This window comes from Chiloscyllium plagiosum, chromosome 4 (assembly GCF_004010195.1).
Source record: "Chiloscyllium plagiosum isolate BGI_BamShark_2017 chromosome 4, ASM401019v2, whole genome shotgun sequence".
In the NCBI taxonomy this organism is placed as follows: domain Eukaryota; kingdom Metazoa; phylum Chordata; class Chondrichthyes; order Orectolobiformes; family Hemiscylliidae; genus Chiloscyllium; species Chiloscyllium plagiosum.
The window spans coordinates 124763901-124835989 of NC_057713.1; the positions used below are offsets into that span (position 1 = coordinate 124763901).

The 72089-nt window shown below is 40.1% G+C and overlaps 1 long non-coding RNA gene across 1 annotated transcript; it reads left to right on the forward strand.

Moving 5' to 3' along the window:
- Positions 1-12231: 12231 nt before the first annotated feature.
- LOC122549392 lies at positions 12232-28361 on the forward strand. Its single transcript, XR_006311517.1, has 3 exons — positions 12232-24611; positions 24973-25123; positions 28248-28361. It is a non-coding gene; the product is annotated as an uncharacterized LOC122549392 (long non-coding RNA).
- The last annotated feature ends 43728 nt before the right edge of the window (positions 28362-72089 follow it).

The window sequence follows — 72089 nt, forward strand, 5'->3', positions numbered from 1 at the left end:
CCATGGAAAGGTGAAAATATTCTTTTTAACTTCCATATATCGATCATTGCTTTGACAGTATTGATTTTGTCATTTGCACAATGGCACATGCTACTTCAATAAAGTTAAGCCAATATCAACACCATTCTGTGCAATAACTACAAAGTTTCTCAACAAAAGATTGCAGTTAATATTATGTTGCTCTCATTTCCTATTTTTGAGGAGGTCAGTGTCACTATTTTTGAAGCCGTCATCACAGCAAAGATTTCTAACATTTCTGAGGGTCCTAGTTGGCAAAAATCCATATGAACATGTATAAAAGTTGAAGCTTGAATTCTCCACAATAAAAGGGTCACTCAAAGCCAATGAATAGCATCATGAAGCTATAATCAGTGTTCCCTGATTGCAAACTCGCCTTCTTACAAAAAGTACCCTTTTTATCTTTTATATTGAGACAATCCAGACAGGCTTGTCACAAACAACATCAGAGGAGAGGTACAAGGGAGGCATTTTTTAATGGGAAAATCCTCCAGAATGTTTTCCAAATGCACCCTCACAACACTGAGGGTTAGAGCAATCTCATTGAAAAACAGCTGAAGTACTTGAGAAATAAAGCAAATATTTTCCGAAGATGGGAAAGTGGCCCTTTATTAGAAATGAACAGAATCGTGGGGCTGGATTTTTGTTTTTGCATCAGGACACAGGCATTGGGAGCACTTGCAAGTCCCCATCTTGCCCATGGACAATGGGTGGCAGATGGTACATTTGTCTTCCAAATTGGACTGGAGCAGGCAAGAGAGGAAGGTGGTGCTCAATTTAAAGGTGAAACTCGCTGTTATTATTCTAGTTGCCGGTTTATTTTGCAATGGAGAAAAGAGGTGATCAGCAGCCAGCAGCAGGAGTTTCCCAGAAAGCTCACTCAAGGTTATTTTTAGATGTGACGTCTCTTTGGTGGAGTATTCTATTTTGGAAAAGCATCAGGAGAAGCTCAGCCAATCAGAGCAAGCAGACATGGCTAGAGGTGCTCAGGATGTGAGTAGCCACTGCATTGTAAGGAGGATCAACATACTTGGCTGAAACCCTTCAATGACCCTGAGAACTGGCTAGCTGAGTGTAATGCTACATTGAGATGATAACCCTCCAGAACTATAGACACAAATACATTCACCAATTGAATGGCCTTCGGTTGTATTGTCTTTCTAAACATTGACAGCATGTGTGCCCAGAGTGCTACAGAACCATGGGAAAAGCTCATAACATAAGTAACAGTGGATGACTAGCACAAAAGACAGAACATCAGGTGATTATAATGGTCATAATTCACACTCTCTTGACCTGGCAGAAATCCATTACCCAAGAGAATGGTTGTGGTCAGGAGCTGGAGTAACCCATCGAGAGATCCTGATGTCCATGAATTCTTGACAAAGCCAGAGCAGAAATGCATGCGCGAGTGGGCAATGGTGAGAGTACACGATGAAACAATCTGATGGTGTCCACCTGCCAAGGTAGGAAGTCCCACTCCCTGGTTTCATTTATGCCAATGCATAACCACTAATGTCTGCTTCAGCTCCGCAGGGGCAGATAGCCGCAGCAGACATTTAGTATAATCACTCTCTGTTTCCCAGAAGGCAACTTGTGGAGGAGGAAATAACACAGGCGAGAGAGATAGTGACAGTGATCTGCAGAGAAGACAGAAGTGACCAAGTGTATAAATTAAGGGCAAAGGATACAGACAGGATGGGAGGGTGAGGAAAGTACTCATTGAATAATTACATGTACATGCAAAGAGACTGTTCCTGACGTTGTTGGTGCAGGATTAACAGTGATACATTTGTAATGTCTGGCATTGTGAATAAATATATAACTGAGTAAAGAGGGAATTATGATCTCCTCTTTCATTACTGGCAGTAAGATATTTAGCACTGTCTGCACAGTCACATCAGTCATTGCCCATTCCACCAGCATGGTTATATTCACCTTGATGGAGCCAATCTTAAAATGTTCAAGTGGACAATTGTTTTGCAACATTTATGGTTCCTGTCATGTACCTTAGGGAAGAAAGGGTTATGTGTTAATACGGTTGGGGTCGGGTGTTGCCTCCAGTCCTCCTTTCAATACTAAGTGCCTGCTTGGTTAACCATGGTAGGGATGAATCTTGAGTGAGTGTAAACGAGAAGAAGCATTTGTCTTAACAAGAAGACATAGTTTATTGCCCCGATACCAACAGGTATGTTTTATTGCCGAGTTAGCCATAATTGTTAAGACATCACAAGTCAATATTGGATTATATCGGGATCTCGAGTTTGACAGCAACAGATTGGGTGAAGCTAAATGTGCTAACAGTGTCTAACAGTGACCTTTTCAGAATCATTAATTCTGATGATCAACAGCCATCAAAAGGATGGATGCACAGTCTTAGTTAGATGAAAGTGTGTATCAAAAACAAATGCATTCCAGTTTGAAGCTCCTTGAGGAGAACCATGCTTTCATTAGAGCTGACCAGACTTTCCGTCCATTCTGATCATTGCATTTAAATGCTGCTTTGGAGATGTGGGATACCTTGCAATGCACGGATACTTCGTCTCTTCCTTCATTGGACAAATGTGCTGTTCCTCTGCTTCTCCCTATTCAAGGACCACACATCTTCAGACAGTTGTGTTATGGATAACACAGCAGATAGCCTTGAGGGAGGATACTGAGAGGTCACAATCCATTGTTGGAATCACACCTTTAGAAACTCAATGGCTTTCATGATTGTAGTTCTTGCATCATATGTTGCACCTGCCTCTGCTGCAGATCCAGCTTCAGCATCAGGCATCTCTTCATGGGATATCTTTTGTTCCCGAACGACCAGCCATGGAATCCCTCTTGTGTAATGAAGAGCGGTGACATCTGCAATTGTCTGATGATGAAGGAGGGAGGCAATGCCTGTGGTATTATCACTAGGCTGTTAATCTAGAAACCCAGGTAATGTTCTGGGGACTTGGGTTCAAATCTCGCCATAGCAGATGGTTCAATATGAATTCAACAAAAATCTGGAATTCAGAGTCTAGTGATGATAATGAAACTGTTGCTGATTGTCGGAAAGACCTGTCTGGATCACTAATGCCCATTAGGGAAACATGCTACCATCCTTACCTGGTCTGTTCCACATATGACTACGGACCCACTGCAATGTGGTTGACTCTTAACTGCCCTCTGGACAATTGGGGATAGCAATAAATGCTGGCCAAGCCAATGATGCCGACATCCCATGAATGAATAAAAATGAAAGGAGGTTTGACAGCTGCCAAGATATGGTGCACCCATCTCCATGAAATGCTTGTTATGGTTATCACCAGTAAGGTGGTGGTGGAGTAGGGCTTCTGGGCCCTTGGCCTGTGAAGGACCACTTAATATGAAAGGCTGTAAAGTTGGACACTTCCTCTGTTTCTTCATTCTTCTGCCTTTATACTCTACGTTCTGGTTTATTTTCCTGTGATTTAAAATGGCATGGGAGAGTAGCGACACTATACAACTTTTCAGTGGATTTTGTAACAAGATACACATGACAATAAATAAATCAAATAAGACCAGTTGGATATTTATGACAAGCAATGTTGCCTCCTTCTCATGGCTGGGATTTGTGCCTCCTCTCAAAAGTTTCAAACCATTCTTCAATGAGTTGACAAGTAGCTCAGTTCCAAGACAAATTACCCGAACTTGGCATTTTTGAGTGGCTTCGCATTTCCTCACTCCTTGCCAAATATCATAGCATCAAGAAACTGTACCGGGAATCCATCACACTACATTGTGCCTGGAAAATTGGACCACTGTCACTTCTGTTCCCACATCTGCCATGCGATCAAAATATTATTTGTGGCTATTTCTTATCTACACTCGTGTGTTTATTTAGAAGCCGGATAGAGCTCCACAAAGTGTAAGAAAGTATAGAACTTTCATTCATATAATGCCTTTCTTGACCTCAGATGCACTTTGCAGTTTTAGCCTATTTTTATTCATTAATGCCTTGCAGTCAAAATTAGATACAATTTCACATGGCAAATATTTGGAAATAATAGGTAGTTGAATTAGAATTAATATTTTTGGTAAGATTGGTTGAGGGTTGTAACAGGAAGAATTCTTCCAGGACACAGGAAGAATTTCCTGATCTTCATCAATGAAATGCCATGGTATTGTTTCGATTCATCTGAACAGACAGATAGAGTTGAAAATGGGGTTAACATCTGGATAATGATCTTAAAATCACATGATGAGATTTTGAGATCTAGAGGGGTCTAGAAATGCTAACTTGATAGAAAGGTATAAGGTATATACTTAGCTGTAAATAAAAATTCTTGAATTAAAAAGGCCAGGGACATTATTTTGAAGGATTAAATAGCAAGAAGAACCCCTCTATAATCTGATCACACAAGACATGGTGACAGTGGAACAGGAAGAACAACGTGACAATGCCAGTAGTTTAAGCAGAACCTCAGGTTCACAAACTGAAAAGCAAGAAATTTTCAAGGTTCACCAAGGCATCAAAACATTGCAGGATCAATACAATAAGCTGGAATGAAAACCCAGAGAGTGGGCAATATGAACAGAGGTCTGAAACTGCAAAACCATGTCAGAATAGTAAGTAACAGATTCAGGAACAATTCCAGGCCTCAGCAGAATGTGGAATCCATCATGCCCTTCTCAGGAACCTCTTGCAGGAAATTGAAAGTCCACCACAGGCCCAGGAATGGGAAACGAGAAGTAAAGGTTCATCAGGTACAGAACGGTTTCAGGCTTGGATAGACGTGGCACAGTGGTTCAGTGGTTAGTACGGCTGCTTCACCAGGGACCCAGGTTTGGTTCCATCCTTGGGTGACTGTCTGTGTGGAGTTTGTACATTCTCCCCGTGTCTGTGTGGGTTTCCCCTGAGTGCTGCGGATTCCTCCCATGGTCCAAAGATGTGCAGGTCAGGTGGATTGGTCATGCTAAATTGCCCATAGTGTCCAGCGATGAGCAGGCTGGGTGAATTAGCCAAGGGGAAGACTGGGATAGGGTTCGGTGGGATGCTCTTTGGAGGTTCAGTGGCCTCCTTCCACCCTGTAGGGATTTGAAGAAAGGACAGAAAGCCAAAGCATGGACATAACTTTATTGTAGTGGGCACCATTGCTAACAACATGACAAATGCTGGTCCAAATCCCAAGAGTGAGGAAATCAAAAAGTTAAAAATGCTACTGACTCCTATTTCAGAGTATGTTGGAATTTATTAGCCAAATTTCCACATGAAGGCAAAGGCCAGAAGAAAACATGGAACAGTTTAGTAATGATCCTGGGCAGTGGTCAGTTTGTGAACCTGAGGTTCTGCTTAAACTACTGGTTATGGAAATTCAAAAGCAGAACCAATTTCCAACTTGATTGTTGTCAGCAAAGTGTTATTGGACCTTCTTGCAGACTAGGAGTGCTTAGCATTAGAGAGACTGATTCAGTCTGGAGTTGAATGAAGTATAAGGAGCAAAATCAAGAATTCTCAGACAGGGAAGGAAAGGACCAATGGAATAAATTGAGAGAGACTACTCAATTTGTGGGTGACAAACGCAAAAGAGTGTGAAAATCACAGCCCACCAAGATGGGAAAAGTGTGCCAATCACCACTTTAGCTATCATTTTAGACTACGCAGAATTATGCCTTACAAATGCAAAGGTTGTTCAGCAGGCAGCACAGAGTGCCACAGCTGAGGAGAAGTTGGTCATTGTTCGGCAATCTGTCATCCAGAAATGTGGACAAATTGCCAACAAGTGCTGAGGAGTGGCAGATGGATAATTTGGATAAATGTGACACATTGCATTTTGGTAAAACAAACAAGGACAGGACTTATACAATAAAAAGTAGGGCCTTGGACAGTGTTGCAGAACAGTTGGACCTAGGAGTTCAGGTACATAGTTATTCAAAGCTTGCATCACATGTATAGAGGGTGGTTAAGAAGGTGTTTAGCAAGTGTGCTTTCATTGGTCAGACCTTTGATTACAGGAGTCAAGTTGAGGTTGTACAGGACATTGGTGAGGCCCCATCTGGAGTACTGCTTCGGTCATCAAGCACTGATCTACTCCAATTGCATTTTCCAACATTTGTTAAAACAATAATATTGAAAGGGTGTTGTGAATGAAGAGGTTGTACAGGACATTGGTGAGGCCCCATCTGGAGTACTGTATGCAGTCTGGTTGCCCTGTTATAGGAAGGGTATTATCAAGCTGGAGAGGGTTCAGAAAAGATTTACCAGGATGTTGCTGGGTATGGAAGGTTTGAGTTTTAAGGAGTGGCTGGATAGACTTTTTTTTCACTGGAGTGTAGGAGGTTGAGGGGTAACCTTATAGAGATTTTTAAAGGCATGAGGGGTATAGATAAGGTGAATGGCTGGTATCTTTTCACTGTGGTGGAGGATTTCAAAGATTAGGGGGCTTTTTTTTAAAGTGAGAGGAGAAAGATTTAAAAAGGACACGAGGGGCAACTTTTTTACACAGACAGTGGTTTGTGTGTGGAATAAACTTCCAGAAGAGTTTTCTATGCATATACAGTTGCAACATTGAAAACACATTTGGATAAGTACATGAATAAGAAGGGTTTGGAGGGATATGAGCCAAGCAAAGGCAGGTACGACTAGTTTAGTTTGGGATTATGGTTGGACCGAAGGAATGGTTTCTGTGCTGTGTGACTCTACGACTCTATAAATGGAGAAATTCTTAAGGCAATGCTACATGCAAGAAGTTGAGGAAGCACAAAAACTTCCTCTGGGAAGTATATAACACTGAAATGGAATGACATCCCACACAATTTAAAATGTGTACAAGCTCTAGGGGTTTGGTATTTTCAGGTGTAGTAAAATTGTTCCATCAAATTACATTATATATCTCAACTTTTAGCTACAAGGTTGAGAGGGACTTGATTAAAAGTAAAAGGCTAATTCACAGCAAAGATGAATTATAAAGAAAATTTTTTGAACTTTTTTATACAATTCAAAAGACGTTCTCTATTAAGTAGAAAAGGATGCTTGAAGCTGAAATTGATCTGTAAAATTGATGAGATTACTGATTCTGAACATAAATGAATTTTGAAGTAAATACCCAGAGTACTTCTCAGCAATGGCATAATAAAAAAGTGAATATCAACTCACCTTGTGCAATGATATTAAATTCGTTTTGTTTATTCATTCTAAGGAGAGTCCCTCACCCACTGCTGAATGAGGTTAAAGTTCAAATCAAAAAGATACAGCAACAAGGGGATATTTCCTCAGTCATTGTCTCAACAAGATAATGTTCAGGTGTGGTTACAATGCCAAAACCAAACAGTTCTATAAGAAACTCAGTTAAACAAAGATGTTGGTAACAAGATCCACCCAATTGCCTCAGTAGATGAAGGTAGCAAAACTCTCCCACAGAACCATATTTTGCAAATTATGCAACAGAAAATCTTGGCAACTACGTTGGATGAAGAATCCCGATTCCTAACTTCATTCACAACACCCTTTCAATATTATTGTTTTAACAAATGTTGGAAAATGCAATTGGAGTAGATCAGTGCTTGATGACCGAAGCAGACATGATGGACTTTGGAGATTCTTTCTATGGTGTAATACTCCATAGCTCGATGGCTCTATGACAGATTATCTTCCTGCTTCAGAAACCTTTCAGAACATAATGTCCAATGCACCAGAACTCAGCAGTGGTATAATATGCCACATGGATGACACATAGACACATGAATCCACAAAACAAAAGGTCTGGACAATCCTGAGAGTGCCAAAGAATGTAGAGATAACACTGAATGAAATCCCATCATTACTTTACTTGAACATATCATTCAAGATACTGAATCACAGATTATCCACAAAAAAGGCATGATGCTCTCACTGAATGTGTCCGGGAAAAATACAAAACACAGTAGATACATTTGCAAGGATACAATCGAATGGAAATGAACAGGATGATTAAAACTTCATCAAGGAAGTTGAGATGTTTATATCTGTAATCACTCAATACTTACCAACTGAAAGTAAGTTGAAAGGGATAAAGCTACCCCCCAAAAAGAAATAGGAATGTTGTCTTTGAATTTATAAATATTTTCTGGCAGGACTATGTACCCAACAATCTGGCAGTAATTTGAACACTTCAAACACCTCACCACCACTGAATCATCTTCACAGAGCGATTAGTCATACCAGGAATTCTTTGGCTTGTGATTTACCTTGGGATTTGCCACTTAAGAATCGTAAATTGTCATGCAAAGGTATAGCAATCAGTTTGGCACCTAGGTACCCCTCACTGTCCAGAAGAAACAATTGTTAACAGCATTCCTTGTGCATTTAATAACCAGAACCAAAGGGGAACACAATTATATACATGACAATGTCTGGGAATAAATGTATTCAAAGTTAAAGGAAAGATTGTTTTTATAGTTGTTAATTACTACTCCAAATCAATTAAAGTCAGCTATTTGTATTATACCATACCTGAAACAGTCATCCCATCCCTCAAGAGAATGTATTCCATACAAGGGACCTCACATTATGTAGTGTCAGACAACGGGCTACAACTTGCAAGTCAGTTATTTCAAAACGTTGCTAAAGCATACCATTTCATTTAAGTTTCTAGTTCACCTCTCAGTCCTCAAGAAAAAGGAAATGCCAAGAGAAGTACTCAAATAATTAAAACTTTATTTTAAAAAAAAGACCTCAATCTTGCTCTTCTAAATTATCAATCCTCACCACTTCAGAATGGATTATCGCTGTCAGAATTTAAATTCATAACTTTCTGTCCCAAAATTTCTTTTTAATTTGAATGCAAGAATGCTTTGTTCACTCATATGAAATCTCATTCCTACTATTTTGAAACATTGACCAGTCTCATTTATTCTGCTGGGATGATAAACTATCAGAGTGGACTGTCTCACTTGTTTCAGAATTTGCCTTCCATTCTATCATCTTACCGTATAAACAGTGAGGGTGAAGGCTACTCCTGATAGACCTCAATAGTAGCCAAAGAAATTTCATTTGAATGTGTCAAGTATTTCTGCATTAATGCTCAAGCAATATACCTCCAAGGTCTTTGCTGTTGAAGTCCGTATAGTGCAATTATAGCTTTTTGATGATTTTTCAATCAAATTTTACAGTGTTACCTGAAATATACATTTACTGCCAGTCTCCTCCTGATTCGGCTGCTCACAGGGACTGATAGATAGAGAATTTTGGGCTATTCTCTCTGAGTCCTCTCTTCCCTCCCCATGGAGATGTATTTCATAGTCTGCAATAAAGGCAATTGCAGCTGCAACCCAAAAAAACTTACCAAACCCAGCAATGCATTTTGTTTTCTCGGTTCATTGCTCAACTTTGCATTTAGTGTAAATGATTTGTTTTGAAATGATCATATTGTATTCTATACAAACTGAAATTTGTGACAGAGAATCTATTGCAAGAGGTCTTGTACCTCGGTGCTTTACTAAAGGCAGTAACATTCTGGGATAAAATGACTCCTTTGTGTCAAAGTGCATTAAAAAAAAAAGACTTTTTCAATAATGTTTGTTACAAAAGTATGTTCTAAACCAATGAGAAACTGATGGCAGTATTCTAGTCCTCCAGGCGAATATGATGAGCCTTTTTACTATCAAAGACTTGAATGGGTGATCTACAACTACAGAGTGGGATGTTGACATTGGAATCAACGCAGGCATCCTTGGAAGAGGATTTGCAGTAGGGTTAAAATCAACTAGGTTAAAAACAATAACTGCAGATGCTGGAAACCCGATTCTGGATTAGTGGTGCTGGAAAAGCACAGCAGTTCAGGCAGCATCCAAGGAGCAATGAAATCAATGTTTCGGGCAAAAGCCCTTCATCAGGAATACAGGAATCAAGTCAAGTAGGCTGTCAACTGTCAATGAAATGGAGCATTTGGAGCTCGATGCCCTGGGTTTTCTTTTCTGAAACTGCTGCTTCATAAAAATCAAAGGAAGAAGGGGGTTATGCTTCAATGAAATATATGGAAGGCTTGTATCATAATCCTGTGCTGGAGGGAAGCAAAAATAACACCTATTTATAAACATTTAAATGGAACGGAACAAATATATGAGAGTCACTGTATTGGCATTAGTTGTAAACAGAGATGTTAGTCACTCATGTTCAACTTGTCACAATTGCATTAAAACCTGATTTTGCATTCATCTCTGCTATTCCGTTAAATTTGTTCAAAGTAGGGATGATGCTTAGTTAGTGTTACTGGCTACTAAACAGCTAAGATTTTCATTGTACATCAACATACCAGGTTTAAGTATCTATTATGAACATTTTTTAAATTTCAAGAATATCATTTCTAGTATCCTACAGACTTATCTTCTTCCAAAACATGGCAGTCCTACTTTATAAACTGATAACTCAGTTTACCACCAAAGATCTTGATCAATAGTTTCTGGTTTAGAAGTCAAAGTGTGGCAAGGTACACTGAAGCACTTAGAGAAAGTGAGGCCTGCAGCAGGTGGAGATTAGAGTCAAGCGGATGGTGCTGGAAAAGCACAGCAGGTCAGGCAGCATCTGAGGAGTAGGATAGTCGACATTTTGAGCATAAGCCCTTCATCAGGAAGCTCAGTCCTGATGAAGAGTCAACGCTCGAAACATCGATTCTCCAGTTCCTTGAATGCTGCCTGATCAGCTGTGCTTTTCCAGCGCCACAATTTTTAACACTGAGAAAATGAACAGTAAGCTGAGACCAACTTAAAAAGAACGTTAAATGATATTTTGTGGATGCAAGTGTAATTTTCCCCAGACTGCACAATTATCAGATTGTACAAAATATCACTTAACCATGTTACCTTGCTGCCAATGAAGCTTTAAGCAGTTGATTAGCTCAACACTGTGGAATGATCACAGCAATGTCTATTTCTATGGGACTGATTCATATAACATATGAAAATTGTGCAGATCAAATTCAGTAAACTATTACTTGTAACAATGGTTTGAATTTCCAGTCTGCACATAGACCTAAACTGAAGTCCAAATTTAGTGAATTAAACCTTGATTTTATGTTAGTGGGGCATTTAAAAGGCAGAAATGTAAATTAGTTTGCCCATTTGCTATCATCTATTTACACTGTTGTACAGAGTTGAGACCTACCTCAATGTGTGCCAAGCTGCTAAATTCCAACCCTTAAATGCCCTTTTTGCTGAAAAGAGGCACTTCAGAGAGTTCTGGCTCCAGGACATTTTTGGATAATAACTTCCAAAGTTTCTACATTTACTTTGGCAAAAGTCTGCCATGTCTACATCAACAGGTTCTGCTGTAAAGTAACAGCAGAACAGCCTGACTTAACATTTGGGTAACCTGTGCGAAGATCTATCATCACCATCATTAGAAACAAATACAGCACGAGCTTCTGAACAGGAACATCCTCAAGGTGAAAATAATGTTCCCTTTGTATGAATTTCCTACTAAGCAAAGAACATAGAGGGTATAGTGATATATTGTTGGCAGAAAGGAATGTCTCCTTTAAACAAACATTTCCACTAACAAAGCAGTTGCCCCTTATTTCTGATTTAAAATGCCAAAAGGGATACTGTATAATAATTAGGCTCTGGAGATGTTTCAGTTCCTTAAGCACAGTGCAACTTCAAATGCCTTTAAGAAAAATCAGATGGGCAGTAGGGTTTTGTGCTGCATTAAATATGTAAGCAGATCCAATTTGTATTTCGGGCCCTGTAGCTTTAAACATTTCAGAATTACAACACCATCATTGTTCAATGCCAGAATGTTGGAAATTTTCAAGTTTAATAGAGATTAAGGAAATCAGCATGACTGCTTTGCATTAATTCAACATAATTGCATATAAAAACCAAACTGTTCAGTGGCAGATAAAAACATATCTGAATTTTAACATGTAAAACCAATTTGATAAAAGGAATCAGAGTTCTTGATACAGTCTTCTATTACGACAGAAGATTGCACAGAAATACAAAGTGACTTTGGTTTCAATGTACCGACTATTGGCACAACATTTGTATCTACACTGTCCTTGAAAGGACCCAATAGCTTCGGTATATCATATATTCAACTTATATAGATTTACTGAGAGCTTTAACTGTCTGTATCAAAGAATTCCCTTAGGTTTGTAGAAAAGTAACATTCATTTTTGATACCACAAACAGAAGTCGGCCATCCATTTTTAAAAATGACATAATAAATAATTGAAATTAGCACTGTTAATTTGCAGTATTATCAATCAATATTCTAATACTTTGCATGAAAACAAACATGCAATAGATTCATATTGATTATTTAAATAATTCGATTATTTGAACCCACCATTGAAAATGCACAAATGACAAAAATGACGACTAACTGCTCCCATTGGTGCTTCAACAGTTAGACAATATTTCACACTAATTTCTTTAGTGTCATACAGAGAGTATTATATTACCTGAAAAGTGTTCAATGCAATTGATTTCCGTTGCACTGTAAAATGTTTTTCTGCTGATCACTTGGCAGGTTTGGTTACAAGAGACTTTCAAAACCACAAACTGTGCTGTGGTCTTCTGCACTTGCTGCTCCTTGAAAGCTCAGGCTGTGCTTTGAAATACTACAAAATATTGATGACAGTTTCACATCCAATGACTGCTCAGACAGATGGACTTTCTGGAGATCTTTTGAAGTAGCTATTAGCACAAATCAAAGCTTGCATGCGTTCTTATCTTTCTCTTTGCCCTTCTAGAATATTCATAAATGAATTGGAGTCTTGTTATTCATGTGATAGAATAAAGCAGATGAATCATGAACTAAAGTAACTTCATTGTTTTGTTATATTTTCTATCAATACCATTCATAATTAATAAGTTGCACAATCATTCCTGGATGAATTAAGTTTTATTCCCATTTGTTAATCATTGTCTCGGGCCATGTATGTTTCATTATTGACAACATCTGTCCATATTTACTCCAAGAATTAAGTTATAGTTCAAAACCTAACTTTTCTTAAGTGTTTGAAATGACTATGTGGTGTTCTTAATTTCAGCTGCTGTTTCATCTCTCTCAGTAGGTGCCTATTTTATTGTTAAAGGTCACACTCATTTGTCTGCAGCAACAAAGGCAGCCTTAAAGTTGGCTGTGGATTTGACAGACAGTGGTCCCTATAAGTGATGGCCTTAAGGACAGGCCTGGCACTGGGAGACAGTCACCACAGCAAGGGAAATAACAGATAACAAATCATGCCACTATTTTTCCTCCTGGCGTGATTGACGATATCACAGCGGGTGCAACTTTTCAATGTCCTCAGATTAAAACCGCTCAAACAAATGAGTTCTGAACATACTGTCCAGGGTATCAAAGTAGGTTGCTGCAGTCAAAAATGTTTTCAGAAAACCATGATTTTGTCTTTTTTTTTAAACAACATCCATTCAGCGATCATGTAGAAGTTTCCAATTTTAATATTGCTTTATTCAACGCAAACTTTATAAAAATAAATAAACTGATAAAATCGCACTTCACAATAAAATCAAGGCTTCCACAATAACACACTGAAGTAGGTGAGTGCACCTTTTATTTATGCATACCTATTACTAATAGACTTGCCTAACTGAATGGATCCCCACTTGACATCAATTTTCATCCACTTGCTGAAATTTGTACTGTGTTCCACACATGCACTATGTACTGTGTACTCTAAACAAATCTGTGACAATGCACATTTTGTGTTGAATTGTATGATGGCCGTGCTTAAGTTAACACTTGTTTTAAGTAAATGATGAATTTGCCCAACGCTGAAACTGACACGGCAGCCCTAAAACAAATACTTGACTGACTTTCAACAATATGGCATCTCGTAAAACTGATCTGTAAAAATGAATAATTTAGAAAAAATGTTTGTTTAAACAGATGTGACTTACATCGTATTTACCAACTGTCAGGCAGCCAGAATATTTAATCAACAGCATTATAAAATATTTATTTCAAAAAATCGTTCTGTAATGCCACAAACCTCCATTCACTGTTCAGGCAAGTAAAACAAATCATTCATCAAGCAGGATTCGTTATATCTGGTTGGTGAATTCAGTTACATAGTTACATACAAACCTACTACTGGACTTTAATAAGCGAATGCCTCAGGACTTTAACTACTGTATGCATATCAGCCCAAGCATCGCTGAGACCATTCATGGTCACAAAGTATATGCGATTTTCTAAATGCTCAGCAGCACAGTTTAAGAATTTGCAGTGCAGGGTGAGTGATGTGATCAGTACATAGATGAAACTAGCCATGGTTTTCTGATTCCTTTGTACTGAAGCGGATTTGTTACATGTCTGCTTTGTGCACAATGTATTTCTGTTATACTGATTTGTTGACCTGTGATTAAATGTTCTAATAAACTTAGGTGGCTGCTGTACAGACAGAACATCTGGAGCTGCGTTTAATTTCATGTCAGATTTAGACAGGAAACACCTGCCTAGGTGAAGTAATTAAAAAAAAGAGAGATTAATCCATGTGCTGGGGAACTGAATGTCACAGTCATCGCGTTGGAAGCAATGTCAACAAATACAATGGTCAAAATTAATTTAGACTAAGTGATCTAAAATGCACAAAAAAATTAATTTGTCCAAATATTATCACATCATTCTGCAGCATAGACACCGGAAGCAAATTTTTCCAAAATCTTAGAAATGAATGCTTTCAGACACCAGTTCAAGTATTTCTTTATAACTGCTGTACATCTGTTGTGGAATTCACCCAACCAGTGAAATTCATTTAATGTGATATTTTAAGAATAATTTCAGAATACCTTTGTCTGTGTTTAATTATCCCAGACAAGACTGAGTTACTAAAATACTGCTGAAAAAGAGTAGATGCTATTAATATGAAATAATTGTGCAGTCACCTTCAAGGAAGGATCTGTCATGAACAAGTGTAACAATTGCAGTTGCTACAGATTCAATCTGGTTACAATTAGGAATATCATGATAGAGCAACAAAGCACAGTATGTAAAAGACATAATGAATGGGTTATTCTTTTCTCCCTATTCATACTATTGTTAACCATGAAAATCATGACAATTATGACCGGTCAACTGTAAATAGTTAAGGCCACTTACCAGACCTTTTAAACCTGTTTCTTTGAAATTTGCTTGTTGGCATTCTGCCACTTACTTAATGGGATACCATGTCATGTTGTGAGAAAATATAACTATTATCTTCATGTGTAACATCCAGGCACAATTTACAAGGTATTGACATGGGAGAATGTATCTACTTCAGCTTAACAGAATGTAACACATTTGTACAATGGATATTTTCTTTGCATCATGCTTTGAGTTACTGCATTCAAGTGCACTGGGATGCTAAATATTCTGGAGATCCTTGAAGGAGAAATATATTGTATTAAAATGTGTCATAATCCTTAAATACTATGAAGGAACATATCTATAAATGTACTGATGTTTCTCAGTCACCACTTGTTACCATGTTTTATGCTTTAGACTTGCTGGTTATAAGTGGCTTGGGAACAGACATTTTGTGTAGAACTGCCCTTGATATGAATGCACAAGGTTTTGTTTCAGTGACATCATGAATAGGAACAGTGGACCATGAGCTACAATCCCTAGAAAGACTGCCGCTAGAGCAATGCTTCATTATGTCACATCAGGGGGAGTTTTATACAAAATGCTTGTTCCCAGATTGCTTATAACCAGTGAAGCTAAAGCATAAAATATAGAAATAAGGGATGACTAAGTGAAAGTAGAGATATCTTCATGTGTAAAAGCCCGTAAGACAATTTGACAAAACACTTTAAAGGTTTAACTCTCAAGGCAAATAATATTTCTGAAGTTTATATTCAGCTGCAGAGTATATTTGCAACAGTTATGGTAAATTATTGTTCTGATGAAGCTAAAGACAAGAAAGAGGCTGATAAATGTAAGCTTCCAAATGAAATTAGTGAATCTTAAATTGGCCCAGGAGAACCAATTGTCTGCGAACTGGACTGTGGTGTGCACTATGCCTTCTCAGATTGGGTGAGTATCAGCCTGAAATGTGTCATTACCTGTGAAAAGTGGCCCTGTGACAGCAGCCCTCAAGCATGTCCCTTCTGGCAAGTCATCTAAAGAGCAATGCCGATACCATTTGCTGAGGGACTTGTGGGCGGAACTATTGCATCCTCCTTGTCCATGAATGAGGATATACGGATTTGAGATGAGGACCAGAAAAGAGGAGGGTAAACGCAGTGGTGAGGGAATGAAAAGCTAATGTTGCATCTTATTTAATTTCTTACCTTGCACTGCAGACATGTCAAAAGCACCACAAAAAGAGGAATGTTAATAAGTTAATTGAATATTTTCAGAGTGATACAATTCTAATTTGAAAGTTGGGAAATGGTCTCAAGAAATGAAAACCTCTTTTGAAATGGAACATTTATCCTAAAGAATACACTTGCAGGTTTAAAATGAATGCTAGTCTAAATGAATATCATCAGAGCAGAACTATGTCACATATTTACAAAAGGTCAACATCAAGTTAATACAATGGCCAAGGTTATAACTAAATTAAAAGCAAAAACACGTGGTGGTGTCTTCATCATATTTTTGCTCACATTAGGAATCAATGTTTCTTTCAGAGAAACCAAAAAGTTAAATTCCTGCAGGAAGTATGATTTTGATTTAATCAAATGAAAAAAAGTGATCAATTATGATTATAAGCAAAATCTTTACAAAAGTATTTAAAGAGTTTAATAATTTGAATTGTATAAATCTTTTTAAGCATTTTACCCAACAATAGAAGGCAGTCATAAAATAGAATTTAAACACAAATAGGGTTAAAAAGGTGTCTGTTTATCCATGAAATTGTTCCTATGAGATTCAATGTATTACTATAAACATAGAAAGAATTAACAGAGTTTACTGATTATTATTTGTTTTTACAATGCATTTTAATGTTATCCATGCTTAAATCAGGTTTTTTTTTTGTTAAATTGTTTTGGGAACACAAATGAACATTCTTGTCCCAGGAGCCATCATTATGTAGTGTGACGACACAATGTTTTTCATGCAAGATTAATTTGACAGAAACCAGAAACTACTGCAGTCAGAATCACATGACTATCAGCCCTATATATGATTGGCTCTCCTCAACAGCTATTTGACGATGTTCTTGTGACTATGAGATACAACTCTTTCAGCCAGTAGAAAGGTTGTTTTTCTTCTGTATGAATATTAGCCCCACTTGTAATTGCCTACACGATTGGAACAAATCCAGCTTCCCTCTCACCTCCCCAATAAAATGTGTTCTGTTGCTAATCCGCAGCTGATTTAGATCATTACAGTGCAATCAAGTCTTCATTTTATGCACAAAATCATATCACACAATACAAATGACATTACTCCTAAAACTGTGATACATTATCATATGTGCAATAGTAAAGCCTGGGGTAAGACGGACTGGCATGTTAGATGAACCACTTCAATTTCCCATCAATCAAATTACAGTTTATTGTTCAGCTGAACCACCTCAGGCAACACAAATCTAGAAACTGTCATTCATGAAACATTATATTTTTCCTGTCATATTATGCCCCAGACACAATCATATAAAGAATGTCATACTGCTACTGACTTCTAGATCCCTTAATTTAACAAAAGCTAACTCTACAACATCGTACTCAGTATACCAAGTTGTAACAGTATTAGGTTACTCCAATTTTATTAAACTGCATTAAGTAAATTTGATGCTTCCTAGACAATGATTTTTTTAAAAAAATTTCATTTACTACAGGAAGTTGTTGGTAATAGTGTTTTCTATGGATCTATCAGAACCCTGAATGACTCCATTTAATGAAATAACTGAAAGTGCATTTTTTTTTGTAAGTTCACATTTGCTAATCAGTTATTCTTGTGGGAGAAAAATAAATCACAGCTAGGCATCTGGCCTGCTTCTGTGTGATTATATTCACATATGTGCATATATAAACACACATACACATACAGACACACACAGGCATCTTAATGGGAAGATGCATATGTCAGGTAAGATGTTCTCTTCATTTCATTTTGTATATTAAACAAACATTATCTGATCACCTCTCCCCATGCTTAAATGAAAGATCTCAGTAATAGGGTGCTTAAGTGGGGTTTCACACATTTACATATTTAATGAACAATTGAGTTCCACAGAAAGTTTGGAATTGCTTACATTAAAGCAGGTCTAAAATTGAGAATGCTTCAATATTTTATTTACATAAATATTTATTTATTTCAACCTCTGTATCAAATCTAGTTTTATGGTCAGGAGTTTACAATTGTTTTTTTCATTATTCCCCATTTCCTTCATGACCCCCCAGTCTCCACTACACTGTTGCTTTGTCTTTCTCACAGAATGGTAGGATTCTAGCTTCAGACTCTTCATTACCATCGTCAGTTTGACTATGTAATTTACTCATTGATGAGCTCTATTCAAGAGCAGGGCTTGTTCAATTGATCCTCTGCCTGCCTAACTTGAAATGAAGTGTTCCACACCTTGCAACCCTGTCTCAAAATGCCACAGTTCCCCCAGCGAAGGCAGACAAGCTTAAGTGCCAGTCAAGTCTTGGATTTATACTTGAAACCATTTGGTTGGGTGTGCAATACTTTTCCACTGGCGCTGCTATGTCCTCAGGAGGGCTTTGTTCCGATATACATTAATAGGTACATGATTTATCACAAAACTCTTTAAATTTGACATGGCACATTTACACAGTTAAAGTAGTAAAACATGAAAATACAACATGCCGCAGCATGCATAAATGTTCTCCTTGAATAATTATGTTACATTTGAAAGTTAGTAGGCATGCACTAGCTTATAGAAGCTCCTTGGAGTTACAGTGACTAATGCATTCCGATATATGAATGCAGTTCGTTCTGCTATTACTCTACAGTTGTGCCCCTCTGCACCCATGTGCTATAGAAAATCATGATGTTGAAGATTGCTAATAGAAAATTCAGTAGAAAGCTTATGTTATCCAAACAATGTCCAAAATTCATTAATCTTGTTATAGCTAACTCGCACTAATGAAATGTGCGTTATAGCAGAATGACCTGTATGGTTTCATAGCAGTTATTTTACTAGAGTGATAATCCAGAGAACCTGAGTTAAAAGCCCACCATAGCATTTTGAGAATTCCAAACAATTATATAGTGTAAACAGAATCAATTTAGCTCCATGTGTCTCTTGGAAAGGGTTTCCCCACCATATTGTACTTTTCCCATAAGCTTCCATTACTTTGGTTCCAAAGTGTAAATCTAACTTCCTTTTGAAAGTTTCTCCTGAATATGCTTTTACTACCTTTCCAGGCAGTGCATTCAAACTCACTGCTTTAGAAATTTCTCCTCATTTCACACCACCATCCCATGGGGATCCTCCTGTTATGGACCATCCTGACTGTGGACATTTCTCTACCTTCACACCATAAAAATCTTGGATTTGTAGTCAGTTTTATTTTTTTAAGAAACTGTCAAAATATAATGTTGGTATCAGTAAAAGTGATCGTGAGGCTGTTGAATTGTTGGAAAAATCTAAATGGCTCACCTTTATCCTTCAGGGAAAAAAAATAACACATCATTAACCCATCCAATCTACAACTAACCAACACAGTTGATGTCTTATTGCCCTCTAAAATGGCCTAGCAAACTACTCAGTTGTATCAAAAACCATTTGCAATAGTTTCGGAAAGTCTATCAGTTCCTACTCCTGGAACAAAGGATGGACAACAAATGCTGGCTCCCATTAATGACACCCACATCCCAACAATGATTTTAAAATGCTTGAAGGACTAAAATAGTACCTCAACTCTTTTAAATGAATCGTTTGAATTTCAAAATTAGATTAAATCTAAATGTACAGCACTGTGAAAGAAAAATTATAATGGACATCTGGTTAGCCCCAGAATGCATGATTCCCTTATTGACATCCAAACTCATTATTTTTGCATAATCTTTCATATTTCTATAATTAACATGCATTTATTTATCAAATTTCTAACTTATGAGATTCTTCATTCAAAAGGAAATAGACTGATTTTGGCATGAGTTACTTAAATGTAACATGTATGTAACCGAGCAGTAGTAAGTGTCGTGGCCTGCACTTTGTATTTTCATTTATCAATTACATCATCTTACAATTTCTGAATATATAATTAACTGCTACCAAATTTTAGAATTTACACTTAATATGGAATGCATATTTTTAATGGTGCAGTTGCCTGTATAAATCCATTTCTTTACTAACATAGAAAATAACAGACAACTTTGTTGTGGTTGGAAGAGTAATGAAACGTAAATCATAAGAATGCTTATGAACATCATTTCTGCTCCCATCATTGCAGCATCAAATGCATGCATAAATATATATATATTTCATACATCACACATATAAAGATTCTCGATTTTCTATTTATCATTTTGAGGCTCTTTTCTTAATTATTAACTTTCAAGTGCTGCAGTTTCCTTCTGCTGTTACCCAGTTACATTTATGATGCAATTTTGTGTTACACAGCAGTTTGTAATGTTTCAACAAGAAGGTATTGCAAGCAAAGAACTTGCATGAGGTTAGCTGACAAGATGGAAAGTTTGTACTGAAAAATATTATCATTATATACATATAATGCTATGCTCAGACTTACAACTATTTTGAAGATAATACAACCAGAGTGCAATTTGCAATCATTTCATCTTCTCTGTTACCAGTGTCCAAGGCTGATACATCCAATGACGTAGTACTACTTTTTAAAACTTGTGCAGAGAATGAACCATGCTAATACGCACATTAATTCTTAATAACATGAATACTGTAAGTGAGTGCCTTTTGCTGTTCTTCCTAGAAGAGTTTTGATGAATATGTAATATTTTGGCATGTGCCAACTTTCTTATAGTATTGACTTGAATGGCACTGGTATATGGCAAAGAGAGGCCAATCACTGCCTGAAAAGTGAGCGGTGGTTCCTGAAGAGTTGAATTTCCCATGGTTCTCCAACAGCAATGCTGATGTCAGCAATAACTAGAAATATTATGTTTCCTTATCATTTGCTGTGCCAATCTTCTCTTACCAAGTTCAAATCCAGGGATGAAAATTGTAATTCAAGATTTTCAGAAAGACACCCACATATTCAACATGTTCCACTGCTCCGGCCACTGTAAAGTTTGACAGAACCATCCCGATAGTTCTGTTCATTGTAAAGAATAGTAATTGAGGTTCTATAGCAAAACAAAGGCACACAATGCATAATCAGTAAAGTTCTAGTTGTACTGACACTTGAAAGAAGGGAAGTTCAAACTGCATACATGAATTTACCAAGAGTTCCTTTGTGATTCTGCATCCACCAAAATTGTGATCCATTCTTTACAAAATTAAAACTATCCTCATTAATGGCAAATTCACATTTCTTGCATGATTAATGTGTGGACTCTAAATTATAACACAATGAATACATTGTATGATTAATACGCTTGGTGCCACCTGCTCATGTATGAAGAAAGAATGTAAATTAACGTGCAAATTGCAATGGAGCATTTTAAACTATAGTTAAATTAGAAAAAATATTATTTTAATATATATCTTAGTTAAAATATGATGGAGACATGTGCTATTAGTTTATTAAGTTAATTGTCAGGACAAAGATCAGCAAATGGTGAATTTTGAGGGAAACATATCTTTTTGGCCATCTGTAGCAAAGAACCATGGCCCATGCTGACTATATTATGTCAGTGCCAAAATTTACACGATGCAAGCACATAAGTTGAAAACTTGCTTATAGAATTCACCCATTTAACTCAACGATTTAGTATTGACAGAATTTAACATTTGCAAGATGATTTGTTGTTAATTCTAACATCATCAAAGTGACTTCTGCACAATTTAACATGGCATGTTGGGCACACTTTAAGTCAGATGGTCAATTAAAAGAAATCATTTAAATTTGATTTCACATAGTTTTTTTTAATTCATACCGCATATTTGAAAGTATACGCTGCATAATTTCCTTCACATATAAAAGCAGTACAAGGTTATCATACTCCAATCATATGCCTTAAATTTTGTCATGGAATATTTGTGCCTTGCATCCATATTGGGATATTACTGGCCTACAATTGACAACTATGATCAATCCAGAACTGATCTTCATTGATGACTTTACATATTCTTTTTAAACAATTATTATTGCACGCAATTAGTATTGATGCCCAGCGCACAGAATTCTGGATTGCTAACCTATGCTTCAGTGTGCATGTTCTGGTGCAAAGCAATCATGATTCAAAGTAGAAGCTGAATTTTAGTTCTTATTCAGTTTAGCTATTGGTATTCGACCATGTTTATACAAGAGCAAGATCAAATTAAAATACCTGCATGAAGAAAGGTTATAGTGTTTGTTGACACAGTTTTGTGTGGCAGTTTGAATAAAATTGGTTCTTCTGGATACAAAAAAGAATGGAATGGCCTCTGGATGACTTTCTCTTTGTGTGGGAAAATCACCCACGTCTGATCTTTCTGATTTATAACTCTCCGCATAATTTTTTTCTGCTTTAAAGCCACAAAGCTTTAGAAAAAAAGAGAACCCTTTTAAGTGTGCAAAATAAAGTGATTTCATTTGGAAAATGCAATATATTGTGTTAATATTGCAAGTAAAGAAAGAGTTAAAATGTTATTGCTCACTGCGCTCGGCCTTACATAAAAGAAGTGTTTTGCATATTAACAGCATCACAGGCTACAACACTGATTAGAACATTCTGCTTTATAGTCAAAATCCATAGCTCATTTTTTTCTGGAAATAATACCGTGGTAATTATAGATCTCATCAGCTGATAATTTCATTGGCATTGTACGATATTTCAAAGTGCTTAATAACAAAATTTACGCCAATCAATTCTTATCTGTTTTTAAAAAGCATTTGAAACATTGAAAAAGGATTGCAACATTTAAATACACACAGTATCAGTCTACTTACTGATCACATTCAATATATTTACTTGATACTGGAAATAAAACAGAATATGACAGTAGGATTACAACAGATAGTATGTATGTCAGATGATACAGTCGATGTTTACGTATCTTGCAATGGAAGAGAAATACCTCCTGATAAACAAATTAAACTGCACTGCTGTTCTGATGAGCTGGAAGGTTTTAAAATCTCAAAAGGCATCACAATCCAGAAGCCATATTTCAAGGTTCACTTCTTGCTTCATAAAGCGAACACCTTTGCATCTGTTACACTACTCGAAGCCACCATAAAATTGCGGGCAGTTATAATTAGATCCGCTTTCACATTCACGAATAATACTGTTGTTTGCCTGCCGCTTTGATTAAAGCAACCATTGTCTTCCAACAGCTAGCATTAATTCTTCCAAGATGGTTTTCTGATGAGGCGTTAGTTTATTCCAGACTGCTGTTTGTTGTCTAATTTACGCCAGGTCCCCGCTGTGTTCTGTTTAAACCACGCTCTTTGTCTTGCCTTTGAAATTTACCAAAACTTACAAGAAATCAATAGTTAATTGATTATTCACTTTTCTGCAGCTTCAAACAGCAAGCTTGCATAAGATCCTGGAGCAGTCGCCCTATTTTCAAGGCAGGAGGCTGTTTGGTGGCAGATATCTACAAGCATTTTACTGTAGGCACCCCCACGAGCTGTGCGGTGGCATGCAATGCCAGTACCCGATAAGAATAACGAAGACGGTCTAACGAAGCAGAGAAGTCACTGTGTGAGTTAGATCCTTTTTACTGCTTTAAATAAATGCCGATTTACTGGGGATCAGAAACAAGAATACCATGTCCTTCCAGACATTCCTCTGCTGTCACTTACTCTTTCCTTTTTGCATGGCATTGACCAATATGCCACTGCACCGGACTGATGTAAAATTTGCGTCGGAACTGGGATGAGGCTTGTACTGTACCTCTGACATGGAATAAGGATGGCAAGCACGTAACATTACGAAATCTAGGGCAAATGCGAGAGAGAGAGAGAGAGAGACAGATGGCGGAGCTGGCCAGAAGCCAAAGCCAGTGAAATGAATTACATTGCTGAATAACTGTACACCATTGATTCTGCCACTTGTTGCTGCATGGCAATAGGGGCCCTGATGTTGGCAGGAATCTCCTTACATGTCAATGTATGCCTCAGACAACTTTTCACACATAACTCACAACACTGACACCGATACGTCGCAACAGACGGTGCCTTGTGCAAGAGAAGGAAAAGAAGCACAATCTCTGCGATCTGGCCATTTTGCTTTTTGAAGAGTGGATTACTGGCATTCACAGACATAGTTATGTGCCACAGAACTCATGTGTGCTGAGTTGAAAGTGAACACACCCTCCCCACACTGGGTGGCACAAAGAGGCAACTCTCCATACAGCTACCACTGTGGGATGAAGATTTCACGAATCGTCACTATGCCTACAACGTGGCGTCCGAATTCCAAAGGAGAATATTTACTGATGGATAGAAGGGAAACTTGGTCCCAGGGCTACAATGTTTGGGTCTTTTCCGAAAGCCAGGCACAGTCGCAGCAGATTGTTCAATAAATGCACCATATCCTGGATGAAGCTAGACATTATGTGATGCCCAGGGGGCTTTGGAAATCAAATACGATGTTTGAAGTAGCACAATTTGAGGTACATTATAAAAAAAGCAATTTGAATTTCCAATGAGGCGATGCATATCTGCATGCTAATTAGACTAGTGTCAAGCCTAGTCTGCATTCTGCTGTTGATGGCTAGGAATGTGCTTGTAAGCTCTGCTGAGAGACCGTTTTCTGCATAAATTATCAGCTTTGTTCTACTGTTCATGTTTTTTTTACAAACAAATACAAAACCTAAGCATCAAAAAAGACTTCAAAAATAAAAATTATTGATCTATAAAACTTCCATTTGAGATTCTAATTAAGGTTGGCACAGAGTTAGATCATAATTAGTAAGTTGCACCACAGCCTCGATATATTAGACATTTAAGACTTATCTTTGTTTATACTTTCAGGTATTAAAGACTAATTACGAGAGAGAAAAAAATTATCAGGAACAGCCACCTAGTGGCAACATCATAATTTCTTCCAGCCTTTGGGGAAGGAAGGAAAATCAAGATTCTTTGGAAATAAAGGTTCCTGTTTGTTATACACCAAAGTGTTATGGTAATATATCTTTCTTTAATATATTAGCTTTCATGTTTTTTTATCAGCATAACCAACATCACTTAGTTTTTAAATTTCCATTTCAAAGCCTTTTCTTGTTTGCACCCACACAGATTAGGATGGTAAGGTATTGTATTTCAAATATATCACCACCACATTCCTAAAGTGTTAACATATACAAATTTTTGACATACAAAACCTCTTCATCTCAGAACAAACTAGATTGATCATTTTTTAAACACACAGAGAAGCCACCCATTCATTTTACCATTCATTTTGAAACATGTCTGTACACCAGAGCACAGTGTACAAAGAGACGGAAATTAAACATGCGTATAGTAAGCCTTGTTCAATTTAGTGTGGGATTTTTTTGTATGTTTACCTTTCACCAAATAAGGTTTAGTGTCTGTAATTAATTCATTTTGTCCCTAACCTTCGAGCCAAAATCATGATATTAGCCAGAATGCAACCTAAAACAGGCTTTCAAAAATAAGCAAGAAAGGGTAGAAGCATGGGAAAAATTAAACAAAAAGGGAATCTGTTCAGCAAGGCAGGAATAATTGCAGTGCAGTGAAAAATATTTACAAACCGATAATGGGGAGGCAGCGGAAATTTTGTGAAGAAAACAGGTGAGGAGGAATCAGGCAAACAAACCCCAATGTCATCACCCATTATAATGGCAGCAATGTTTTCATGTCATTTGTATTCTAAAGGTACTGAGCAAAAATATTTCTTACATTAAGGAAACCTAACTAACTGAGCAGCTTTAAGATTACACACAATCATTTCCTGGCTTTGTTCCAAGTTCTATTGTTTCGGATGATCAGTGTGTTATATCACCTCACAGTCTATGCCTTCTTTCACACCTCTGTAGCAAAATAGGAATGTTTCTTTTTTTTTAAAACTCTATTTATGGGCAAAGTCTGCTTGAAAATCAGTGATGCACCCCTCCCCCACCAATATCTGAATTCACTCAAGGAGGAAGGTAGTAGGCACCAATGATTGCTGTCAGCGAGTCTGCCGCTTTGAACCATTATGTAAAATGCTTCCATTCTCAATTATTGCTTCTGCCATTTTCCAAAGATTTCTTTTGTTCACGAAACGAATTAACTTTGTAATTCTAGTGAGCTATTGACAGCATTGCAATTAAAGAAGTGGAACTTAATTAATCAGAGAATGCCTTATCCTCTAGCCTGCCACGTTTGTGTGGTCACAGTTATAATTTAAATATTTTCAAAAATCTGTGTAATTGTACAGAATTCCTTGGGTCTCGACACTGCATTCTGACTCCAGCAGTATGGTTCTCCCATAAACTCTGGACCAGATGGGCGCTCTGAGCCTGTACTTGCCATCAGGCAGATCACGGTCAAAATCTGCCTCCCCAATGATCACTTCCAAATTTTCCGGCAGATTAAAGCCGGCCCGTGGATGCCTGATGCTGTCGGTCTAATAAGAGGGAGAGGTGAGCACTGCCAAGGCAAGTTAGAGACAACCTCAACAAGGGAGTGTTCTTACAGGACCCTGTTAGGTTAAAATTGGCAGAGGAGGGAGAGAGAATGGAGGGTAATGGGTAAAGCCTACCCAGAATAAAGGAGAGCCTCTCTGGTTATGCCGTTTAGGCCACAAGGATGGACTATTCTGTACACAGACCCACTACTGGGACATTGTGCCTCTGATGCCAATGGCATCTGCCAGCCAGTTCCAAAAATGCCACTTCCTGTCAGCAGGCGGTCCCTGCATCCAACTGGTAGTGGGTGGGGGAGGAGGGGGGGAACTGCTCCACTCAGGTCAACATGTCAGTGGCACCACAAAACCCGGTATCTTAACGAAGAATACCGCCTGGACAGCAGCAGGCTGTCAGTCTGCTTCCCAATTGGGCCCTGAGAAATATTCCCAGTGGTGGGAATCTGTCCGAGTGCCATCCTGACTCAGGCCTCTTGCCCCAGCCACACTTCCAAGCTCAAAGAATTCAGCTGGAATTGTACCCTTGGTGGGTCAGCGGCATGTATGGTTGACAAATTTGATTGGACACCTTGGAGTTGATCATGTGATAGTCGATCACATGACTTCTACAAATGTTACTGCCTTTGCCTTAGATTGGTTGGGATGCCTGTGAGTGAATGTTCCCATTCATGATTTTGCACCAATGGCAGTTGTAATAAATTGCAAAGACTCAGCAGGCTACCCTCAGCAGACAAAGTCTTTTATCCAAGTGCAGGTGTGATCTCCGGTAATCTCAATATTTGCAACTAAGGTCCTTCTGTTTTCATCCTTTACAAATATAATTCCACTCCTTTTAAAATTGTGTGTTTGGATATGAAAATTCAGATCGTACTGCAGAAGCTTATTAGATTAGATTACAGTGTGGAAACAGGCCCTTCGGCCCAACAAGTCCACACCGCCCTGCCGAAGCGCAACCCACCCATACCCCTACATTTACCCCTTACCTAACACTACGGGCAATTTAGCATGGCCAATTCACCTGATCTGTGCAGCACGGAAACAGACTCTTCGATCCAACTCCTCCATGCTGCCTAATCTAGTCCCATTTGCCAGCACTTGGCCCATATTCCTCTAAACCCTTCCTATTTATATATCTATTCAGATGCCTTTTCAAAGTTGTAATTGTACCAGTCTCCAGCACTTCCTCCGGCAGCCCATTCCATACACACACACTATCCTCTATTTGAAAAAGTAGCCCCTTAGGTCCCTTTTATATCTTTCCCCTCTCACCCTAAACCTATGCCTCTAGTTCTGGACTCCCCCCATCCCAGGGAAAAGAGCTTGTCTAATTGCCCTACCCATGCCCCTCATGATTTTATAAATCTCTATAAGGTTCACCCCTCAGCCTCCGACGCTCCAGGGAAAACAGCCCCAGCCTATTCAGTCTCTCCCTGTAGCTCAAATCCTCCAACTCTGGCAACATCCTTGTAAATCTTTTCTGAACCCTTTCAAGTTTCACAACATCCTTCTGACAGGAGGGAGACCGGATATTCCAAAGTAGCCTAACCAATTTCCTGTACAGCCGTAACATGACATTCCAACTGCTGTACTCAATAATCTGTCCATTAAAGAAAAGCATACAAAATGGTACTATCATGTGACCTTCATTTTTTACATTTAGATCTCATGGGACCATTCAACAAATTTACAAAAACTAAGCAGTTGGCTGCAAGTGGAATAACAACAAATACCAATTAAAAGACCATGTGCCCAACCTACCAATAAGGGAAGCTGAAAATGTGTTGCTGGAAAAGCGCAGCAGGTCAGGCAGCATCCAAGAAGCAGGAGAATCGACGTTTCGGGCATGAGCCCTTCTTCAGGAACCTACCAATAAGGGAAGACAATTTTGAAGTGACTTTGCCATTCCAAAGTCTTTGGAAGTATCATAGAGTGTTTTTGGACGTGCCTAGGTGAGTTCCTAGATTTGACAGGGAGCACTGCTATATTCTGATAAAGAGGATGGAGCATTTGGTCACCTGCCCACACAAAGGCTGGAATTTTCCTGGGCCCTTGAGGGTGTGTTTCGGGGGAGAAGCGTCATAAACTCAGGTTGTGGTACGTTCGCTTGGCAATTTCAACAAAGGAAAGTTGCTTCAAAATGTTATGTGCAGTGAGAACTATAGAGGGCAGATTTCTAGCCAGCCTGGTGGGTCAGTAGTTAACACAATTTTTTAAAATGATTTTAATGAGTGGCGCATGGAGACCGCAGTCTCATAGAGCCCCATGTGGTTAAAGGATGCAGCAATGAGGCCAATGACAGTCTTGCCTCTGCCATTCAGTCATCCGGAGAGCCACAGTGTGTGGAAGTCACAGAAGGGAAGGGAGATTATTGTCAGGTGATGGCTGAAGTGGGGAGTGGAAGTTGGAGCACCAACAGCGCGGGGGGGGGGGGCGGAGGAGTTTGGAAGGTGGCTGCACTAATAGGTTGGCATTTAAAAGAAACAGCGCCTCTAATGGGTAGGCAGGGGTCATTGCAGGTGGTAGCACCAAAGGAGAGGCACTCAACAAGAATTAAGCTGGCAGTGGGCAGCATGGTGGCTTAGTGTTTAGCTCTGCTGCCTCACAGCGCCAGGGAGCCGGTTTCGAATCCAGCCTCAGGTGACTGCCTGTGTGGAGTTGTCATGCTCTCCAGTATCTGTGGGGTTAGGAACCCACCCCACCCACCCTACCCCACCCCACACCGCCCACCACCCCAGGTCTGGTTTTCCAGTTTCCTCTCATGGTCCAAAGATGTGCCGGCAAGGTGGATTGGCCATGCTAAAGAGCCCTACACTGCTCAAGGATGCACGTGCTGGGTGGATTAGCCATGGGAAAAGCGGATTAAGGATAGGGGGGAGGGTTTGGATGGTCTTCGGAGGGTTGGTGTGACTCAATAGGCCAAATGGACATTCTCTGCACTGTAGGGACTCTGTGAGAAGTACTTACACTCAAGGGCCTAGCCAGGGAAGTTTCTTGGGGGGGGTTGGGTCACACCCATGTTGTGGGAGAGGCAGTGGCCTAGTGGTAATCCAAAGATCCATGGCAGATGATGGGATTTGAATTCAATCTTTAAAAATTGGAATTAAGGGTGTAATGATGACCATGAATCCATTGTCAATTGCCGGAAACCATCTGGCTTAATAATGCCCTTTAGGAAAGGAAACTGCCATCTTTACCTGGTCTGGTCTATATGTGACTCCTGACCCACAGCAATGTAGTTGGCTCTTATCTGCCCTCAGGGCAATTAGGGATGGGCAATAAATGCTGACCTAGCCAGTGATGCCTTCATTCCTTGAATGAATAAAAGAAATGAACATGCAGTGCAATGAGGGAGTCCACCTGCCTCATGACCCACCCAGGCTTTGTGACTTTCCTGCCTGGAGGGCGAAGCTCAGAAATGGGGAGGGAGTGCCAAGCACAGCAGGAACAGCAAGAGAACCAGCTTCTGGGTGGGCACCTGGAGAACGCTAAGGGATGGGTCTGGGAAGAGCCTTTCATCCAAAGAAGGGCAATCTACTTGGAGATACTTCTGTAATCAGCTCAATTCGCTGCAGAGATCCATGTGGTATTGTTAACACAGGCTGAGGTTCTCCAGGGAGACCACCATTGACCTATGCCCCAGTCCTCATACACGAGATTTGGTAGCTAGCAAACAGCACTGATCCTGAAGATCACCTGGGCACCAACTATTTAACTTTTACACCTCTGGTCTTTTCAAAGATTCACTGAGGACATATGTGAGATCACCGAGTATGCAACCCAGCCATTCATCGGGGAGATGTTATTACAGGGAGCAAGTGAGGACTGCAGATGCTCGAGATCAGAGTCAAAAAATGTGGTGCTGGAAAAGCACAGCAGGTCAGGCAGCATCCAAGAAGCAAAAGAGTTGACATTTCAGGCATAAGACCTTCATCAGGAGATATTATTACAGCCATGCCCAAGAGCACTGTGACAATGTGGGATAACAACACAAGGCAGACAATCAGATGGAGAGATCTTTGATGTCAGTGGATTCCATCAGTTGCAATGTTCCATTCATTGCATGGATGTGGCTCCCAGTTTCCCATGGACCAGCCGGCAGCCTCCATCAGCTGGAAAGGATTCCATCTCATCAACAGACAACTAGTTTACAACAATTAGATGAAGTTTTTCCAGTTGCATGAACATTTTTAAAGAAACATCCATGATCATACACTCTGAATTGCTTACGGATAAATTGAATTTTTAAGTCCACCATTATTTTGTTTTAAAGAAATGCACTCAAGTCCAAGATAGGTGAGGACATAAATTCAGCAGCTGTCTAAAATACGGGTGTGGATTACACCGAGGCCCAGGAGGATTCATAGAATGTCACACCTGGAGAGTGTCAACGGATCTTCAGATAGTTATGCTTCAAAGGGAGAGATGTCATTCCAAAAACTGAACTGTGATCCCCCTTGGACTGCTTTCCAGACTGCGGACACGATATGAGTTGAAAGAAAGGCAATTCTGGGTAAAAGGCAGGTTTGTGTTTTACTGTTTGAGGAATATACAAGAAATGGTTTTGAAAATTAAACAGAGGTCTTGGTTTCTGTATCTGTTAATGTGATAAGAGTGCTCGCATGCAGGTGTGCCAGGTCATGATCCAAGTTACAAGGTGCTGAAGTGTACTAAGCTGAAAATGTGTTGTTGGAAAAGCGCAGCAGGTCAGGCAGCATCCAAGGAGCAGGAGAATCGATGTCTCGGGCATGAGCCCTTCTCCAGGCTCACGCCCGAGACATCGATTCTCCTGCTCCTTGGATGCTGCCTGACCTGCTGCGCTTTTCCAGCAACACATTTTCAGCTCTGATCTCCAGCATCTGCAGTCCTCACTTTCCGCTGAAGTGTACTGAGGTGACAAAGCTAAGAACTTCTTCCACTTCACACTCCGGTTAGCTCTCTCTCTCTGATTACTGAAAAAAGTGTCAGCAACCGCCACTATTGAAGGAAACAAGACAAACCCCTTTCAGCTAACTGCTTAATCAAGAATCTCCAAATAACATTCACTGACAAAATCAGCCCTCCTAGAATCACCCATCCCAACAGCCATAACATTTCAGAAGCTATTTGCCATTAAGCCAAAAATTGATTTATACCTCTCTTTCACTTGTACTTTTGGATTTGCTCCTCATTTCTATCCTGTGTATGTATAATATATGTTTTATTGTATTTTCTCCAGATTTGGGAGCAAATGAACTCACTCTTTCTTCAACTCAAGAAAGCCTGGTTAAATAAGCTCTTTTTTAAAACATCAATACATCTGGACTGGGAAAAAGTGTCCCTGAGAAAAAGAAATTTTAAAAATTAACCTTGCTGTGATCATTTGAGAGAGGGGTGATGAGAAAAGGAGAGCTTAAACATTTGAGAATATCCGATGGTGAATTGTAATGAACTGGGGATCTACATCTGGGATGAGGGTCAGCCTTCAAGAATGGATAGCTGGGGAAAATATTTTCCCATTAAATAAATGGCTATGCACTCCCATGAGGAACACGCACACTGCAGGAGATGAGCCAAAAGACAATCAAGCAAACCACCGAATGTAGGATTCAGGTGCCAAGTCCAGTCAGTAATACCATTGCATATGGTGCACTGAGCATCTCTGTAGCCCAGTGGACCGCTGTATAGTACACAACCTGTCACTGTAGAATGCGGAGGCTTTAATTAATAAGATCATCATTGCTCGCATCATCTCATCAGGAGAACGTGCAGGAAGCTGTTCAGCAGCCAGTACAGCACACTGCAGGGGACGTCTTTATGGCAATGGTGAAAGTGAGGATTGTAGATGCTGGCGATCAGAGTCAAGATTAGAGTGGTTCTGGAAAAGCACAGCCTGAAATTCGATTTTCCTGCTCCTTGGATGCTGCTTGACCTGCTGTGCTTTTCCAGCACCACTCTAATCTAGACTCTTTATGGCAATGGCCGAGTGGTATTATTGCTGGACTGTTAATGCAGAGACCCATGTACTGTTCTGGTGACCTGGTTTTGAATCTTGCCATGGCAGATGTTGTTATTTGAATCCTGAGATAAATCTGGAATTAAGAGTCTAATGATATCCAGAAACCATTACCGATTATAATGGAAAAGCCCACTTGATTCAATAATGCCCTTTAGGTAAGGAAACCTGGCCTTGCCAACATGTGACTCCAGACTAATGTGTTTGGCTCTTAAATGCCCTCTGGACAATTAGGGATGTGCAATAGATACTGGCCTAGCCAATAATGTTCTCATCCTGTGGTAAGAATAAATAAAAATATTCTGCCCCATTACAGGTTCCTTTCCCCTGGCAGAAATGAGATGAAAATGGGTTTCACAGCTGTTACTGATAGTGCAGGGGGAGGAGTCCCAAATAAGAGAGTAGGGAGCACAGAGGCCATGCAGAGTTAGCTGTGTGGGGGTTTAGATAGATGAGTGGTGACAGTTAGCGAGGGAAGATATTTCATGCATTACTGACAAAGGGATGTGACTCAGTGGGATATGTATGTGGCAGCAGAGATATAGTGTGTGAGATGGCAGAGAAAAGACAGTGGCACTGACTGGCGAGATGGTGAGTAGGTCAACGACCTTCTTCCTGCATTGCTGGGAATTCCTCCAGACAATTGAGACTGCGTTGACCCATTGCGAACCTCGAACCAGGTTGACACATCTTGTGTTGTGTCCATCTCTGCCAGTCTTGGACGAAGAGGATACCTTTTTTCCACAACATCCCATCCATCAGAACCTCACAAATGGGACACTGAAATGACTGTGTGAAGGCTGGATCCTGTCACCAAGTCAATGTTCATTTACATGTGCACAGTACACTGGCTGTGGATAGCCAGCTTGGAGTCAGTCCTCAACTGAGGAGATTCTGAATCTTCTGGTTGTATCAATCAGCCAGGGCTTTCCTGATTGGTCTGAATGTGGTCTGGAGTCCATGTGGGATCAGTCACTTCCATAGGCAGGCACTGAGGGAGGAGATGTGACTGTGGTAGCGAGTCTGCTTCAGGACATGGCTGAAGAGCTTCAGGGCAGAGGAGATGACCTGGGGGTGCAGTGAGAGAGAGACTCACTGAGATCATTGTAGAGGGAGGAGGAATTCTTCAAGGTACACATCCTTGGAAGAAGCTTCACAGTAAGGTTAAAATCAACTAGGAGAAAGGGAGGGCCAGATTGTCAACCCCAATCAAGAACCTCATAGTCAATGAAGTCCACTTGATCCCAATCACTGGAGACACCAAATTCATCTTCATTTCCATATCTAGATCAAATGTCACAAATTGTGCGGAGCAGCTCGAACTGACGCTGCCTTTCTGGGTACATAACGGCTGTTTAAAGATGGTGTCAATCGCCCGAGATAGCCTGCCAGTGCTGAATTCTTTTGGATAAACATTGGACTGGAGTGTCACCATGGGGGCAGAATAGGTAGTTAATTAAACAAATGTGTGACAGTAGGTTAAAGAAACTCATTTGACCTCCATAAAACCCAGCAAAATTGACATACAGCTAAAAAATGTAAGATTCAACTCATCAAGTCTCTTCTACCCCCTCACAGTATCACAGACATGACCCTGGACCCTAATCCTAGTGTTCAATTGTCCTTGTTTATAGTTTTAGCAATAGTATTCAGCATCACCCTCCAGTACTTCAGTGCAGTTTCCTGTAAAGAGAGACTGATGTGATATGATGTGATAGCTAATGATCTTCAATTAGCGTGATGTGACACTTATGTTAGCTCCAGTAACATACAAATGAGACGCGGGTCATGTAGTACTGAAGAATTCAATGCACTTTTATCATAGCACTGGTATCTACATATGTACACTACAATCACAGATAGCTGTGTGCCTAGGATCAAGTGAAGCACTTCAAATGTACTATCACACACTTTCCTCACTGTGACATACTGCAAGAGGGCCAAAAAACAGACAAGAAGTTTTCACCTTGAACTCATCAGAAGTAAGACATGAGAAACCGATTTTATGAAGGGACACTATTATATGCAGAGTGGGAAGACTTCTGCTGATTGGTTGGGCCAGCATTTATACAGAAATAAAGCAATAACAGCTCGCTATTAATCTCAATTATCAGACCAGGCAGGTAGATTCTGATTGTTTGGGGTGTTGCCATGGGAATGAACATAAAACTCGGAGCAGGAAGAGGCAATTCAGGCCCTCAAGCATGCTTTTGTTAGGATCACAGCTGACCTCATCCTGGCCTCAACTCCATTTTCCTGCCCACTCTCCATAACCTTACAAGCTAACACTTCATTAAAAATAAAAATGGAAGTCGCTGGAAAAGCTCAGCAAGTCTGACAGATCTGTGAAGACAAATCAGAGTTAACATTTCGGATTCGGTGATACTTCCTCAGAACTTATTAAAAATCTGTCTGTCTCCTTCTTAAGTTTACTGAATGTCCCAGCAGCCATTGTATTCCGGGGGTCATGCATTCCCAACAGATTCACAACCCATTGTGAAAAGCAACTTCTCTTCATCTCTGTTTTAAATCTGCTATACCTTATCCTAAAACTATGACCTATCATTCGAGATTGTCCAACATGCAAAAACATCCTTTCTATGTCTACACTGTCAATCCCCTTGAGCATCTTGTATACCTCAATTAGGACTCCTATTCATCTGAACTCCAGTGAGTATAGACTTAAACTGCTTAATCTCTCCTCATAAGACAAACTGATCTCTGGAATCAATCTAGTGATCCTCCTTTGAACTGCCTCCAACACAACAAATTCCTCAAGTCAGGGAACCAAAATTGTATGTGTACTTCATATGTGGTCTCACTCAGCAACACTTTTTGACTTTTATACTCTGTTCCTTTAGCAATAAATCACTGAGGGTAGGGCAGTTGATGTTATTTGAACAGATTTTGGTAAGGCTTTCCACAAGGTGCCTCATGGTAGACTCATCGAGAAGATTAAGCTGCATTGGATCCACGGTGACTTGGCTGCATGGATTCAGAATTAGCTTGTCCATTGAAGGCAGAGGGTAGTGGTGGAAGGGTGAAAAATGTAGATGGATGGGTTAGTAAGTTTGCAGATGATACAAAGATCTGTGGAGTTGTCGATAATGCAGAAGGTTGTCAAAAGATGCAATGGAATATAGATCAGTTGCAGATATGGGTGAAGAAATGGTAAATGGAGTTTAACCCAGGTAAGTGTGAGCTGCTGCACTTTGGGAGAGCAAATGTTAAGGAAAAGTATAAAGTTAATACAGGACTCTGAACGGCGTTGCTTTACAGAAGGATCTTGAGGCTCAAGCCCATAGCTCCTGCAAGTAGATAGGGTGGTAAAGAAGGTGTATGGCATGCTTGCCATTATTGGTTGGGGAATTGATTACAAGAGTTGGAATGTCATGTTGCAGCTTTATAAGACATTGGTTAGGCCACACTAAGAGTGTTGTGTTCAATTCTGCTTGCCACATTACAGGAAGAATGTGGAGGGTTTGAAAAGGGTGCAGAAGAGGTTTACCAGGATGTTGCCTGGATTAGAGGGTATGAGCTATAAGAAGAGGCTAGGAAAACTGGGGCAGAGGCTGAGGGGAGATTTCTGGAGAAATCTATAAAATTGTGAGGTACATAAATAGGGTTGACTGTCAGAATCTTTTTCCCAGAGTTAAAATGTCTAATACAAGGAGGTATAGATTTACGGTGAGAGGAGGAAGTTCAAAAGAGATGTTAGGTGCAAGTTTTTTGCACAGATAGTAGGAGTCTGGAATGCACTGCCAGGATTGGTGGTGGAGGCAGATGTGGTGGGGGGTTCGCACAACGTCATGAGCTGGAGGGCCCATCCCTGTGCTCTACTGTTCTATGTTCTAAATAACATTTGCCTTCCTTAGAACCCGCTGTACCCATTTTCTAGTTCTCTGCAATTCGTGCATGAGGACACCCAGAATGCAGCAGATTGGATATCTCCATAACCCTTTCTTATGAAAAAGGTACATATTCATTCTTTTTGCCTTCATAAAGTAAGGTCCTGTGTATTTATGCATGTAGATGCCAATGTGTACAAATGAATCAGACTTCATAGTGATGACTTCATCGACGTTAAAGACACATTGTATATTTGCTATAACATGGACAACTGCCTGTAAGAATAGAAAACAGACTGTAGCAGGTTTATTACATACTATTACACTTTCTGTTGAATGCAGAGATGACCAACAGTACAGGTGATGCTTGACCCTATTACATTTCAAGAAGTTTTTAACAACAGTGGGAGATTCATTGAAGGAAATGGTCACTGGACAAAGCAGCTAGCGAGACAAAATGATTGATGATGTCACCAGACAGTCACGTGATCAAACTTTTAATGTGACAGTACAACTTAACAATGACACAACAGACCCTAAATTCCAATCCGGTTAGCGAGGTGAGAACATCTTGTCTATGTATTGCTTATCTTCAACTGAACTAATGAGAAAAAAACCCATGATCCTCTTAACCACAAGCCCAACAAATGTGCGAGCCTGATTTTAGTCCTTGGTTTCTACTTAAATAGCCACTGATCATTTTCATTTCAGAAACTTCCGTCCTCCCTTCTTTCATTATTTCTTTCAGTAACAGTCCTTATTTCATATTCCCCGGTTTTCAATTTTTCTACCCTTTGGAAATTTTCCGACATTGTTTTCCTGCAATGAGATATCTGTGTTTTGTTCACTCCTTAACTAGCTCATTTTTAAAGGCATTTATACTCACCCCTTTGCTGTTGTTGCTTCTAGATCTGTGGAAAAAGTGGAATTTTGTTTGAAATTCCCTGTGCCCACTGACTCTTTGTGGTTCGAGCTCTCTGCAGAGATGGTTGGGTGAGATCACTGAGCAGGTTACCTTCATAGCACAAGTAATCAGTGACATGTGGAATAGGTGATGGAACACCCTGAAATGGGAAATTTTAATAGCTAAATCCCCAGGCTTCCAGAAATGTCTTTTGGGAAAAGTACTGACAATATTCCAGGGAATTACAGGTCATTCCTGATTTTGCTTCCAACAGGATATTTTAATTTGATGCAGCAATTTTTATGTTATTTCCGGTAACATTAGAAACTGATTGTGGACATTTTGTTATTGAAAAATTCAGCAAATGTTTATTGTAGCTAAAACATATGCATAACCATTAAATTCCTCAGACACATAGTGCCTGTATGGCTATTGGACTATTACGGAGCAGCATGCTTCGAATAGTATGTCATGCTTGAAGTGATCTGTAGGTCACTTGATATCATATAAAGGAACACTGACATACCGGTTATGAGACATAAGAAAATACACACCTTTTATCCAAAAAATCGCATCCCAAACAGAATCACATGGTCATACATGGATACATGTTGCCGAGTGGGTAATTATGCAACAAGTAACACTATATTTACAAGAATAATATTTCAAAATACAATGTAACCCTTTGGAGTTTGACAATCTCTCCAGATCTGGAAATTGTAAATCAAAGTGGAGATGTACACATTGTTCTCTGTTGCACTTGTTTGACAACTTGGCTGTCTTATTTCTGATTGCTGTTACTTAACATCACCACATGACCATCATCAACAGAGAGTTCTTGCTCTCTCAGTTCATGCATGATTGGTGTGCTGTACATTGGTATGAGTTCACTTAGAGTCATGGAGTCAAAGAATTGTACTGCATGGAAGCAAACTCTTTGGTCCAACTCATCCAAGCCAATCATATGTCCTAAATAAATCCAGTCCCATTTACAAATTGTTGGCGCCTACCCTCTAAACCCTTCCTATTCATAAAGTCACCCAGATGCCTTTTAAACATTGTAATTGTGCCAGACTTCACCACTTCCTCTGGCGGCTTATTCCATACACACACTACTCTCTGCATGAAAAAGTTGTCTCTTAGGTCCCTTTTTAATATTTCACCTCTCACCTTAAACCTATGCCCTCAAGTTTTGGACTCCATTACCCTGTGGAAGAGACCTTGGCTATTCACCCTGTCCATATCCATCATGATTTTATAAACTTCTGTAAGGTCACTCCTTTTTTCTGATCCTTTTCAATGTAACAGCATGACCAGTAATGTATTCTTAGGGTCTGAGTTACTTTGCAGTTTAGAAACCTTTAGTGGTGTCCAAGTATTTGTATTTGTGTTTCTAACTTCCATTCTCCGTCCAGAATGCAGTTTTGGTTGTTCTCTACATGCTCATTCATTGGATATCTCTTCCATTCTCCTTTGTCTTTGAAGAAATATGTTTCAGAATGGTTCACCAATTGGTTTCTAGGCCAAGTTATTTGTACTTGCCTTTCAAAGCATAAGTTGTACTGAACATGGTAAACCCTTCTCAACTGGCATATCGCAACAATGGAACAATATGATGTGAAATTATTGCTTTGTTGCGGACACTTAATGATCATTGATTTGACTGTGCATAACATACATTCTACTGGACTATTTGAGCACAGAGATGAGATATGGTTCACACTCCACTTAGTACAATTAGCGAATTGTGGTTTGTTGTCCAACACTGTCTTTTTCGGGACACCAGATAAACAGAGAATAGCGTTCATTGTGTTAACAATGGTTACATTCATTGTGATGCTGTCATCCAACCATGGGAAATTTGCATAAATAATCCATCACAAGGATGGAATTTACCAAGTGCACTGTGAATAGATCTGTGACTACTTTTGTCCAAGATGGGGATGGAATATTCCTGATGAAGAGCTCATGCTCGAAACATTGACTCTCCTGCTCCTCGGATGTTGCGTGACCGGCTGTGCTTTTCCAGCACCCCACTCTTCGACTGTGAATGGAATATTGTAGTGGCTGCCAGAGTTTATACAATTAGCCTGCATTCACGGGTCATCGAATATCCTGATTCATCCCTGTGCTAGTGCACACATTAACATGCTAGTTTCTGTTGTGTTTAATACCCAGTGTCCCTGGTGTAGCACAGACATGATATCTTATTGTAAATCCTTCAGCTTGGGACTTGTTTGCCTTTGAAAATGACTTGTCATGATATGGAAAGATCACCTCTGCATGGCCAAAATGCATGAATCTTCTCACATACCAGTTTAATAATGTCAAGCCATCTCTGAATAATGCTTTTCAGCAACCCTCCCTCATTTTTGGCAGTTGCTGGTTGCAACTGATCAGACTGGCCCTGGTTTAGGACATCAGATCAACCGGGAGAATGTCTTCAGCTTCATAGTCAGGAGGATCAACTTGTACAACAAGAGGAATCTCTTGATCTTTGTGTGGACTTCGGTAATCTATTCAATGTGCAGATGCAATCATCCTCGTATCTGCCTTATATCTTACTTCAAAGTCACACCCTTGGAGATCATTGGTAGAATCAATTGCATCATGTCTGTCTGTTCTACCACAGGGGGTGTAGTTTTAATCTCATGAATTAGGGTGACAGCAAGATCTGTTCACCCTGGTTGTCCTGCTACTGCTGGACAGTTGACATCCATCAGCAGAAGATTTTGGGAAACCACAGTAAGCTTGTGTTTTGGCTTTGCAGTGGGATCCTGCCAATGCACAGAATTTGTAATCTGTTTTACACTGTGAGATGGCCTCTCAGGTTGTACTATGTACCACTTGCTAAGATACATGTCTTTCAGGGTGTCTAGTGGCAATATATATTAGCACTGGCTGTTATGCCAACTGAAGCATGTTATCCTATTGTTTTACAACAAAGATGTGCAGATTAGGTAGATTGGCCATGTTAAATTCCTCATATTGTCCAGACATGTGCAGGTTAGGTAGATTGGCCATGCTAAATTCCTCATATTGTCCAAACATGTGCAGGTTAGGTAGATTGGCTATGTTAAATTCCCCATAGTGTCCAGACATGTGCAGATTAGGTGGATTAGCAGGGTTACAGGGATAGCGTGGGGTAGGTCTGGGTGGGATGCTCTTTAGAGAATCTGTGTGGACTTAATAGGCTTAATGGTCTGCTACTGCACTATATGGATTCTATGATTCTTTGTGTTAGTAATGTATTTAAAAGCTTCTGATTGCCTGTGTGAAATTACCCAATATGAATAGCTTCTGAATTTTGCCTTCCACTTGGTTGACTCTGAACCTCTTTGTTGTGTGGTGTTTGTACACTTGCTTAACACTTTGTCCTCACTGCCAATGTTGTGGTGTTGTACCGTCTTGTTGGGTCACCTGTTCTCTGTTATGACTTGGCCTTTAGAAACAGAATTCCTGTATATGTATGCTTACTGCCTACTGGTGCCACTGTTTTCCAGCTATCTCGGAAAACTGGCCAGGTTTTGTACAGGTATGATAAATCGTATCTGTTACAGATTTTGTTGGTTTGGGGCACATTGCTGACTGTAGCAATAGTACTGGCTGCATCTAAAGCATGTGATAGTAAATGGCTTCATACCTACATCCATCCTCAAGCTATGTTATGGCTCTTTGTCTTGCCCTAAACAATATTTGCAAAGCATCAGATGGTGTGGAGATGATGCCTAACTTAATGAGCAACTCAGAGAATTGCTTTTCAAGAAAGTCATTCTTACATCCTTTCATTCTATTGGTTCATGGGATTTGGGTGTCACTGTAGGCCAGCATTTATTGCCCATCCTTAATTGTCCAGACAGCAGTTAAGAGTCAGCCATATTACTGTTGGTCTGGGGTCAAATGTAGGCCAGATGAGGCAGGAATGGCAGATTTCCTTCCCTAAATGATATCAGTGAACAATATTTTTTTTTACTACATTCACTAGTGGTTACATAATCGCCATGAGACTAGCTTTTCATTCCAGATCTTCTGACAAATTGGTCAATAGACTCTTGGTGTTGAAATCTGTATGAACTGAGTTGGAGTTAACCCTTACCTTGACCTAGCCTTAGAGAAATTTACAGACCCTTCTGGCTAACCGTGGAAAGACTAGATGTGTTATTTCTGCAAAGACCTACATTGCAAACGGCAAGCAAAATCTTTAATAGTCTTTCCTCAGGCAACAACTATCACTTGATCTGTACAATTGAAATATAAGGATAAAGCTAAATTTGTCATGGTTTTATCAGACCATAGGGCTGCTCATTCATTGGACAGAGCTGGCTGCTGGCGGTTTAACTTGGAGGATTCTTAAAATTTTTGCACCAATTTGGAAGAAGAAAATGGTGGAGGCAACTGAGGGGTCCTGGCACAGCTAACCATCCTAACATAGGAAAGCACTTTTCTTCAGCATTTTTAAGGCGTATTTTTTGTAGGAGTGTTTTTTGAGGTCTATTTTCAGAATGATTTCACAGGCATTTTTTTTCCTTAGATCATGTCTTTCCTTTTGCCTGTTTGAATGCAGCTCTAAGGTGCTTGACACTATCTGGGACAAAGCAGCCAGTTGACTGGCACCCCATCCACCATGACCCCAACATTGATCCCCTTCACCAGTAATGGCAACAGTGTGGACCATCTACAAGATGCACTGCAGTAACTCAACAAGGCCTTTCTGACAGCACCTTCCAAATCTGTGACCTCTGTCGCTTTGAGGACAAGGGCAGCAGATGCATGGGTACACCATTCCCATCTGCAAATTTCCCTTCAAGCCATCTTACTTTGCCATTCCTTTAGAGTTTGAGTATGTGGGTTGGGATATCATATTGAAGTTGTATAGGATTTTGGTGAGAGCTCAGATGCTGCCTGACCTACTGTGCTTTTCCAGCACCACTCTGATCTAAACTCTGGTTTCCAGCATCTGTAGTCCTCACTTTTGCCCAGGATTTTGGTGAGGCCTCTTCTGGAGTACTGCGCACAATTCTGTTCGCCCAGCGATATGAAGGGTATGATTAAATTGGAGAAGGTTTAGAAAAGATTTACCAGGATGTTGTTGGGAATGGAAGGCTTGCACTATAAAAATAGGCTGGATAGGCTGGGACTCTTTTCAACTGGAGCCTAGGAGATAAGGGTGACCTTATAGAGGTTTATAAAATCATGAGGTGCACAGATAAGGTGGGGTAAGTTCAAAATTATTTTTAAGGTGAGAGGAGAAAATTTTTAAAAAGACTTGAGGGGCAACCTCTTTACACAGAGAGTTGTTTGTGTGTGGAATGAGCTGCTAGAGGAAGTGGTGGATGCAGATACAGTTACAATATTTAAAGGCATTTGGATAAGTACATGAATGGGAAAATTGGAGGAATATGGGCCAAATGCAAATGAGTGGGACTAGTTTAATTTGGAAACATGGTCAGCGTGTACGAGTTGGACTGAAGGGTCTATTTCCATGCTGTATGATTCTATGTCTCTATCTGCATAGAACCTATCTTTGTCAACTGGGTAATAAAGTTTCTTCCTGGTTGGAGCATAAAGGTTGATTTCTTTTCACCTGTTCTTATTCAGGTTCCCTGTGTAGCCCCTGTAATTAAATGTTATTATGTGAATGGGGCTATAAAAGTATAAGATCCTGTTGGTTTATTGCTCCATATTTCACATTTTTCAGTGATGTTCTCAACTAACACTGCAAATCAGCTTCGCTAACGCTAACAAACTTGCTGTTAAAGACAGAGGTGTAGAATTTAATTGCACTCAGAGAATCAAACTTGAGAAACTTTGTCTTGATGATATAACTAGTTGAATCTTTAAATAGGATCCAATGGAAATAGTACATTTGAAGTTCCAAAAATGCATTAGGTGAGGTGCCATACAAAAAGTTGTCACAAAAGATAGAGGATCAGTCTTAGTTATAATATATTTACAAAAGAATAAAGGAAACACCTTTTATTGCATCTTTAATAATACTGGACATCACAACCTTCTGGACTCAATATTGAGTTCAACATCCTCAGATTGTGAAGCCATCCCTTCCTTTCTTTTAGCTTTGTTTGTGACATTCTCTATCACCATGCACTCTCTTGAACATCTCAAGTTGCTTTACAGTCAAGGAACAGCGACTGAATGTAATCACTGTTAGAATGTAGGAAACATGGCATGTGATCTGGGCACAGTAAAGTCTCACACACAGAAACATGACAATAGCTGGGTAGTAAATTGTTTCAACTGAAGTACACAGAAGAGATAATGGCCTAGTGGTATTATCAGTGAACTATTAATCCAGAAATTCAGCTAATATTCTGTAGCATGGGTTCAAATCCTGCTATGTGGTAGAATTTTATAATGAACCTGGAATTAAGGGTCTACTGATGACCTTCACACCATTGTTGATTGCCAGAGAAAAAAACCCATCTCATTCATTAATGTCCTTTAGGGAACAAAATTGGTCATCCTTACCTGGTCTGGCTTATATGTGACTCTACACCCACAGAAACATGGTTGACTCAACTGCTATCTGTACATTTAGGCATGGGCAATAAATGCTGGCCTAGCCAAACATGTGCATGTTCCATGAGTGAATCAGAAAAAGATGTTGACTCTTGAATAAATATTGGCTAGGACACCAGTGATAGCTCCACTATTCTTCCTTAAAGTAGTGCCAATACATTTTTTATATTCCTTGAGAGTCTGGATGGTGCCTTCGTTTAAGATCTCACATGAAAGATAGAAGTTCCAACAATGGAACGTTCCTCTAATGTTGTACCAGAGTTAAAGCTCAAATGTTTGTGCTCTGTCCCTGTAGTGGAATTTAAATGCACATCCTTCCAACTTATGGGCAAGGGTACCATCGACTGAGGACTGATGTTTGGGAGAAAGCTAACAGAGTGTCAGTTGGTTTGATTGAATTTACGCTGTTGTTTGTGAATAGAATGTACCTGGGCAAATAAAGCAACAGACTGCAGATGCTGAAAATCTGAAATGAAATAGAAATTGCTGGAGAAACTCCACAGGTCTGTCAGCTTTTGTCAGAAGAGAAAGAGTAAAAGTTTCAAGTCAAACATGATTCCATTTGTCTCTCCTCAGATGCTGCAAGATCTGCTGAGTTTCTCCAGCATTTTCTTTTTTATACCTGAACAATGTTTCTAATTGTCAGAAGGATGCACTGGAGCATCTTAGTTTAAGAAGTAGTCAACTCAGGTGCGCAGGCTTTACTGGTTTATTGTAATTTGATCCTGTACAGTCATCTTCTTCTTAAAATATTGTGAAATGAATCAAATCAGATAGACCCATTATCCACAATCCTCAAAATGACATAGAATGGACTAACTCGGGAAACTTATTACTGAAGACACAAGCACATCTTTGTTTATATGTTGATCTGAAAAGTAATTGCAGATTTCTCATGGATCTTTGTCATGTTGCCTAGGTACTTGGCTTTATTCAAGTCTATTGTTCATGAGACTCCTTAGCTTTGTTAATAACATTATACTTTTGATGTTTAAAATGTAGGTAATCCGATGTTGAACCTCTTTCTATGGTATAATTGGAGATGTTCCTTCAAAGATCTCTTACCTGCTTTAATCAATGTTGGTTCTTTGCTGTGGAGGGAGACATATTCTAGATCTTGAGGTTCGAGATTGTGATGGTATGCAATTATTCAGCACTTAATATTCTGTCATATTTTGTAGATGTCCAATCTGAGTTTTGAGATCTTTCCTCAGCCTGTCTTAGTAGCATTGGGTACTCATACTACAGAATTTAAAAATTCCCATTTTGGAAATGCGACTATGTTTTCTATGCAATGGCTGTTTCTTCCTGCAATGCTGTGAATATACAACACTGTGTATATGTAACAGACATTTCTTCCCTCATCAATTGAAGCAAATGTAGTGATATGCCCTCAGTTTTTCTATAAAGCATAAGCTTTATAGCATTTAACTGGAAAATATTATTTGTTGAAAATGCAAGCCTTAACTTGTAGCACAGAATGTTTCAGATACGTGAACAATTGTACACCTTCTGAGAAAAAGGGTCTTTTCTCCTGCTTAAATTCCAATTACATACCTTAAACAATAATGCAAGGTTGTTTGCTTATTTGTATGCACAATCAGTGACACTGGGCTTTAACTGCACAAACTGAAAACAAAACAAACTGCAGTCAACACAGGCCTTTTTAGCATCATTCCTTTGCTGCAATAATTCGAAGAGGAGTAAAGTAATTATTTTCCGTAAATCTAGGAATAACAAACTATTGCTGTCAGGAAAGACAGGTTTCCACTTTTCCAAAAACGGCATCAAAAAGACCAGCTGGAGAACTTTGCTATATTTGTGCCACATTTTAATATGTTTTGGCTCACGCAAATCTGGCATGTGTACTTAAAAAGGAAAAACATTCCAGCTGTCTCTTTAAATGGCATTGGAAAAGTAAGTAAGGAAAGTCAGCACAGAATTGATTTAATTATTTGTAATCAGAACTGTGCTTAAGTTTCAGACAGACTTCCACCCTCTCCATTCTGCCACAAACCTTTGGCAGCAAAGATTGTTTGTTTCATTGGCATAAATCCACAGAACAATTGTTGAATATTCAAATATAGAGCTTACAGGTTGAAATGCAAATCAGGCTTGAAAAGAAAATAAGTTTTGAACATATTTTATTAAGGTTTTCTGCTTCCCTTCCAATTTGTAAGCACTTTTCACTCATGGAGATGATTAATCGCAAAATATAGACAGCTGATGCAGCAGCCACAATTTGTCATGCTGCCCAATATTGAGCTGGATTTTAATTTCCAAACACACAATAGGAGAAATGAGATCTAAAACTGCATGGAAAACCTGTAAGGAAGTGCAAACCTTCATGAGTGATTTTTTAACTCATGAATAACATTGCTGTAATATTCCCAGTTTTCCCAACAAATGACAGTCACGGAGCGGGCTGCTGACTTGAATTTACAACAACAAAATATAAAACAGGCAATATGTTGGAATTTGGACTGAAGGTCACAACAGAGGGAGGTGGCTGAATGAAGTCCAATTGTTCAAAATCTGTTCTTCATTTTAGTTCTAATATGATGGCTGTCAATGTTCAGTGGTTAAAAATCACCCAACACCAGGTTATAGTCCAACAGGTTTAATTGGAAGCACACTAGCTTTCGGAGCGATGCTCCTTCATCAGGTGATAGTGGAGAGCTCAATCCTAACACAGAATTTATAGCAAAAATTTACAGTGTGATGTAACTGAAATTATACATTGAAAAATTGATTGCCTGTTAAGCCTTTCATCTGTTAGAATACAATGATAGTTTCACTTCTTCCATGTGTAAATCACAAAATCTTTTTTTAAAAAAGTTGCATTCTCGGGTTAGCTGTTAACAATGGTGATAGCCAGACAATATGTTTAAGGTGTTAGCCCCCTGTGTTCTCTGTCTATGCCATGAAGTTTAGATTGATTCTAATCTAAAAAGTGAGATAACGGAGTTTTACATAATTTCATGCAGTTTTTGAGCTCAGAGTTCTACGTGAATACATGCAGCTTTTGAGCAGTTTTTATTTAGTGGGATTCTGAAGTGCTTGCCCTCAGTGCTGAGTCCTGAGGACTGTGATCTTTTGATTACAAATCCTACCCATGTCTCTTTTGCATATTGTTGGCTTTGATCTTAGCAGAGCAAATCCATTTTTCTCCTTTTCAGGCCTATAATTTTCACCTATTTTATTTCGCAAACTCTCCTTTACCACTATCCCTTTTGTCTTTTGCTCTGGGCAGTCTCACGATCTGTTCCACTCATTCCTCCTCATATTCTGTCAACCGTAGGAAACCAATCATTTTCCATTCCACTGATCCTCTAAGCCAACATCATCTCTCACTACGGAACTGGTCTCATCCTTTATTGAAAGATCTTCAACACTATGCATAAAAAAACCCCAAAGAACTGCGTTTTGGAATCTTTTCAGAATAAGGATCATCGAACAAGCAATGTTAACTCTGAATTCTCTCCAAGATGCTGCCAGACCTGCTGAGATTTTCCAGCAATTTCTACTTTTGTTTCAAATTTCCAACATCTGCACATCTTTCTGTGTTTTTTTACTTTACTCTCTAATCTTTTCCACCTTAAAACAATTTGCTTGTAGCTCAGTGATAATCTTGAAACTTTTTAGTTTCAAGAGCAAGAATCTATTTTGTACAGAGAGGGGTGAATTTTGAATGTTTGGAAGAGTTTTGTCTGTAAGCAGGATTAAAAGGAATGAATCTTGGTTTATAATGTATGTAATGACATCAATGGCTCTCATACTGAGCATGATAGCCCATGATTTTTAGATCTGATCAAGTTTCCCAGTCAGTTTATGGCTTTTCTTAAAGGTACATTGACAGCCTCTTACAGTTGTTCAGTGATTGACCTTCATGGTATAGAAAAAAGAAAAATAAAATGTCCATCAAACCATGTTTCACTCTGGGACCTGGCTTGTCCAGTGTTACAGTCAGCCTGGTCCTTCTCAGGTTTAAATTCCACTAGGGCATCTGTTGGAATTTAAAATTGTTAAAATTCTGGCATTGAAATCTGATCTCAGTAATGATGGCCATGGAACTATCATTGATTGTTGTGAAAACCCATCTGGTTCACTGATATCCTTTAGGGAAGAAAATGTGCCAACATTACCTGTTCTGGCTGACAATGTAGCTCTGGATCCACAGTAATGTGATTGTCTTTTAACTACCCTTTGTAATGCTGTCAACGGCACTCAGTACAAAGACAATTTTGAATTAGTAACACTTAAGTCCATGAAATAATAAATTTCAAGCAAATGATTAAGAAGGCAAATAGAATGTTGTTGCTTATTACAAATAGAATGGAATGTAAAATTTGCTACAGGGTGTTGGTTTATTTGAGACAGTTCAGTGAAGGTTAACTTGACTTATGCCTAGAATGGAGTTCATTATATTATATTAGAAATCATTTTATTCGAAAATATTGTGTGGGTTGGACCAGTTTCCATTGCAGTTCAGAAGAATGATCTTAATGAAACTGTAAAATCTTGAGGGCCTTGACAGAGTGTATGCTGAGAGGATTTTCCCTTTGTAGGGACATGGGGGCTAAGGAATGTAGTTTAAAATTCAGGGGTCTTCCACTGAAGTCAGAGATTGGGAAAAATGGCAATAAGTCTTTGGAACTCTCTTTTCCCGAGAGGGATAGAAGCAGGATCATTGACTATTTTTCAGACAGAGGTTGGTAAATAAAGGAGTCAAGGGGCAATGTAGGTTTATGGGAATGTGGAACTGAAATCACAATTGCATCAGCCATCATTTTATGTAACGGTGAAGGAGGATCAAAGGGACCGGGTGGCCAACATCCACTCCTACTTCATATGGTTGTTTATAACTTGCTCACAAAAACCTATGTTGGTTTGGGTGGCATATGTTTGTCTTGTTGTCTGGTATTGTCTTCAAGGAGAAGAAACTGCTTGTATTTTTGCTTATTCACAGCTTCTAGATTTTTTTTTCACACAGAGGGAGGTGTGCATGTGGAACAAGCTGCTGGAGGAAGTGGTGGAGGCGGGTACAATTACAACATTTAAAAGGCATCTGGATGGGCATATGAACAGGAAGGGTTTCAAGGGATATGGACCAAATGCTGGCAAATGGGACTCGGTCAGGTTGGGATGTCTGGTCGTCATGGACAAGTTGGACCAAAGGGTTTGTTTCCGTGTTGTATGACCCCATAGCTCTGTCTTCCTCAGCCTGCCTATACTTTACCACTGCCTCTTCATCTACAGAGTTCTGAAAAGTCTCCTTTAATATTGTTTCATCCTCGGTTTCCAGTTCTCAAGTTTCATCCCTACTTTCCATGACAATTGGGAGGGTCAGTTTCCTTTCCTATGTTCCCTTTCCAGTTTTCCTTTTCAATGTCTCCAAAAATACATGTTTTACCCACATACTGCATCATGCTACCTAACCATGACCTAACAAGTACAAAGTTAAATATATTCATCATTACTGCACTCATCAATGCATTGAAGCCTGTTATGGCTGGACTGATTGTCAATATCTTCAGGCTCCAAATTCTCTGTCTCGTGAGCCACTTTGATGTGGAGATGGTGGTGTTGGACTGGGGTGGACCATGTCAAAAATTAGACAACGCTAGGTTATAGTCCAACAAATAAATTGAAAATCACAAGTTGTCAAAGCTACTGTCCTACCTGACGAAGGAACAGGGCTCCGAAAGCCTGTGGCTTTAAATAAATCTGTTGGTCTATAAACTGGTGCCATGTGACTTTTGAATGTGTCACTTTGAGAACATAGCTTTTGGCTTTAGGTAGTTAATTATATAACGGTATTTTGTTTAACACCAAAAGTGCCTGTTTACTGTTCCCCAGGCATTCATTCACCTTCTTACACTGCTCCGATCATGTGGTCTTCCTTGGTATTCAAATCTGCTTTCAGTGCTTTCAGCCTCATGCCTTCGGTCTTTAACTCTTTTTTTAATCCGGGACCCGTGTCCAGTATCTGGGGCTATCATCATTAAAGGCTCCATCCTTTGTGACCAGTACAATGTCCTATTTGTGGCATCAAAGCTGCTAAAAATGACGCCTTCACCAGGAATGTTTCCAATAATCAAACTCCAGTTAAGACCAGGAACCTGTGCGCATGCAACACCTTTAATGCAATTACCGATCAAGGAATCTCCAAATTGAATTTCTGCATTACATTTTACACAGTCAGTTAAAAACCATAATACATCTCTCTATGGAATGACCTTCTGTTTTTCAGAGTCTGTCAAGTCTGACCATGACTTGTAGGCATCCAGTAGAACATCTTTCTGGTAAATTTCATCCATGAAACCTAATAAAAGGCCACAACCTTACTTAGTATCCTACTAACGGGTTTCCAACTTACACAATGTCTTGTTTCTGATTTTGCTGTTGGTGAGAGTGTGGAACTACCGCCCCTCCCCCAACCTCAGGTTCACATATCCACTTCACTCATCCACTGGTGCTAAAGGATATCAAGGGGTAGTCAATTATCCTGCCAACTTGTGCTTGCTTTCAGCCATTGTTCAAAGAAGGTACTCAGACTATAATCTTCCATTTCAAACAAAATCTTAATTTCCAGCTTTCACTTTTATGCAAATATTCTCTGCCCACATGTTAAACATCTAATTGTCATTTGTGAAGGAAAAGCCAGAATTCAAATTTTACATTAATTCACAAAGTTAAGTATTACAAACTGATCGCTCCTGGCCTTACTCACCACCCATTATGATTGAGTGTCTCTTTACATGGATATGTTTCTAATTAACCTCTTCAGTGTTGTTATGGCTCAGCTTTGCAGCAGGTGGGGCTTGAACGTAGACTTCCTAGCTCAGAGGTAGGGATACGACCACTGCAACACAAGAACTCTCTGCTTTGTATATGGACTTTGCATAAGGGACTGTCAAAGAATACAGGACAATTATAGATAGACTGGAGAGTTGGGCAAAGAAGTGGCAGATGGAGTTCAATCCAGGCAAATGTGAGGTGATGCATTTTGGGAAGTCTAATTCTATAGTGAGTTATACAGTGAATGGAAGAGCCTTGGAAAAAGTTGAAGAGCAGAGAGATCTGGGAGTTCAGGTCCATTGTACCCTGAAGGTTACTGCACAGTTGGATAGAGTGGTCAAGAAAGCATATGGTATGCTTGCCTCCATCGGATAGGGTATTGAGTACAAGAGTTGGCAGGTCATGTTAAAATTGTACATGATGTTGGTTCGGCCACATTTAGAATACTGTGTACAATTCTGGTTGCCACATTACCAAAAGGATGTGGACGCTTTGGAGAGGGTGCAGAGAAGATTTATGAAGGTGTTGCCTGGTATGGAATGTGCTAGCTATGAAGAGAGGCAGAGTAGGTTAGGAGTGTTTTCATTAGAAAAAAGGAGATTGAGAGGGAACCTGATTGAGGTTTACAAAACCATGAAGGGTGTACTCAGGGTAGATAGGGATAAGCTTTTTTCCAGGGTGAAGGATTCAATAACAAGAGGTCACGCTTTCGAGGTGAGAGGTTAGAAGTTTATGGGCGATGCATGTGGCAAGTACTTTACACAGAGGGTGGTAGGTCTCTGGAACACGTTGCCAGCAGAAGTAGCAGAGGCAGGTGCGGTAGATTCATTTAAGATGCATCTGGATAGATGCATAAGTAGGTGGGCAGTTGAGGGATACAGATGCTTAGGTTTAGACAGTAGAGTTGTGTTCGGCTCAGGTTTGGAGGGCTGAAGGGCCTGTTCCTGGGCTGTAAATTTTCTTTGTTCTTTGACTCAAATAATGAAAGTCCTCTACCTGTTTATCACTCTGCTTAATTTGTTCGATTAACAACTCAATCATAGCTCGCAAAATATCCCGGAAACTTGGCTCCTATTTGAAAATATGACTGTCTCAGGAAAAGGCGGACATGGCTTGGGGGCAGATTTTGGAAAGGATGAAAGTGCACAGGTCAGGTCTACCTGAGATCACAAGAAAGTCCAGCCTAAATTTCAAAATTACTTAATTAGCTGGAAAGGGCAATGGGATATCCTAAGGTTGTGAAAGCTGTTATTTCGATACAACCTTTTTTTCTTCCATTTTACCAAACCCCTCTTCCACCACACATATAGACTTTATTACAAGAAATATAAACATAACCTACAGTTTTTCAGAAGAAACGTATTTGTCACAGTTATGCTGAGAAAACATCTCTGTGCAATTTAATTATGTTTTTCAGTTTAAAAAATGTGTTGACATCCTTATGATTCACACATAGATGATTATTTTTAGTTCTTGTCTCCATGAAGAAAACCTGTTTTAAGTCACCGACCATATTATTTCCTTGCAGGCACAGAGGAGTAAATAATTCTCCCCAAATATTTTTAATGTGAATGTGGGAAGGCAGGCCTGACTATAGCCACTGGTGGAGAGTTATTTGCAACACCATCTGTACTGTAAATGGATGATTGCTTTCTGCTTCTTTTCAAGAAAGTTTTTTGCTCAAACATTTTCTCTGCACGTGGAAAACTGTTATCACAAGAGGGCAAGCATCAGCTTTCATGGGTACTGATAGAATGAATAATGGAAATGGCACTCCAGGATTACCACTGAGCTGCATTGCAGATGGCGGCATCGGAATGGTCAGGAGTGTTAGCGTTCCTGAGCACGTGTGTTCCATGGCAGCTATATCTTTGTCTCTCTCTTCTCTCTCTCTCTCTGTCCTTTTCTGCCTTATTGTTGTCTTTCCATCTTCTGAAGTCATGGAGAACCCTGAAGCAGTGTCAGAGGATCGTCAGCAACAACGGTGGTGATATCAAGGATTCCTGACTTTGGTAGGCCCGGAGCCTGGACTCGGGGACTCAGTGAACTGTCAGCTGCAGTGGAGCTTGGTGCCCAGAACAGAGCTGCAGTAGGTCCACAGAGGAGGCCAGGTCCTGGCATAGTTTGGAGATGACGTCCTGGTGTGGACTGGAGGCAAGGTCAGTTGCGGTCTGAAGGTGAGACACAGCGTGCTCTGGAGGTGAGGCCCAGTGTGGTCTGAAGGTGAGGCCCAGAGTGGTCTGGAGGTGAGGTCCAGTGTGGACTAGAGGTGAGGCCAATGTGGTCTGGAGGTGAAGCTTAGAGTGATCTGAAGGTGAGGCCAGAGTGGTCTGGAGATGAGGCCCAGTGTGGTCTGGAGATGAGGCCAGAGTGGTCTGGAGGTGAGGCCCAGAGTGGTCTGGAGGTGAGGCCCAGAGTGATCTGGAGGTGAGGCCAGTGGTCTGGAAGTGAGGCCCAGAGTGGTCTGGAGGTGAGGCCCAGAGTGGTCTGGAGGCGAGGCCCAGAGTGGTCTGGAGGTGAGGACTTGAGTGGTCTGGAGTTGAGGTCCAGAGTGGTCTGGAGGTGAGGACTTGAGTGGTCTGGAGGTGAGGCCAGAGTGGTCTGGAGGTGAGGCCCAGTGTGGTCTGGAGGTGAGGACTTGAGTGGTCTGGAGGTGAGGACATGAGTGGTCTGGAGGTGAGTTTGGAGTGGTCTGAAGGTGAGGCCCAGAGTGGTCTGGAGGTAAGACCCAGTGTGGTCTGGCGATAAAACCCAGAGTGGTCTGGAGGTGAGGCCCAGAGTGGTCTGAAGGTGAGGCCAGAGTGGTCTGGAGGTGAGGACTTGAGTGATCTGGAGGTGAGGCCCAGAGTGGTCTGGAGGTGAGGCCCAGACTGGTCTGGAGGTGAGGTCCAGTGTGGACTAGAGGTGAAGCTTAGCGTGAACTGAAGGTGAGGCCAGAGTGGTCTGGAGATGAGGCCCAGTGTGGTCTGGAGATGAGGCCAGAGTGGTCTGGAAGTGAGGCCCAGAGTGGTCTGGAGGTGAGGCCCAGAGTGGTCTGGAGGCGAGGCCCAGACTGGTCTGGAGGTGAGGACTTGAGTGGTCTGGAGTTGAGGTCCAGAGTGGTCTGGAGGTGAGGACTTGTGTGGTCTGGAGGTGAGGCCAGTGTGGTCTGGAGGTGAGGACTTGAGTGGTCTGGAGGTGAGGACATGAGTGGTCTGAAGGTGAGGCCCAGAGTGGTCTGGAGGTAAGACCCAGTGTGGTCTGGCGGTAAAACCCAGAGTGGTCTGGAGGTGAGGCCCAGAGTGGTCTGGAGGTGAGGCCAGAGTGGTCTGGAGGTGAGGACTTGAGTGATCTGGAGGTGAGGCCCAGAGTGGTCTGGAGGTGAGGCCTAGTGTGGTCTGGAGGTGAGGCCAGAGTGGTCTGGGGCTGAGGCCCAGTGTGGTCTGGAGGTGAGGACTTGAGTGGTCTGGAGGTGAGGACATGAGTGGTCTGGAGGTGAAGCTCAGAGTGGTCTGGAGGTGAGGCCCAGAGTGGTCTGGAGGTGAGGCCCAGAGTGGTCTGGAGGTGAGGCCCAGTGTGGTCTGGAGGTGAGGCCAGAGTGGTCTGGAGCTGAGGCCCAGTGTGGTCTGGAGGTGAGGCCCAGAGTGGTCTGGAGGTGAGGCCCAGACTGGTCTGGAGGTGAGGACTTGAGTGGTCTGGAGGTGAGGCCCAGTGTGGTCTGGAGGTGAGGACTTGAGTGGTCTGGAGGTGAGGACATGAGTGGTCTGGAGGTGAAGCTCAGAGTGGTCTGGAGGTGAGGCCCAGAGTGATCTGGAGGTGAGGCCAGAGTGGTCTGGAGATGAGGCCCAGAGTGGTCTGGAGGTGAGGCTCAGTGTGGTCTGGAGGTGAGGCCAGAGTGGTCTGGAGGTCTGGCCCAGCGTGGTCTGGAGCTGAGGCCCAGAGTGGTCTGGAGGTGAGGACTTGAGTGGTCTGGAGGTCACAACCTGAGTGGTCTGGAGGTGAAGCCCAGAGTGGTCTGAAGGTGAGGCCCAGTATGGTCTGGAGGTGAGGCCCAGTGTGGTCTGGAGGTGAGGCCAGAGTGGTCTGGAGGTGAGGCCCAGTGTGGTCTGGAGGTGAGGCCAGAGTAGTCTGGAGGTGAGGTCCAGAGTAGTCTGGATGTGAAGCCCAGAGTTGTCTGGAGGTGAGGCCCAGTGTGGTCTGGAGGTGAGATCCAGTGTGGTCTGGAGGTGAGGCCAGAGTGGTCTGGAGGTGAGGCCAGAGTGGTCTGGAGTTGAGGCCCAGTGTGGTCTGGAGGTGAGGCCAGAGTGGTCTGGAGGTGAGGCCCAGAGTGGTCTGGAGGTTAGGACCAGAGTGGTCTGGAAAAGACCTGGAGTAGTCTGGAGGTGAGGCCCAGAGTGGTCTGGAGGTGAGACCTGGAGTAGTCTGGAGGTGAGGCCCAGAGTCGTCTGGAGGTGAGGCCAGAATGGTCTGGAGTTGAGGCCCAGTGTGGTCTGGAGGTGAGGCTAGAGTGGTCTGGAGGTGAGGCCCAGAGTTGTCTGGAGATGTGAACCAGAGTCATCTGGAGGTGAGGCCCAGAGTGGTCTGGAGGTGAGGCCTAGCGAAGTCTGGAGGTTAGGCCCAGAGTGGTCTGGAAATGACCTGTAGTAGTCTGGAGGTGAGGCCCAGAGTCATCTGGAGGTGAGACCTTGAGTAGTCTGGAGGTGAGGCCCAGAGTCGTCTGGAGGTGAGACCTGGAGTAGTCTGGAGGTGAGGCCTAATGTGGTCTAGAGGTGAGGACTGGCACAATCTGCTTGAAGGACTGTAATGCTGAACTTTTTATTTCTTCAATTTTCTAATTTATTCCTAAAATCCTGTGCCTTTGTACCTAAGATGGCACCATGAGTGACAACTTTGTAAACTTTCAACTGCACTCACTTGAGTATGTGACAATAAACTGAATTCTAACTCTAAACCTAATTCTAATTCTAATATTAACTCTAATTCTCATTCAAATTCTCATTCAAATTGTGATTCTCAAGCTGCACTACATTGACAGAGCTAACACTTTACTGAATTCTGAAGGTAGTTTTGTTAAACAGTATAAGAAGTGCACTGCATTGTGAATGTGCCATCCCTACCCAGTAACAAATTCCACGTCACTTACATTTTCATCGACGTCTAATGTTGCATTTAGTATCATCAGAAATTGCTGACAGGAGTGAGAGCAGATGAGAATGTTCATGATCACATTTGCCTTGTGTTGTAATTTAAGTTGCAATCATTTTGAGTAGATCTTGTATAACCCTGGCCCTGAACCAGAACCTTCAGTGAATTTTGTTTTGGGTTCAAGTGCCATTTTAGCATTTGATGGCCAAGGAAGGTCTATTCAAAACATGACTAAGCAAGTTGAGTATTAAATGTATGCCAGAGGCAGGCAATAAGAGTGGGAGAGGTTCCTGGGCAGCTGTGTGATGGAAAGGAATTTGGGGCTTCTGCCATCATTGTCCATATAACATTGCTGCTTTCAGACAACAGGATTCCTTGAAGGTTGAATGACTCAGTTGGCTGGATAGCCAATGCCGACGTGATGGGTGCTAACAACATAACGTTTGATTCCCATTCAGCCTGGGGAGGATTATCTGTTATCCTACTTTACCCATTGTGCAGATCATGGTAGGATGGGGTGGACTTTAAGAAGTATCCCTATCCCTATCCTGCAGAAAAGTTCTAAACAGTAGAATCCTCTTACCGTGCAAGATGTTGAAAAAGAAATATGCGATGAGAATTTGGCAGTCAAGAGGTAACTATTAATCATTACTTTTTTTAAAAAAAAGGTTAGATTACTTACAGTGTGGAAACAGGCCCTTCAGCCCAACAAGTCCACACCAACCTGCCGAAGCACAACCCATCCAGACCCATTCCCCTACATTTACCCCCTCACCTAACACCACGGGCAATTTAGCGTGGCCAATTCACCTAACCTGCACATTTTTGGATTGTGGGAGGAAGCCAGAGCACCCAGAGGAAACCCACACAGACACGGGGAGAATGTGCAAACTCCATACAGAAAGTTGGCTGAGGGAGGAATTGAATCCAGGTCTCTGACGCTGTGAGGCAGCGATGCTAACCACTGTGCCACTACAGTGAACAGTATGAGATGACTACATGGAAAGCAAATATGTCTTCTAAAGATGAAACTATGAAGGATAAATAAAGAGTACTATATAAACATTATATAAGACTTTGAATGCCCACACTTGTCCTGGAGGAGGGTTGTACCCAAACTGTTGACTTCTCTGCCTCTTGATGCTGCCTGGCTTGCTGTGTTCTTTCAGCCTCCTGCTTGTCACACTTATAATTTATCCAATTTTTGCCATGATGCAAGCTGGATTTCAGAGAGATTCTGGAGAATGTGCAGTCAAAGGTGACAAGAAAAAAATAAATTGTTTAAGAACTCTTAGTTGGAAAGACACTCTCAGTTCGGGTTATTTAATTCAAAAGAAGTGAATGGCAAGGATATTGTAGGTGTTTTCAATTAACCAAGGGATTGCTATCAGTCAGATTTGACAGGCTGTTTGAAATATATAGGGGTGGTGGGGTTAGATTGTACACAGTCAGACGTTGCATGACACCAGGCTATAATCCAACAAGTTTATTTGAAATCACAAGCTTTCAGAGTGCTGCTCCTTTGTCAGGTGAAGTCCACAGATACTAAGTATTTCCAACACTCGCTATTTTATTTTATTATAGAATAACAGACCTATTAGATGGTGGGCAGCTGATGATCTAGAATCATAGGATTCCTGCAGTGTGGAAGTAGGCCAGCCAGCCCATTGAGTCCACACTGACCCACTGAAGAACAGCTGCTCTGTCACACCTTATCCCTGCATTTGCGATGGCTAATTCACCTAAGCTACACATCCTTTGACAATTTAGCATGACCAATCCACCTAGCCTGCATATCTTTGGACTGTGGCAGGAAACCGGAGCAAACCCGTAGAGACATGGGGAAAATGTTCAAACTCTGCTCAGACAGAAGCCCAAGAATGGGATCGAGCCCAGATGCCCAGCACTGTGAGGCAGCAATACTATGCAAACCACTGTGCCACTGTTCTGCCCTTTATTCCAAACCTTTTTTGCATTCCCTCCCAATTCCAATATTTCCAATTTGATCTTCTTTGCTACTCATAAAATCCTAAATGGTACCAGAAGTTATGAAACGAGAAATATGTTCCCACACACGGCTGGGAATGGAGCTGAAGAATCAATAGATCCTGTGAAGCCTAAGGGGTAAGGCTCAACTTTGGAAGGGATTCAGAAAAGTAGTGATGAATGAAGTTTCTGCTCTAAAAACCTGCCCAGCATATTAACTTCAGAAATAAAAGAACATTTTTGAGTGTATAATAGGTCATCAATATAGATGTTGCTTTCCTGTCATATTTGGGGTTGAACCACCATCTTGTATGTGCATCGTGTTATAAAGTCATACCCACATATGTATGTGATATCAGAAGAGTTAAAGAATTATTTTGCCAATCTGGAAAGAACATAAATGCATTTTTTTTTAAAATGTGCAAACACTATTTATGTTCTGACTGCTTTATTGGTAGTTTGAATAAATATGCTTGTATTTTGTAACCTTGGACCTGTTATATTACAAGGTATCAGGCATATAAATGTACATTCCAGTTTATATGGTGCAAGGGTTCACTTACAGGAATGGTCCTTGTCATTATGCATAAGGGAAATATTTGAATTATACCCCCAAAAGTGTCAACAACTTTAACAAACATGATTAGCAGAAAATAGATCATATTTTTATATAACTTGTATAGGAAGACAATAAATCCAACCTCTCCAAAAACACAATTATTACACAGGTCACACCAGGCATATATTTCCACTGCCCTCTTTCATGGTACTAATACAATCTCTGTTGCTATGGTGACAGCTTTAAGCAATTGTAAATAGCTGTTGTTATAATCTTGCTGCCTCCCTGTTGGATGCACTCAGCTTTAATGTTATTATAGCTTCAGCACACAATCTTAAGGTGACATAGTTTGACTATTTTTTTAAATTATCTTAATACCATCCTTCAATGAAGTTATCTCAGAATTATTTTGCAATGATATTTCCTCTTCAGGTCTTAACAGGAGTATTTATTATCACAATATGAACATATAGCAAATGTAAATGTTGTTACATGGAATATTGTACTATATTTTTGTTACAGAACATGAATACCTGGAAAACTCACAAAACCATCTTGCAAATGCTTACATGTATTTTGTAGGCTTTGGTTATTTTTCACACCTTGGTTAGAGTGTCACCTTAAATCTTTGGAAAGAGGATTATTTTATATCAATGTTTGTACATGTGCCTTCATCAGCACTTGGACATAATCACATCAAAGCATTCAGAATGAAATAAGAAAGCATCAAGGCAATAGCAGAACATAATTAGCTTAATGGATTTTCATTTCTAGAGGTCATTGGAATGGAATTAATTTCTGTTGTTTTATTGTAGGCATCCCATAGCATATATAGGGTCACAGATACTTCTTTCCTGGAAACAGCAGTCAGTTGTAATGAAAATAGACCTCTACTAAACTGAGTCAGCGTGTTAAATATTGTCCTGCTCTTACACTGCTTATAGCATTTCATATTTTTATTGTACCCCAAATGCAGTTTATTTTACTGTTCTCTTTATCGCATAAAAAGCACAATGTCTAACATGTCCGAACTGAATCTGATCACTGAAAATTATTTGGCAAAAAAATTTCTGTCACGTTAATTTTCACTAGACAAGAAATGTTAAAATAAAAACAAACTTAACAGAATTTTACATTGATTTCAACAATCACCTCCAGAAAAACACATGTTTAACATTTATAGAATAAATGGAATATCACACCGGGTAGGCATACATTCCAAGCTACTGCAACACACCATGAACTAATATCTTACTGTGCTGGCATTTAAATCCCTTCTAGAATAAAGTGAACAGTGGAGGCCATGAAGTGATATTTCATGCATTGGGGCCATTTTATTCTATTTCTTCCTTGAAATAAAATACTAACAATATCTAAGACAATATTTTCATCCATTCACTAATGTTAGTAAAAGATTACACATTGACATTAAGCAAGGAATGTCTCTCAACATCCACATATACATTTTGCTAAAATTGGTAAAGAGAGGAAAATAAATTGTCTTGGAAATGAATATAATTAAAATAACGATCAGGTCCTGATTATGAAGATTGTATATATTTAACGATGTACAGATCTGTGGCACAATGACTTTGATATTGTTCTCCCTAGGATCTGGGGAATACAAATCTCGAGACTAATTTTTGTTTCAATTCCTGTCTCTTTGCCAAATCTTTTAGTGTTGTTAAATCAAGCTTCCCTTGTGGATTTACTCTGTCTGATAGCTCTAAAGGACATAATATTACAGAGAAGAGGATGGTGTGACCAGAATTTAGCATCTTTCAAGCAGTGGGTAGACCACATGTTCTTCAGATCTAACTGTTGTTGTAATGCAATTTAACACGTGCTCTTGATGTGATCTGGGTGTGTCTGTATTACTTTCAGTTTATCAGAGTTTGGAAGTAGAAACATTCAAACATATTTTAAGATTGTTCTTGAGATGGTGAGTTTAAGCACAATGCGTGTAGAAAGAGGGAGTTGGCAATTAGACTGTACTCTACCAGTGTTGTTCTGGGATCCTCCTTCATGTATTAGTCTGTACAAATAGTAGATTGATATCACCAAGATATGGTGAGCTTGTCCTTTGGTAATTTTACAGTGAATACCATAAGATACTTGTTTGACCTTGGTCTCACAGCACCAGGGACCCAGGTCCTACACTTGGGTGACTATATGTGAAATTTGCACATTCTCCCCATGTCTGCTTGGGTTTCCTCTGGGTGCTCCAGTTTCATTCCACGGTCCAAAGATGTGCAGATTAGGTGGATTGGCCATGCTAAATTACTCATAGTGTCCAGGGATGTACAGACTACGTGGATTAGTCATGGGGAATGCAGAGCTATAGGGATAAGATGGTGGGGTGGGTCTGGGTGAGCTGTTATTTTAAGGGTCAGTATGCATTGATGGGTTGATTACCCTGCTTCCACATTGTAGAGATTCTATGATCCTATAAGTGTTATATGCTGGTTTCCAGCATACTTACTCAAAGTATTATGAATTAGTTACTGGGAAGTGATTAAGCTTATATACCAATTTAGATTAAATGGTATAACTAACCTTGAACATCAAGGCTGGTCATCATTGTCAATCCATTAGAATGCACAGCTAGCCATTATTTGCTATGATGTGACTCCTCTGCAAATCTCGGTTCACTTGCAGTGGTTACATCAGTATTGTACCTGCTCTGTGTTCTGGTTACGAGGCTACATCATTTTCTGATCTGGTATTACTGTCTGGAAAAATGCTTAGACATTTCAGAGTTAGCAATCTTTGGAGTTTGAGGGTTTCTTCATGTTTTGACTACAGGATTGAGTGGAAAACTGGCAGGTGAGGGGAGGATGCTTCACTTCCATTCTTTTTGTTTAATCATTCATGGGATATGGACATGGCTGGCTGGGCCACCATTTATTATCCTTTACTAGTTGCCCTTAAGATAGTGATGGTGAACTGTCTTTTTGAACCTCTTGAATTCCTCAACCAAGAATGAACAGTGTGCAACAAAACCATTGAATCACTTCCATAGCATTGAGTTCAAAATGAGCTTGCCCATGATCTGTATCAGGCCAAAGTAACTAAGTTATTGTCCATTGGTATGTCTCTGGGAACCAAGGGCAGTCTATCTAAAGGATTCAAATATGGAGTAGCTCATGTGACTAGAAAATCCATTATCCTCTTCTGCTTCCTTTGGAAGAAGTGTATTTGCCCCAAAATTAAAGGATGCTTCATAACTAGCTTGTACAAACAGAGAGGAAGCAAATCCATCAGTCTCCACTGTGGGAACATTTCTTGCCAATGTTATTCTGTATAGGATTGGTACTCGTCTGACGGGCTATGTCTTCTCAGAAACATAGTCTGACTTTTGTGCTGGACAAGAAACGTCAACATGATCTTTGTTGTATGTCAAATTCAAGAACAGTCAAAAGAATGGAACAAAAACCTCTGTACGGTGTTTGTTGACCTGACCAGGGTCTTTTGAAATAGCAAACCATGAAGGGTAGTGGAAGGTGCTATACAAGTACAAGATGATAGGGGTGATCTCCTTTGCTGTGATGGCCAACATGATGGGGAATGGTGCCTTATCAACAACTGTACCAAGCAAGGTTCAATAATGGCTCCAGGTTGCAATCTACGATCTGGCCTTGTTGCTGAATGCGCTCAAAGACCCTGACACAGGATTGCATTTTCAGTTCAGGATGACAACCTCTTCAACTTGAAAAGGCTCAAGCCTTGCACAGAGATCATGGAACAGCTGCCAATAGGGAAACCCATGATTACCGACATGTATTCTCTCAATGCACACACTCCGGATTGCTTTGCCCTTACATTGAGACTGTCCAAGCTGCCTCTGAATACAAACTCCAAGAGTTCATGGTGACAATAAACCAGACCCTGTGCCGACATCAGCTCAGTTCTGATATCCTGAGAGCATCTTTTTTAACAAGACCACTTTGGATATTGAAATCACCCATTACCAGGTAAAAGCAAACTCAGCATTTGACACCCTCACCCACAGGCTTTGGAGAGACGGTATGAGTTTGTCTCAAAACAAAGATCACAGTTTACCAGTCAATGGTTCTCACATCCCTCCTTTACGTCTACGAGACGTGGGCAATTTGGAAGGTTGCCCATGGTGTCACTAGAAGTGACCAAATACATTCCACCTTCTCTGCTTAAGCTTTATCTGCAACATCAAGTAGCAGAACAAAATCTCTAACATCAAAGTTTAAAAATGCTAGCTTACCTGACATTGAGAGGAGGCTTATTGGAGCTCAGCACAGGCTGTGCAGTTTGTATGGAGGATGCTCGTATACTGAAGGTGTTGGTCACAGGAACCTGCACTATGGCACGCTTGTAAGATACAAATCCATCCTGAATGTATGTCACAGGGACAGTGCCTTGGACTCGACCTTGTGACAAAGCAACCCTGGACAGATTCAAATGGACTACATTCTATCAACTAGCAATCTCAACATTTGGGGAGAATGCAGCCAGTTCCTGGCAGGATCAATCCCATATCTTTGCCAACACCTCTAACAATAACCTTATAAATAATATTTACAATCAGATTTGCAAATCAAAATTTGGTTTGACATCATAAATATCAACCTAAATGTTGAACAACTGGTCTTTTTGCTGAATGTTCGTCTGATTAAACAGCAGGGGAATACATCATCTGTGGAGTAAAAGAGGATGAATAAAGTTACACTGGGCCTATTCCTCCACCATTCAGTTGCTTTATACATTTGATCTTTTCATATCAAAAACAGTGACATTGATGCTTTGCTGCTATTCAATTAGATTCCAGCCAATCTGAATCTCAACTTGCTTCACCTGCCTTGCCTCCAGTCCCCTGAATATGCCTACCTAGCAGAGATATCACAGCAATGCTCACATATTGAAGATTGCTCTCCAATGGTTGCAAAGGTACTACTGACTAAGAAAGCTAAGATAAAACTGTGTTTAACCATGAGCTAAAAAAATAATCAGGAACTAAATGACTTTGTTCTTCTTTCCAAAGACAATTATTTTACAGATTACCCAGTTGGAGTTTGCTGTTGCTTCAATAAATTTGTTATTTGAATAAATGTGTTGCAAACATAAGTCATATTTTGATCTGAATATGTGTCACTTTAATTGTCTTTTGGAGTCATAGATGGCATATAAGGAGACTGTTTGCTCCATCATCTCCATACAGGCTCTCTCTGGAGCGATCCAATTAATCCCATTTCCTTGCTCAATTTCCAGAGCTCAGCAAATTCACTTTTCTCTTGTTCCCATGCAATTTCCTCTTTTTGGGAATGTTATGGGAATAAAAATTTTCAAATTTGTCTGTGTTTTTCTGCATTTCAAAGTATTCAATTATGATATGATCAATTACAATTTATTGTTTTATTTAAGGATAAGGATTCATGTCAAGATGCCGTTCAAAATGGCGCCTGAAATCCTACGTTACTTTGGAGGGCAAAAATCAATTCGTTCTGGAATGGGCGTTAGGGGAGGGGGAGGTGGAAGACTGCAGGCAGTTGAAAAAACATAATGAATAACATTGCATATTACATACTCAGCTGGAAAATGCTTTCATATTTGCACTTTGAAGACTTGCATGAAATTGGGGTACAAATATTTGTAACTGAAAGATTTTGAAAGTTAATGACTTTGCCTATTCAAAGTGCCATGCTGTGTTGTAATGCAAGGTTTGTGAAGGTTTGTAGCTCAGGTTGGTGTTTAGGGTGTAGGTTTGCTCGCTGAGCTGTAGGCTTGATATCCAGATGTTTCATTACCTGGCTAGGTAACATCATCAGTTACGTAATGCTTAAGTGTGGCGCAGGGAGTGTGGCAAAACAAAGTCAAGAAAAAGTAAGTGTATTATTAGATGACTCGATGAAACTAACTCTTTATTAATTCATTCACTCATGGATTGTGGAGGTCACTGGCTGGGCAAATGTTTATTGTCCATTCCCAGTTGTCCTTGAGAAAGTGATACCTCCTTGAACACTTGTGGTAGGCATACCCAGGATGACATTAGGGAGGAACCTCTGGGACTTTGACTCAGTGACATAGATGGAGCAGCGATATATTTCCAAGTGTAGATGGCAACTGGATTGGCAGAGCACCATGTGGGTGATGCTGTTCGCATGAATCCATTGTCCTTGTCTTGTTAAGTTTAAGCTAGCATACGATATTTTACAATTTTCTTGGCCTTTCCTCATTAGAATGCCAAATAATCCAGCAGCTAAGTAAGTAATCGTGTTTGTTTTGAACAAAGCTATACGTTTGGAGAGACATAATTTGGAAAATGTCAGAAATGATTACAGCAAAACTGAAGCAAAATGTTAATTGACCAAACAGCAAATGAGACTCCAACTTTCAACTTTACTTTTGCTGTCTTACAGGTTTCTGCTTAAAATTCAGGATTATTATTTAGTGTTTTGAAGAGTCATCAGCAAATATCGAAGGTCAAAGATTTGATGGTAAAGAGTGAACTGGCTGTTTCTTTTGTTGGATCTGCTAAAATTATTGACAGGATATTGAAAACATTGGGCAAAGGAAGCATAGACATCAGATTTTCAGTCTGGTAATGATTATCATTAACAAGGTAATGTAAAGCCCAACTGCAATGTGCCAAAGATTAACAAATACATCAGAGTTTAACCTAATTCATGTCCATTCAAGGGATGTGGACATCATTGGCTGGCATTTATGCCTGTCCCTAGTTGCTCTTGAGAAGGTGGTGGTGAGCTGCCTTCTTGAGCTGCTGCAGTCTATATACTGTAGATAGACCCACAATACCCTTGGGGGGGGAGAGGGGGGTGGGTAGAGCGGAATTCCAGGATTTCAACCCAGCAACAGTAATGGAATGGTGATATATTTCCAAGTCAGAATGGTGAGTGGCTTGGGGGTTATTTGCACATGGTGATATTGCCATGTATCTGAGGAAGGGTCACTGAACGCGAAATGCTAATTCTGATTTCTCTCCAGAGATGCTGCCAGAACAGCTGAACCCTTCCAGCAATTCTTGTTTTTGTTTGCAACGGAATTGTCTAATTGCTTTGCCATTTTTTTACTCTCCATTATCAATTTTCCCATTTCCAAATATAATGTATTCACTTATCCTTTCCTTTTGCATACTTAAAGAAGCTCTTGTAGTCCATTTTGATGTTCCTTGCAAATTTCTATACATACCATATTGTTCCCCTTTTAATTAACCTCTTGGTGCTCCTTCACTGAATTCTAAACTGCTCCCAGTCCTTAGGCTTGCTACTTTTCTGCCAACATTATATGACTCTTCTATGCACCTAGTACTAGCTTTAATTCCTTTGGGTAGCCATTGTTGGGCCACTTTCCTTGTTGTATTCTTTCACCCCCAAAAAATCTATTGCTATTGCAATGCATGCGTTCATTCCCTAGCTATAAGCCATTGGCTATTTACAATCATGCCTTTAAATTACCCAGTCTATCTCAGCTAATTCGCTCCACATATCTTCGTGGTTTCATATATTGAGAATTAGGACCCTTTTTTCAGATTGAACTACTTTTTAGAGACACTTTTTCCGAAAGGACCTCTGACAATAAAATTATTCATTAACCTCTTCTGATTGAACTAAACCAAACCTAGGATAACCCTTTCCTGAGTTGATTTCTCAATGTACTGACCTAAAATAAAATTACATAAATACTATAGGAATACATGGCTCATAGTATTACAAATATGGTCTGCCCAGTCTATCTGTAGATTAAAGTCACCCATAGTTGCTGCAGCAATATTTCTACATTTCTCATTTCCTGTTTAATGCCACTTCTGTTTGGAGGCCCATTGACAGCTGTTTGGTAAACCATGTTGCTACTTGGATCTGCCCACACTGATTCCACGCTGACATTTGCTACACCATTATCTTTTCTCACATTTGTACTGATTTCATCTTTCACCAACAATGCTGTCCCGCCACGTTTTCCCTTTGCGTGTCTTTCCAAAAGACTGAATACCACAGGGTGTGCAGTTCTCAGCTTTGGTCACACTGTATGCTGGCACAGTTTCTTTAGATTGGCACAGTGACTCTGTGGCTAAGCAGTGCTGCCTCACACCGCAGGGACACAGGTTCAATTCCAGCCTTTTCGGAGGGGCAGTGTCAACTTGATGGGCTGAATGGCCTGCTTCCTCACTCTAGGGATTCTTTGATTCTAATCTCAATTATGTTGTACCAGTCTACCACTATTTGTAATGTTATTTCATGTACCCTATTGTGATTTCTTGGAGCATTTAAAATCTTTATATTTCTCTCATTACCATTGTGTGGGGATTAGCTCAGTTGCTTAGCATGCGAGCACTAAGGGGATCAATGACTATACCTTCCCCTTTGGAGAACTGTGCAGTTTGCAAAGAGGGAGGGATGGGTCAGGAGTTTCATTGTTTGAAAGAACATGAGGTATGTCTGCTGATGTAGCTTCAGTGCTGACATCACAACTCCCAGAGTGACAGAACAATGACATTCAACTGATTGGGAGTTTATTAATTGTATTCTATTCTACTTTAATACTGTAAGCTCATTGGTTGGGATTCAATGCTAATAGTAAATAGCTTTCAGATTAAAGATAAAGAGGAGAAATACTTTACAGATTTAAAAAAAAAGACCAGTATGAAATTTCTAAAAATGCTAGAAACTAACTAAATAAAATAGTGATGCAGGGTCAGGCACTGTTGTACCTGAAAAACTGGGAGGTGATGGACCCCATTGTGGCTCATTGTGATCCATCTGTGGCAAGTATTGGTTGCTTGAGGAACTCCAGTTCAAAAGTTGAGTGGTAGATAGAGGGATCCAGGAAATAGTGCTGAAGAAGCCTCAGCCCTTGTCTTTGTCCAACAGATTTGAGATTCTTGCTCCCTGTGAGGGCAAGAGCATGGACTGTAGGCAGGATGTGCAAACTGACCATCATGTCATGGTACAGGGAGCCATTCACGTGAGGAGAGAAAAGAGAAATACAGTCATAATTAGGGATAGTACAGTCAGGGGTATAGACACTATTCTTTGAAACTAGGATCAAGAGTCCGAAAAACTGTTTGCCTGGTTGGTGCTTGGTTTCAGGATATCTCATCAGGGCTGCAGAGGAGCTTGGGGTGGGAGGGGAAAGATCCAAATGTCTTGGTACCAACAGTATAGGTAGAAAGAAGAAAGAGGTTCTTGTGAGGAGAATTTATTAAAAAGCAGAACTAACTAGAACTAAGCAGAACTAATCTTTATATTACTAACAGAGAAACAAACTAATTGATACAAGGTCAGTATGATTAAAGTGGTAAATGTGTGGCTTAAAGATTAGGATGGGAGAAATGGGTTTGAATTGATACCAACACTAAGAAAAGGAGGGAACTGTATAATGCTAGGACCAGAGTCCTGGCGAATCACGTAATTAGGGCTATGGATAGGCCTTTAAACTAAATAGTGGGTCAAGTGAGAGGGGATTGTTCAGTTTCATGAGAAATTTTTAAAAATCAATTATTTGATTTGATTGATTTGTTATTGCAAAATGTGCCGAGATACAGCGAAAAGTATTGTTTCCCATGCTAACCAGCCAAATCATACCTCACATAAATACTTCAGAGTAATAGAACAGAATGCAGAATATATTGTTACAGCTACAAAGAAGGTGCAAAGAAAGATAAAGTCTAAAATACGAGCAGTTCTTTCATAAATCTAATAACAGTGGAGAAGAAGCTGTTCTTGAATCTGATGGATTGCGAAAGGAGAAGATAGGATTGTAGATTAGTGATAGGGCTGATTGTTACCAGAAAATAAAAGGATGGATCACAATGTGTCAATGTCATATTGTACCAAAGAATCATAAAAGTTTCAGGAAACTTGATCTAAGAACAAACTTAAAGGTGTTGTATCTTAATGCATAAAGTTGTCAGAATAAGCTAGTTGAACTGATGGCGCAAATTGACATAAATAAATGTGATCTCACAGCCATTACGGAGACATGGATACAAGGAGACCAGAACTGGGAAATCAACATTCAGGAGTATTTGACTTTTTGGAAATTCAGGAGGGAAGGAAAAGGTGTTAGGGTAGCAATATTATTAAAAGATGAAATAAAGACAGTTGTGAAAGATGATCTCAGCTGAGGTGATGTCGAGTCCATTTGGTGAAGGAAAATAGCAGCAAGGGAAAGAAGACATTGAAAGTAGTGTAGACCTAGAAACAGCAGCCACACTGTAGGAAAGGGTATACATCAACAAATAATAGAAGCATGTAAAGAGAACAGAGCAAGAATTATGGGTGAATTTAATGTTCTTGTTGATTGGGTTAATCAAATTGGAAAGGGTAGCTGCAACAACAAACTTAGTGAGTGCATTAGCGATAGTTTTCTCGAGCAATACATCATGGAGCTAACCAGGGGAAGGGCTATCCTGGTTAAGTTGGTTTAATAAATTACCTCAGAGTAAAAGATACCCTCGGAAATTGTGATTGTAACATGATAGAATTTAATATTCAGTTTGGAAGTGAGAAGCTTAGTTCAGAAACAGCTGTGCTTAAATTAAATAAAGGGAATTACAATTATATGACGATAGAATTAGTTAAAGTGGACTGGGCAGATTGATTAGCAGGAAATATGGTAAGCAATTCATGGCAGACATTTAAGGAAATAATTCATGACTCTCAGTGAAAAAAAATTCTAGTGAGGAGGAAATATTCTTAGAAAGGGATTGTTATGGGCCAGGTCAAACCCCCTCAAAATACTTTACGAAGGTAGTCTAGACTCTAACCTTTTCTTATTTTAAAGGCAGATGTGAAGTAGACATTCCAGGTATATTGCAGCTGGTCAAACCACTTGGCTTTAAGCAAAACAGAATTTATTTAAACACTACAGTTGAGACACGAGCAAAAGAAAATGGAATGTGGAATAACTTAACTATTGAAAAACAAAGGTAAAAACAAGGACTGCAGATGCTGGAAACCAGAGTCTAGATTAGAGTGGTGCTGAAAATCACAGCAGGTCAGGCAGCATCCGAGGAGCAGGAAAACCGATATTTCGGGCAAAAGCACTTCATCAGGAATAGGGCTCTATTCCTGATGAAGGGCTTTTGCTTGAAACGTCGATTTTCCTGATCCTCAGATACTGCCTGACCTGCTGTGCTTTTCCAGCACCATTTTAATCTAGACTATTGAAAAACATAACCAACCTAAAACAGTAACTATTACTAATTAACTGTTCCAATATAGCAACATCCCACAAATACAGCCCTTGGCAAAAAAAGTAAATTCCACACAGATTCTTGCAGGCAAGAGAGAACAACATCCAAAGAGTTTTCAGAAGAAGGTCAGGGAACGTATTCACTAAAGTGTGCAACTCCCCTGGACTCTCACATTTTGTGATTGCTACAGCTAAAACAAACTAGAAAAAACCTGAACTGGGAGAACAGGCCACTGTCCTTCCATTGTTAAACTAGTCTCTTCCTAGACTCGCTGGCACCTCTGTCTTTATGACCTCTCTTGAAAAAAAAACTGTGGATAAAATAACTTTTTTTAATTGACAATATCATCACAGGGGTAAACCAATGTCCAACGATTGTAAGAAAGTCAGTCAGATGGACCTTATAGAATATGAGTTCCCTGTTTGGACCAGATTAACAGCCCCAATAAGGGGCCCCTAGCTGACAGATAAAATCAGGAATGCCACAGTTTCTCACACTCTGAGAGCTGGCTTTGAGGGACTTTCCACATATAAATAAAGGGCGACTTGGTGATGGAATACCAGCGTTTGTGGAGTTATGGAGATTATGTAGAGTATAATATCATATAAAGAGGCAAAAGTCAGTGATAGCCGTGAAGATTGGAACAAAATCAGAATCCAGCAAAGGATGACGATAAAGGTAATGAAGAGAGGGAAAATGATCTACAAGGGCAAGCTTGTGAGGAATATTAAAGCTGAGCACAAGAGATGCTAAAGGAACAGAAAGGTTGAAGTGAACACATGGCACTTAGAAAATGAATGTGGGGAGACAATTTTGAGGAACAAGGAAATGGCAGAGGAGTTAAACAGGAATTTTGCATCAATCTTATAGAGAAGGATCCTTTGAACATCCCATGAATACTAAAAAATGTGGAGGAGTAATTGAATATCATCACTATCAAGAAATATTATTAGACAAACAAATGGGGCTCAAGGTAGATAACTCCTTTTGCCCTGCTGGCTTGTATGCTAAAATCCTAAAAGAAATAGCTACAGTGATAGTGGACACATTGGCAACTTTACGATCCTCTGCTCCTTTTCCAGAGTCCGAGGAGGTTTGGAAAATTGTAACCAATGTGACACCCAATCCAAAAAGCGAAGGAAACAAAAGGCAGATAACTATAGACTGATAATCCTAACATCTAAAGCTACAATAAATTGTTCAGGACATAAAAGCAGAACATCTGGAAAATTATAATCTAATCAGAGTCAGCATGTCTTCACGAAAGGAAAATCGTGTCTGACTAATTTATCAGAGTTTTTCGAGGAAGTCTCAGTCAGAGTGGATAGAGGGGAGCCAGTAGATGTGTTGTACCTGGGCTTCCAGTAAGTAGTCTATAAGGTACCTCACAAAAGGTATGGCAATATGATAAGAATCCATGATGTTGGAGGTAATATAGATAGAGAATTGGCTAAAAAGCAGGAAACTGTGTGGGGGGAAGGGTTTCTTTTTTCAGGTGGCAACCTGTAACCAGTTGGATTCCACAGTGATCAGTGCAGTTTGCAACATTTTTCAATGACCTGGATGTAGGAAGCGATATATTGTCACCAGTTTGGCATGGTGACATAAAAATCGATGGAAAGGAAAGTTGTGAAAATGATAGAAACAGTTTATACACAGATATTGAGAAGTTAAGTAAGTGGACAGAAAGTTAGAAATGGAGTATAATGTGAAAAAATGTCAAGTTGTTCATTTTTGAATGGAGAGAAAGAACAGCGTATAATTTAAATGGAGAAAAACTGCGAAACAAAGGGACTTGGGGCACTTGTGCATGAAACATGAAAAGCTAGCACACAGCTGCAGCAGGAAATCAGGAAGGCTAAAGTCTTATGCCAAGGCAGTTGGAGTATAAGACTAAGCAAGTCTTACTGCATCAGGGCAAGGTGCTGGGGAGACCACTTCTGGAGTACTTTGAGCAGTTTTGGTCCCTGTATTGAAGAAAATATATTATTTCTTTAGAAGCAGTTCAAAGAAGGTTCGCTGGGATGATCCCTGGTATGGAGGGATTGTCTTATGAGCAAAAGCTAAACAGTTTGGGACTCTATCATTGGAGTGGAGAAGAATGAGAGGCGATTGACCCTTTTGAATACTGAAGCAGGCTCGAGGGGCTGAATGGCCTCCTCCTGTTCCTATTCTTCCTGGTCTTATTTCAATGCAAGTTTCTACCACAACCTTATTTGCCACAAGCCTTTGTTTTCCTTGTCTTCCACTTTGCTTTCTACTTTTGTATTTTTCATTTCTGACATAACTGCATTGAGGCCAGTATCCCATCACCAAATCACCCTATACTTACAAGTGTACAGTGCATAGGCTCTGACCAGCCAGCTCAGAATCAGTCCCTGGAGTGAGGAGACCCTCTGAATCTCCTGTGTAAATCCGTCAGCCAGGGCTCCCTAATTGGCCTGGGTTAACAACCCCAATCAAGGATCTTATTATTAACGAGATCCACCTTGCCCTATTTCAATCACTACAATTTCCATCTATATTTTCCTCATTCTTCTCTTCCTACACAGGCTCCAGTCCC